At 42.0% G+C, this 72,089-nt stretch overlaps 4 protein-coding genes and 1 long non-coding RNA gene across 6 annotated transcripts; 1 reads left to right on the top strand and 4 right to left on the bottom strand.

Moving 5' to 3' along the window:
* Window positions 1-10,976: 10,976 nt before the first annotated feature.
* Window positions 10,977-21,006, bottom strand: cUnh5orf15 (chromosome Un C5orf15 homolog). Its single transcript, XM_080779587.1, has 3 exons — window positions 20,868-21,006; window positions 13,635-14,620; window positions 10,977-13,256 (listed from the first exon to the last, which is right to left on the bottom strand). Exons 1-3 carry the CDS (start codon window positions 20,983-20,985, stop codon window positions 13,122-13,124), a joined length of 1,239 nt encoding a protein of 412 aa, XP_080635713.1. The 5' UTR covers window positions 20,986-21,006; the 3' UTR covers window positions 10,977-13,121.
* An 8,117-nt stretch (window positions 21,007-29,123) lies between these two features.
* On the bottom strand, window positions 29,124-34,506 carry LOC308327740 (tripartite motif-containing protein 16-like). 2 transcript variants are annotated; one of them, XM_080781273.1, is made up of 2 exons: window positions 34,444-34,506; window positions 29,124-31,202 (listed from the first exon to the last, which is right to left on the bottom strand). In XM_080781273.1, the coding sequence occupies exon 2, from the start codon at window positions 31,198-31,200 to the stop codon at window positions 29,275-29,277; it is 1,926 nt and encodes a 641-aa protein (XP_080637399.1). In that variant the 5' UTR covers window positions 31,201-31,202; window positions 34,444-34,506; the 3' UTR covers window positions 29,124-29,274. The 2 variants fall into 2 exon arrangements, with proteins under 2 accessions (XP_080637399.1, XP_080637398.1); XM_080781272.1 differs by lacking the exon at window positions 34,444-34,506 and adding an exon at window positions 31,479-31,628.
* A 2,491-nt stretch (window positions 34,507-36,997) lies between these two features.
* Window positions 36,998-39,871, top strand: LOC308327739. The gene is made up of 3 exons (XR_013965209.1): window positions 36,998-38,563; window positions 38,767-38,818; window positions 39,363-39,871. It is a non-coding gene; the product is annotated as an uncharacterized lncRNA (long non-coding RNA).
* A 773-nt stretch (window positions 39,872-40,644) lies between these two features.
* Window positions 40,645-55,965, bottom strand: vdac1 (voltage-dependent anion channel 1). Its single transcript, XM_080780306.1, has 9 exons — window positions 55,878-55,965; window positions 51,171-51,240; window positions 49,682-49,731; window positions 49,096-49,248; window positions 46,660-46,712; window positions 45,302-45,529; window positions 43,863-44,013; window positions 43,074-43,131; window positions 40,645-41,797 (listed from the first exon to the last, which is right to left on the bottom strand). Exons 2-9 carry the CDS (start codon window positions 51,235-51,237, stop codon window positions 41,706-41,708), a joined length of 852 nt encoding a protein of 283 aa, XP_080636432.1. The 5' UTR covers window positions 51,238-51,240; window positions 55,878-55,965; the 3' UTR covers window positions 40,645-41,705.
* Window positions 55,966-58,594: 2,629 nt separating this feature from the next.
* Window positions 58,595-60,820, bottom strand: LOC308326792 (translocation protein SEC63 homolog; the record flags this gene model as incomplete). Its single annotated transcript, XM_080779821.1, has 1 exon — window positions 58,595-60,820. One exon carries the CDS (start codon window positions 60,818-60,820, stop codon window positions 58,595-58,597), a length of 2,226 nt encoding a protein of 741 aa, XP_080635947.1.
* Between the last annotated feature and the right edge of the window lie 11,269 nt (window positions 60,821-72,089).

Genomic DNA, 72,089 nt, shown 5'->3' with positions numbered 1-72,089 from the left:
GTGACGCAGACGTTGTCGCTCTGGATCAACGACAGGTCTGCTCACGCCTCACGGCGTGTGCACGAAATGAGCACTCGCGATACAATTTCACGGGACCACGGCTGCGTACATATGCTTGTGCTGTCACCTGTCACCCCTCAACTTCTCTGCACGTCCAAAATAAAAGCACGCCTCTCATTGAAAATTAATTAATTAGTTTGTTTGTTTGTTGGACTGATCAGCATCGGATTTCTTGGGCACATGGCCAACTAAGCTAACTTAGTACCTCCACCACTAAATCATGAAAGTCATCAACGGAAGGAAAGAAAGAAAGAAAGAATTGATAAATATATTGTTATAACCCTTGCTATTCCTTGCTTCACAGTATCTGTTTAGATGTGTATCCACTACTAAGTTTGTGATTATTTATTCAATTTGTTGTGTAGGCGTACATACAGTACAAGTTCATGCTGCCGAAGAACCCTTCCACTCCATCGCTCCAGTTAGCGAACCTTCCATCGGCCCCCATCGTCTCAGTAAAGACGCTAATCTATCCTAATTAATGTACAGACAACTTTGAACTTTGGACCTGTAAGGATAATCAGAGATGAACATATTTTAGATGCCATGTCGGGCTGTTGCATTATTTCAGATTGATTGCATGCCAACCTAAACAACAAAATAATAAGTTTAAGCTAATAGTTGCATGCATTCAAGTGTGAAATTGCACTACGACGTACACACCAGCAACTGAAATTGTCCAGTCATTCATGAACACAAAAGGCGATGCAGGGCTGAATGTTGCTGGAAAGGTTCAAATGTAAAGAAAGTACGCTTGACTTTGGACAAATACCATTTGCACAGCTGTGCATAGGGCGCCCCTCAGACAAGGCCAATCTACAAGTCTAGCAGTTGGCCGTGCCATGGTTTTTTTTCCCCGATGGAGGCAGCTAAACCACTGCTTTAGGTGATTATGGATTTATCTGTCCCCGCTTCCTCTTGCCTTTTCACACATCACAGGCTCTCACTAAATGTTTCCCTCTTGGCCACGTACGGCCCTGAGAGCTTGACAATGTTCTGGTACAGGTGGTTTCTGTGAATATGTCAACGTCCAACTGGTGGGCGGGAAAGGTACTGCAAGTGGAGCCCCAAATAAGAATAATGTAAGAATAATTATAACATTAACCGGTTTAATTTACCGTAGCTTAATTGATTGTTTTAATGTGAAATGAACAATGGATTCAGTTTACTCTAGACGGGTACTTATTTTGAAGAGATCGTCTAACGGAAGTCATATATCTGCCAGCTAATATCTGCTAATATCTACATTCACCACAGCGTGTCGGTACATTTGTATTTGTAGGATGAGCGGGCGAGGCAGTGCTTGCTCATACGGCTCTACATCAATGTAATAAATATAAGCGTTGTGAGCTCATGTGAGCCATGATGTCACAAGTTTTGTGGATTCACCGTTTTGCCCGTTTACATGGAGACGGGAGGAAACTGCGTTCACATGAACAAGACTTGACCCAAGCAGGCTGACTACAGTGCATGGGGAACAGCATTATGGTACGGTCAAATCACTAATTCCCATTGTCTGAAGTACATTAGTTTGCCACAACCGGATGTGGGCCACGGTCTAGTGACATCATGACGAGGGTTAAATGACAATTGACTCCCACCTGCCGGGGGACTGTTTGAGGTGAGACAGTGACAAAGCAAGGATTTATGGATTTTTTTCCCTTTGTTCCCTGGAGTATTATGTTTGTGAGTTATTGTCTGTGTCTTCAGTGTAATACCCGAGCTGCTACACCAACCAAGCGTTGATGCCGAGGCACGTTGAACCTTAAGGCCTCAACCACATCATGAACCTTAGCATCCCAATTCTGTTGCATGTCATGATAGACGAACACTATGGTGAATATAGCCGATCTACAAGCTTACAATGCGTCGCAGTGCAAAACCTTGTGAACTTATCGATCTGTCATTTTTGGCAAAGGAGTTAGATGTAGAGGGGGGGAACAAGTACAGGGCCCTGTGGGACACTGGTCAATAGGGTTTAAGTACAGTATACAGCCAAGTAAACTAGAGGCTCAGGCGAGTGCTGATTGATCAGAGGAATTAACCCATTCTGACCTGAGATCAGTTTCATACGAGGTTTCCGCTGGACACACACTGGTCTGATGAACCCATTCTGACCTGAGATCAGATTCTAAAAATGTCAGTCGTTCTTCGATTTTTCAAAAATAGCAGACCTACAAGCTCGTAGCGCGCCACTCGGTGGCGCGCTACGAGCTTGTAGATCTGCTATTTTTCAATAGCTAAAGCATAACATAGTGCTAACACCAAAATGGGTTCCCGTTCAGAATGGGTTAAGCACCTGCCGGCTTCAAGGACGACTTCACCACTTTTCAACTTATCTTAATTGGTCCTCATTGTCTCATAGGAGGGCTGTGGGCAGTTCAGAAACTTTCAGCTACATCGTTAGGCAGATTTATTAATTCAACTAAACGTAGTTTTGTTTTTTATATTTCTTTTAAAAGAACAAAAACTCTCTCTCTCACTTGCCAGTGATCACCCTCTCCTCTGCCAATGTTCGCAACCTTTCCCTAAGGTAAGGTTACCCTAAGGTTTATTTCTGAACTGCCCACAGCCCTGCTATGAGTCAGAGACACAGACCGAGTATAGATTTATTGTTTTTGCTATTCTTTCCATGAACAATAGTGAGGACCAGATATATGAAGATAGGTTGAAAAATGGTGAAGTCGTCCTTTAAGCCAGGCAAGGCAAGGTAAGCCCTTTCCTGCATTACCCCGGCCCTGCCTCTCATAACGTAACATGTTTTATTGTGAAAATGACTCATGTTAGGCCAGCACCTCTCATCTCCTCTCTCTGATAGCCCTCCTATTGCTTGCCAAGACATCTCACTCTTAACTTGTGGCCCGATGTGGGGGCGATGTCAGATGATGAAAGTCTTTCTTTGACCGGTGCAAGGCACGGCAGTTGTTTTTAGAGCTTGGCTTTTAGCAGAGCGATATAAAGCACTGCTGGCTAACCCCAGCTGACAGGGAACTATATCTAATAGGCCTGTCCTTCTTGTGCCAAACCAGCTGCCGCTTTTCAATTAAGGACCTCTTAAGAACTGAAAAAGCACAATATCCAACACTGAGCAGTGAACGGTTATTACGGGAAAAAATGTGCATGCTTGTCCGTGAACGCGCGCACGCACACACACACACACACACACACACACACACACGCTGTAGTTTCTACCACAGAAAAGTTATACAACTATAGGAGCAGTTTTTCTGCCAGTTTTGGTCTGTTAGATTTCAAGAATAGGCACAGTCAACATCAATAGCTATTTGGGTCTCTCTCTCTCTCTCTTATTACCTTCCTACAGAAAAGCCATTTCCTCTGTCCCTTGCACTCCATTGTGTAACATCAATGGCCTTGTGAGAGCAATACAGAGGGCTTCATGCACAGAGCACAGACAACATTGGTGCATTGCACCTGTAAACCAGCGATGTCCAACCTGTGGGTCAGGGCCCACCAGGATGTCCAACCTGTGGCTCAGGGCCCACCAGGATGTCCAACCTGTGGCTCAGGGCCCACCAGCGATGTTCAACCTGTGGGTCAGGGCCCACCAGGATGTCCAACCTGTGGCTCAGGGCCCACCAGGATGTCCAACCTGTGGCTCAGGGACCACCAGGATGTCCAACCTGTGGCTCAGGGCCCACCAGGATGTCCAACCTGTGGCTCAGGGCCCACCAGGAATCCCTGGGTAGGTATTCAAAGAAGGAAGAGATAAGAAAAGATGAGATCTTTATTGATCCCGCAGAGGAAAGGGCAAGGGAAAAAAGTATACCTACAGTAGATTACAGGGCAAGGGGGGAAAAAAGTACCTACAGTAGATTACAGGGCAAGGGGGGAAAAAAGTACCTACAGTAGATTACAGGGCAAGGGGGAAAAAGTACCTACACCTTGACTGTGATGGAGAGAGATATCATAGTCAAGGCATTGTGTGGTGTGTGTGTGTGTGTGTGTGTGTGTGTGTGTGTGTGTGTGTGTGTCAGGCGGAAGCCTCATATTGTGTCTATCCTCCATTGATAATGGTGTGACAATGTATATCATTTACATATGTTTTATGAAGTAATGTCACCTCATAATTGGAAAAACTGGATAAAACACAAAAATCACAGCACTCCATCTTTAAACAAACCAGGTATCCTATCCACGCACTTAGTTTGGGAACCAGTTTCAAAGAGACATCTTGCCATCTCAAAGACATACGCTATTATTATATACTGTAGCTCAGGGAATTCAGAAGCTGTGAAATAGTTTCCACACTACTTCCCCTCCTTTGGGCTTTCACCAAAGTGTGCCAACTGCTGCTGTGGAAACATTAAACGCATGGCATGTCTTCAATAGGAAACATTAAACGCATGGCATGTCTTCAATAGGAAACATTAAACGCATGGCATGTCTTCAACAGGCCTGCAACTAATTATTACTTGCGCGAGCAGAGCGTGCGCAAGTGTTTTCGGCTGCGTATGTCGGTGACACCTTCGGGCCGATCAGGGCGCTGCGTGCATACGCTTGTGGCTGGTGTGTTTGTGTAAAAAAACATGTTTAAAAGACGTATCTAGATGACTTAACCAATTAAGTTTATAGTATATATATATACATACATACATACATACAAGTAGGCCATTCATGGCCAACTTGTGTGCAAAGCGCAAGTTGGCAGCTCGACAGAATGCATTTCTAGTTTTCATATAGCGATTATTGTGTCGATTAATCAAATAATTGTGAAGTGTGAATGTACCGTTGCTGTCGGGCAGATCAGCAATTTTCACTATTATTTAGGCCCTATGGAAAAACAAATTATTATTATTAGACTTTTGAAACTTTTCACCCAAAATAGGGATTGATTACTTTATAAAATGATCGATTATCAGTATCGGATCGGTTAAATCTATTTGTTCGATTAACTGTTAACCCTATCTTCAGTCAACAAACACACTCAAACTAGAGGCTTTTTTTTTGTTTGTGTGAGTATATTGTATAGTGTAGATGTCTTGTGCGATGGTGCATGTGCAAATTGACTCGCGTGAATGGTTGACTGGGCTTCCCCAGTTTTCTCCAAATCAACAATCACCCGCAGAGACGTGCCCACAATACTGCAGATTAATTCATGAATATGTGCACCGCCACTGACACCATTTCTCTCTCTGTTACGACTTTCAACGTGTGCCTTTCATCAGAATGTGACTGAAACTGTATTTCAGTGTGTATGTGAAGGTTATAATAGGAGGAACCCTACATGACACACTGTGTGTAGTGTACATCATAACACAAGGTGATATTAGCTTTCAAACACGTCTCTCTCCTCCTCCCCGAGAAGGAATAGTCTTTGCAACACTACGTGTGCAACAAAAAAAAAGGAAAAAAAAAGAAATGTAACACATTTTGAGCAAGGTCTGCATATATAATATGTTAGGATTTGCGAAGCTGTCAGAGACCATATAACGTATTAACCCATTTAGGCCTGACGTCGAAATAAAAAAAACGTTCGCTCTGAAAGAATATATACCTATATTCAAAGACTTGGGCCGCATTTTTACGATTTTTCAAAAATAGCAGACATACAAGTTCATAGCGCGCCACTCGGTGGTGCGCTATGAGCTTGTAGATCTGCTATTTTCCAATAGCTAAAGTATAACAGAATGCTTGAAACACCAAAAGGGGTTCCTGCCCAAAATGAGTTAATAGGTGTCATAACTTGAACCCGTAGTGTTTGACCGGACATCAGTGAAATTTCTGCTTGCTCAGATATGGCTATTTGCCGTCACATTGTGAGCAGATGGAAAGGTCAGCCTAGCCTATGGTTACGGGCGGCCTGCCAGCAGAAATACGGCACAGTGCTTCGGTGGGGAGGACAAGACACAATGGATGGATGGCGTGTGGATGGAGAACGTGTGTGTGTGGATGTGTGTAGACGGTAGGGACAGAGCTACGGAATTCTCAGTGTCAATTTAAAAGGTGGTTAAAGAGTGATATTTCATGGTTAGAATACAGTGTTTTCCTGTCTCTCCAGCTCTTCGGCGAGCAAGAAAATGCATTTTCAGGTCAGGATACCAATTTGTATACAATCAGGAGAGTACAGCTCACAGGGGATAAACAAGTGGCAGAATCTTATACAACCAGAGGGTGGCGGTTCCCTCCAAAGCTGCAAAACACTGCAGAGAATAAGCCAAATACAAGAGGGCCATTTAAGGCAAAGGAGACGTAGCCTAAATATATATGGAAGGTTCCGCTCGTCAAAGAGAGGGAGATCAAAATAGCAACCCAAAACGACAGAGAGACGGAGATTGGGTCCAAGCAAGAAGACGGACACACAAGGAGAAGGAGATGGAGGGAAAGGGAAGGAGGTAGGGGAGAAAGAAAAATGAATAGGCACTGGCAGAGGGAGCAAGAGAGCCTATTTCAGCCACGTAATAACCCGGCCAATACTGGCTACCAAAACCTGAACACGCTGATCGACATGTCAGCACAATAACCCTAGCAACGCTGGGCAGCCGTTTTCTCATGCCATTAAAGCCCTTTGAATTGAGAGAGAGAGAGAGAGAGAGAGAGAGAGAGAGAGAGAGACACATACGTACTTCCCACAGATTACAATCTCCCATGGAGATTTTGAAAACATGACTAATGACAAAAAAGAATCCCATATCTGCTGGGCGATGTACAACAATGTGCACTGCAAACACAGCAGCAAGATCTGTGAGCTGCTGTGATACGAGAAGGATATGAAATGGAACACAACCACCCCTCGATACATAGAAATGGATTCATTGGAGATTCTGACTTTTGTTCCACTTTTTGCTTTGGCAATGTAAACATATTCGTTTTCTCATGCCATTAAAGCCCTTTGAATTGAAGTAAATTGAAAGAGAGAGAGAGAGAGAGAGAGAGAATATCAAATAGACAAGCAGTCTATTAGCAGTAGCAGAAGATGAGCGAGTAAAGCTTCGCCTTTTAGAGATAAAACAGCAAACACGATCGACTCATCTGACATGGCAACAAATATGTAAAACAAAGAACTAAAAGGGGGGGGAGAGAGAGAGAGAGAGAGAGAGAGAGAGACGGAAAGAGAGGACTTGAAAAACAGAAGGAGACACAGAAAGAGTGACATTTCTGAGAGAGCTGCAGGTAGTTGTGATGTGACAGGTTCTTAGAGGCTCTCAAGTGAGGTCGCGCCGGCTTCTTAAAATAGGCGACACTGCCAGTCCCGTGGAAGCCTAATTGGACCACACACACACAGCGACGGCTGTGACGCCAGTAAGGAATAATATTCCTTGGCTTAGATCATATTATGATCGGAAACAGAGAGAGCGATGAGCTGTGTCGATAAAGCTGCGCAAGGCGAATGCTATACGTCAGATCTACACACGGCCTGGGAAGCTATACTGACTCACACATACGAGCATGGGGAAATTCACTATCCACATGTAGAGGGACATGATTACACAATGCCTTGCTCAAGGGCAGCCAGCTTGTCAGTTGGTAGTGAGGAAGGAATCACTCGTTCAGTCTTCCTCCAGACCCCCTGAATGTTATTTCTCTAAATCAATGTGTCAATATATTTTTTATTTCTGTTCTGATTTGCACTACAATTGTAGCTCGCAATGGCATGCATTTGGAACTTGAGGATAGGCTATTTGGTGTAAGTAAGGGAAGAAAAGAGGAGTCTAAATATTCTTTGGAGTACCGGGTGTAATGTGCAAGGACACTTCGGTAGAGGTTTGGGTTGTACAGTTACCTTGCCAAACTCCAAAGTTGAGCCAGATATAAAAAATAGTCACTCTATAGTCATCAACTATTTTGGCAAGGTATACAACCCAAACCTCTCTTTGCACTTGCAAGCTGAACTAACTACTGTACTTTGGCCACCGAATAAAAATGTGACCTCGCCTCATGAGATTAAATTGAAAATAACGATATATATATTTTTGTCGTAGGAAGACCAAAAGCTGCAAGACCAAAAGTTGCAGAAAATATACCTGAAAAATACAATTGACCCCGTCCCGCCCACCTTCGTTCCTGCTACCTGACGCCTTGAAGAAGTCTACATGTTCCAGGAAATTAAGTGAAAAGTGAACAACTTTAGCCTTCGGCAGCAGACTTGTTCTCAAGTGGGAACGTGATATGGATGCATGTCAATGCGGGAGACGTCTCTTTGACCTCTCCCATTCAGGAGGCAACTAATAAGCCAGGCCGCATGGATCTGCAGGCTGTGGAGACTCTGGAGAGACTGTGAGGTGAGCTTTGATAAGCCCTGGCCATAACCCAGCTGTTTTATCTGCCAAGGATCACCACCCAGGTCGCTGCACGTTCAATATATATCGACATGCCTGTGGTGAGTATAGCCACCCGCTGGTACGGCCTGGCCAACCTAATCCACCCGGCTGCTGAAAATACAGAAATTATGACAAAAGGCAAAACTGTTGAAGTGTCATCTGGGCTGTCCTTCATGCCTTCTTCAGATCAATTATTTGTTAGGGTGGCGGTGGCTCAGGGGTAGAGTGGCTGGATGGTAACCGCAAGGTTCCCAGTTCGAACCCGGGCTCCCCCAGAGTTAGTGTCAAAGTGTCCTTGAGCAAGACACTGTACCCCTTGCTCCTGGTGTGCTGGTTGGTGCCTTGCATGGTTTCCGCCGCCAACGGTGTATGAATGTGTGTGAGAATGGGTGAATGTAATGCACAATCTATGTAAAGCGCCTTGGATAAAAGCGCTATATAAATGCACCATTTACCATTTTGTCTGTGTGAAGTGAAATGATAAAGGGGGGAGGGGTCGTTGGAATGATTTGCCCTTTCTGGGTGAAATGTGTTTGATTTGTTGTGTGATCAAAGAAACAAAAGGGGTAAATTAGCTTCACTAAAATTGCCCTCCATAATGTTTTCAAATCATGAATAGTGTCCGATTGGTGTGAAAGGCGGAGGAAGAAATGCCACCCTTTTCACATTGGCAACGCCATCAGGAGGCCCATTTTTGAAAACACTTTTTAATATATAATTCCTACAGTTTTTGCCCAAACATCATGCAAATCGGATTGGTACATACTGCAGTCATGTGAGCCAGACGGATCTGTCAAGAGTGTCGACTTGTGCAATAACTTTATCAACCCCAGCCTCAACAATTCTATCAATTCCACTCACCTCTATCATCTATGACTGAATTCCCAACATTGGTGGCCCACAATAACCTACCTGACCTGGCGGAGACCTGTGCTCTATAGGAGCACGTTTTCTATTTATTTTTGTTGTTTTGTTTTCGTCATTTTCACACACAGTCTTTTCCAAAGTAAACAAACAGGCTTTTGACGTTTTCCAAACAAACAGGCTTTTCCAAACTTCCAAAGCCCAACTACTTTCAGAAATCAGTTACTGTGTGCACTGTTTACGTGTGTAGAAACATATCACAGCAAAGGTTTTTTGAAACGTTACCTTTGCGGCTGCGGAGGACGGTTCGTCAAGCACTGCCAAATGATCATTGGCCTTGTATAGCTGACGCTGTACAGGTTCAAGTATGTCCACGCATCATACAGATGTCTGATATTATTTTCCATGCGACTTTCAACTCCTCCAGTCACCAATAAGACACCGTGAAAACTACAATAAGGAAACAAAGACATTTTGTTCAGGTTTTTGAGTCCATACACAAGGAAGCAGAGTCCTTAGTTAGTGAGAGTCCACACATGTGAGTCCAACTTGTCAATAAAGTCTGCAGTTCCACATTTACAGCAATATACAACACACCACAATAAAAAAGAACACATAATAAAGAATATAATAGGCCTACCTTGTGCGCCTTTGAACCATGTGCAGATGAACTATAATTGTCTGTTGTCTCTCTCTCTCTCTCTGACGTTCCCAAAACATCCAACTTCTCTCCAGGAACTCAGTTCAACCTCTGACCATTACTGACAGGTGACGTCATGTGAATGACGTGACACCCTTCCAAAGTGTGCATTTTTAGTTGTGATATAACCTTTTAACATATTTATTGCCATTTGTAATTCTATTTATTCATGAAATGAACCCAAAATATGCATGAACATACATAAGCTAAACCATACAATAGTAATATATTTATAGCTGAAAACCCTGTCTCTCGTTCTGGGACAATGTGTTAACTTGTAGCCTAGAGTCAATAATGTTAATCAAAACTTTAAAAGTCAGGTTCCATCCACAGTCAAAGCAACAGTATTAAGACAAACTCTAGTCTAGTAGTAGCCCACAGGGAGCAGAGTTAACGCTAAGCATGTTAACTTAATGGCTGGTTTGAAATGCAATATATTCGTGCGTGTTTGCTGCCATCTAGTGAATAAATAACTTACTACATCTGTTCCTCAATGAAAGATGACGCACAATCAAATGGCATAAATTGTCACAACTACAATCGCATATACGACCTCCAAATAATGGCATACAAAATATGTGTCATTTGGTGGTGTGATTGCCATTATTTTGGGGAGAGATCATTATTTTCTTAATGCTGTAGAGGTGGTAGCCTAGCCTAGGGAAGGTGAGTGGGAAGGTCCAAGAAGAGCACTTTGTTACACTGTTTAGAAAATTGCTTTAAAAATGTAGTTTCTTATATTATTAAGGGTCTAATTTCTTCCTCCACTTTGCTGTTTCTAAACACCCTCCAGATGGCTTTGATCGTTCAAAGCATCACAGAGTAAGACCAGAGACAGACAGATGCTTTTGCCTGTGTGTGTGTGTGTGTGTGTGCGCGCACTAGGTTCTAACATTTCTGAATGGAAAACCACCTGTGCACGTACCGGTATGTTGTATTATATGCAACATACTCTAAAGATTGATTTAAATAACATTCTATTCATTAACTTAAGTTCTGGATTGCAGCCTTATTAAGCAAGACAATTGGCAATATTTGTTCAACATCAGACATGAAATGAGACGGAACATGTGAGAGATCCATACACAATTGTGCTTTATTTGACCAAAACAAAAATGAAAAAACGAGATTGTATTTCTACATTTGATTGCAAAAGCAGTGTACAAACACCATCATCCCTTCTCCCTCACAGCTACAGTATACTGTATGGCACCATGCCACTCCTGACATGAAGTTAAAATATTCAACACACTGCTTTTCCTTGTGCCTCAAAAACATTACTGTAAATTACTGTAAATAATTGGCAGCGTCTGAATGAGTTTGGAAAATGAAAATGGATCCATGTCACGGATTTGACATTTTGATCCTTTTTCAAATGCAGGCTTGTGACAAGACAAACTGGTCTGGTGACACGGAGTACAATTAAGAGGGACAAAATGACAATGACGTCCATTTCAGTGCCAACAATGCCAACATGCACATTAAGGCGGTGGTTCTCAACACCCAGGAGTCCTTGGAGGGTTCGCAGAGAGATGAGGAACCAGTTAAACACTTGTCCCTGGCACAAAACCCTTTTCTACTGGGGATCTGCAGCCAAATACATATCAATTTGAGGGTCCTTCAGATGAAAATGTTTGAGAACCACTGATATTGTATAAGGAGTGCAACATCTCAAATGAACTAAGAGTTTGTTTGAGTCATAGTACACAGTCAAATCCAAAAGGGTTAATAATAACTCTGAAAATATACAAATGTACCCGTAATTTTACTGTGTTGGAGGTACCTGAATGACAACCCAAAAATAAAAACTTCTCCGTGAGAGTGAGGGAACTCATTTATCAGCATGAAGACTGCAATAAAAGGACAGAGACTTCATCGAAGTCATAAACAAAGAGGGCCAGCCTTGGGATTTGTGCATAGCAACAATCTGGACAGTTAAATTAGTAGTAGTAGTAGTAGAGGTACCACTTTATTAAATAAAAAGGTGATATACTGTATGTCATTAGTCCTAATCGTGTCAAAAATAGGTATCCACTTAAATAGCTTGAGCATACAACTCATCCCTTCAGATACGCAAATTTCAATCAATGATACTTGATTTCATGCACACTTTTACACAAAGTGAAAAATAAATCATTGGACTTTATGTTTAGGTTAATATGGAATGGGAAGTGAGGGCAAGTCATCTGATAAAAGTATCCACATTGCTATTTATATGAATTTGTTACTAGTTACTTCCACTTTTACTAAGAAGTTGTCAATGCCATTTCAGAGACCACCAATGACAAACATCACACCTGAAGCAATTGGGCCCAAAGACAACTGAAAGTAAGTTGGCTTTCTTTTAAAGTACAAGATATGCATGTTATATAGCACAACTAAAAGTCAAGGGGGTTGTATACCTTTTGGAATGACTATATGCATTCTGTTTGCTATTTCTGTATTGCTGCTTTGAAGAATTTTCTGTGCCAAAGTGTGCATCACACCGTTACGTCACATGGACTGAGTTGATTTATGGATTAACAGTTACACACAGAACTTTCTTGTGGTAAATAAAAACAAAACATGTATTAAACATTATTATTATTAATATTATATTATCTAAAGATTATATTTACACATATTCATAGCTACTATATTTGAACATAGGATAAAATAAAATGTGCAAAGAAACAGGCATGTATTGTAGAAGAACCGTAAGGCTGAAACACTCTTCCCATTAAGACAAATTAAAATCCCCTCAAAAGCAAATCATATCAAAATCAAAATAAAGTCATTCATTTAGAATGATCCTTTTGTCCTATGGGTATCACTATCAAATAATGTTAGAACTCTTTAACAAATACCAATGACAGAAGGGTTTGAAAATAAAATGGTGCCATACTACACCGAGAAAAACAACTTGATCAACTTTACCCCGTTCTCAGGGTTTGCCTCGAAATTAGAACAAAGTGCCAATTTGAGCTTTATAGGGCTAAAGCAAAGAACAATGTGTCAGTCCAGCCAGGCCGGAAAGGCTAAAGCCCACTTCATACTCGGATCGTACGACAGCGGTGAGCGACGAAAACAGCTGAACTACGAGCTCACAACGCATCATGGATACGCTGCGTTGTGAGCTTGTAGGGCTGCCGTTTACGGTGTGCGGTGCCGTCGTGCAACATAGCATAGTAGTATAGGCCAACTAGCTTTGTTCAGTCTTAAGTTTCCTTCGCCGCGAATCAAAAAATGTAGTCCCGCGTCATCTTGAGGGAGGGCATGGCCTCGGCGACGTTCTGGTCCAGACGGTGGTACTCCACATTGTTACGAGAGCACAGACTGTCCCTCCAGCGACGACTCTGGGCCAGGAGGAAGATCTGGAGCGCAGAGAAAGAGGAGAGTAGGGGTGAAAGATACGAAGAGAGATGAAAGTCAAAGGAGTTAGATGTTGCTGATTCTAGAAGAAGAGGTAATGGCTGACTTGAAGACACAACACTCATTAAGATGACATTGGTATGGGCAGTTACGCAACCGGTTTTAACCACTTTCTACCTGGCATATTAATATGAATGCATTTTATTTATTTTGTGGTAGCGGCTATTTCCACTACGAATACAGGGATGGCTTGTTGAGATTTTAACTCCCCATTAGTGTGCCTTGCCCTTGGGCATGCAAAGTTTGCAAACCACTGTCCCCGGATTACAAGATCATTTACGCTGTGTAAGTAAGTGCTGGGTTTTCACACGCTCTCTAACCTTCCTCTTGTTGTGGTAGGTGATGTAGACGATGGCCACGAGGAAGGCCAGAATGACCAGGTGAAAGAAGAAGTGCGAGTCCTCGTCCTCGGTGTTGTAGACGGTGGTGGCCTTGTAGCGCGTCACCTCCATCCTCCCAGAGTCCTGCTGGCTGAAGGCCACCAGGTCTTTGCTCTGGTCAATGCCGTCCACATTCGGGTCAAACTCGTCGTCGCCGCCGTCGTCGTTTGCGCCGCCATCGTCGTCCCGGTTGATCGGGCTCAAATTGTCGGGGTAGGCTTCTTCGTCGTCCTCGTCGTCATCATAGTCGTTGGAGCGGGGCTCCTCGATTGTGGCCTGCGGGACGTCCGGAACAACATCCTGCTCTGTGGACGGGTCTTGGACGTCGGTTACCACTTTGGAGTCGAACACGTCCACCTGGGTCGGCTCAACCGGTTCGGGAGCTTGGACAGTGGTGGGCACTTTGGGAGGAGTTGTTGTAGACACTTTGGGAGGCTCGGCGTCAGGAGACACAGGTAGACCCTGTGGCTGAACAGCTTTATCTTCTGCCCCCTCCGGTGTGTGGTCATTCGCCTCGACTGGACCGTCTTGGGCCGGTGCGTTTTGGCTGACAGACGGCTCTGGTTGTTTGTCGTCAGATTCGGCGATAATGACGGGTGCTTCTTCCTCCACCGGGTCTCCTGGAGCTCCTTGGGGTTCTGGAGTTCCTTCGGGTACTTGAGCCGGGGGCTGAACATCAGGCGACTCCGCCATGACTGTTGGCTTGTCTTCATCAAGAGCCGTCGTCTGACCCTTGATGTCGGTTGTAGTTGCAGGTTTGGGCTCCGGTGCCAATTCTGGCTTCGGCTCATCCACAGTGACTTCTAACGGAGTGTTTCCGCCAACAGCAGCACCTGGCTCCTCGGGCGTCCTTCCATCAGCTGGGTCTTTGTCTGGAATCGTCATGGCAACAGCTGGGGTGCTGTCGCCCCCATCCTGGACGCCCGCTGTTAAAAAAACAAAAAGTGAAATCAAAAGGTTAAGTCTTCACGTTTCTGTACACACAAAACACAACTCGCATGAAATATTAAAATGTTTGTGCAGAGGACCAAAATCATGTGTTCATTTAACTTCAAATATTGACCCAAACATTTAAACAATACAGTTGTTCATTTTCAATCAGAGACAGAATGGCATCCTTACTGACTTAACACTTTTAACACCTTCTTTTCCAACATTCTAAGTGAGTGAAGCTATTGAGAAATGCATGAATCCTCACTGCTCAATCAATACATCAGCCTAAGTTTTCTTCTTTTCCAAGCCATGATTAGATGGCGAGCCAGAACACAATCGATGGCCTCACGAGGGGAAAATGACTATATTGCTATGAACGTTAATAAATAGGTGTGTGGTGGTGTACTAACTACTACCAGTAAGACGCGCAAACGCGGGAAGCGAACGCAGCTCGTACATATTTGGGGTTTTTTTAAGATTTATTTTTAAGTTCTTTTTTTTTAAGTTAAGTTATTTTTAAGTTAAGTTTTTAACTTAGCCATAACCATATAAGGAGTCCCCAAAGCAGCTATACGTCCAAATATGGAGTGTGTTGCATCAATCACAAACAAATCACTCAGCTCCATATATGGGCACAAAGGGTGGACACACACACAGACATGATCTGCTAGGTCTCATAGTAAGTGCTCACTGCGTTCGCAAATATAACTGTGTGGAAGCAAATGTTAGTTGTAGATAGAAACCCTAATAATTTTGTACAGGCTGCATCCTTGGAATGTTGCACTTAACAGTACATTTAGTTCATCATAACAAAACATTTGTTATGTTACAAACGTACATTTTATTTGTACTCCTTTTCAATTCATTCATGATTCAAGGTCTCCTCTTAAAAACGGAAATAAGCTGTATTTTGTTTCAAACATGTGAACCACACTTTTTCATCCAAAAGTCAAGAGTAGGCCTAAAGTTGACAGTGAAAACAGAACATTCAACAAAGAATGGAAAGAGAACTGCATGTTCATCCTACTCCGTTTCATCATAAACTACATGACTACTTGTGACTGCACTTGTTCCCGTTCATGGATGACTCGGCACTGCTGATCTCGGACAGAAACAAACTGCAGGTTCAGGCCCTCAACTCTGAACTGGGTAGAATCTGCACCTGGCTCGCTGAACAAACCATCCCTACACCTGGGAAAAACGGAATCCATTCTCTTTGGATCAAATAGTAATCTCAGCAAGGCCGACAGCTTCTCGGTTAACCCATTCAAATCAGGACGGAAACCCCTTTTGGCGTTCTTGTTGCTACACAGTATATAGCAACATAACAGTCCTAAATGGGTTAAAGTGGGTGACAATATTATCACAGGAAAGATGAAATTACCTACCTAGGTTCCTTCCTGGAGGCAAATCTTTCCTGTGATAAAATGGCCACCAATGTAAGCAAACAACTCAACCAAAGAACAAGATTCCTTTAGGCTACAGGATCTCCTCACTGGTCAACAAAATAACCTTGAAGACCCTAACAGGAGCCCTCATACAAGGTTTCTTCGACTATGCATGCACCTCATGGTACCACAGCACCTCAAACACCCTTAAAACAAGGCTCCAGACTTCCCAAAACAAACTGGTCATACTAATACTTGGCCTTACTCCGAGAACCCACCTCACCCCTGCTCATTTTGATAGGCTGGAGATTTTGGAATGGCTTAGGGTTGAATGGGCCTGATCTACAAGATCCGCAACACCACTAAGATACCCATGTACCTGTCAAAATACTTCCTAAAGGTCAACAATCACTACACCAGAGGGAGTTCAACAAACCACGTGCAACCCAGATTCGGCTCAAAAAAGGGTTTAAATAATTTCCGCTAAAATGTGGAACGCCCTACCAATATTAGCCATTGAGAAATGTGAATCCCTAGACTCTTTCAAAACCGCTCTCAAAGAGCACCTATGGGCAGCTGCAACTTGAAACAGGCCCCTGTAAAATAAAGACATCATACAGTCAAATCTGGGCCTGCAACAAATATTGAAAATACGGTATACGTCTTCCTAATAATCAATTAGTAAGTATTAAGTATAGAGCTATACGTATGCTCTATTCTTTTTTTTATTCAAGCAAGTGTTAAATAACTATATTAAGATAAGTATTGCTATATAGAGCATTTTCTAAGGGGTCTCTCCAGCTCTTTAGTGAACAGAAAGTACATTTTCAGGGGAGAGAACCCCTCAGTGATAAATATATTTTATAAATTAATATACATTACTTAAATATATGTTCCAACAAAAAAGCTGAAAAGCTGGACAGATGAGCAAACCCTCACCCACTTTTTTAATTTACAAAACACATCACTTAAACTTCCTTGATCTACAATCACAATGAGATTGTTGTAGATCAGCTATTTTCTATAACATTTTTGAAAATATACAATATACTTTCTAGTTTCTTCCCCTCCTTCAAAAGCACCCGGGATGCCAGAGTTAATGTGGTTACCGGTAACTGCAGTGATTGTTTTAGGGAAGCGGTTCAGTGGCTTTTTTCTTTTTTTTTGCAAGACCATTTGTTGTACTTTTCAGCTCCCGGTCGTTTCCTTGCAACTTAAAACGATTCCCCACAGGCCAGCGTTGTAAAATGGAACAACTTAACGATGAAAAGACCCAATGCAACAGATGGCCGCATCCCACCCAGTGCTGAAACACACTCCATTATTGCAGTTTCTTTGTATTCGACTTCATCTTGTGCTTTTTTACCAATGCCGTTTAGCCAGGCATCCAGAACAAATGACACCATTTAATTAACAAACAAGAGTCAACATTATTTTGCGGCTAGAAGGCGTTGCTTGGTCTAAGATGGGAGGAGAAACTCATGGGATTTGAGGTCCTGAGCTAGAAGCGCCTCGAGAGAAGAAAGACACTATTCATTCATACCGATGGGCCACAGCCAGCATAAATACTCAGGATAAACAGGAGACCTTTGTGAAGGCAATGGTCACAAAATGTGAGCTGTGCGTCAATGGCATTAAATTCTGCTTGTAAAGAACCAGGTCATAGGCATTTGCTATGGCCAATACATTGTGTGTGTGTGTGTGTGTGTGTGTGTGTGTGTGTGTGAGAATCTATATCATATACTGTATATCATATCATATAAAGTATAGTGTACAGTATAACCAAATATCACATAAGACCGAGGTCATACGCATTAGATATGGCCAATACATTATATGTGCGTATAGAGCACAGCAGTGAGCGTATGTGAAATGTATGATATCGATATGTATTATGTATACAGTAGTCTATACTGGATATACATATCGATATCATACAAGTATATCATCAATGATGACATTGGGGAACGCCATATATGAGCAGGACAGATTGGTGGTTTGGTGGATTTTTCTGTGCATTTGTAAAATGTTCTGGGATTTATTTCCTTGGCCTACTAGCTGCGCTGCGTGCACAAAAATGTGATCAGTGCTGTGGTTTGTGAGATTAGTCACGGACACACAGATGGACAAAAACATAATCTCCCCTTTCATAATAGCTAGCCTAGATCGTTAATATTAATATAAGGCTACTTATATTAATAAAGTTGGCTCTAACTAACGGTACAACAGAAGAAGTACTTAGCTAGGCAACATTATCAGTAATGTTTGCTCTAATAGTGCATATGCATCACGCAGATGGTCTGGCATTTATGAGGTAATACGATCAACTCGTAGAGACTTGAAACATCATCCGACATACTTGTTGTCAAAGTTGCGTAGTTAGTTACTGTGGGCTGTATTTTGCGTGTACCAGGTCTCATTACTTAACTTAAGACCTGGAGGCGTGATCAATGCCATTTGGCTATTCTGAGTGGCCAAAGAGCATTGATATGATATGAACAAAAAGTGAAAATCTAAAGTAAAGCCTTGTTTATGAATTACATAAGACCTCAGCTATGAATAGACAAGTATAAGTCTAACACTTAAGCCCTAATCATATCACAAATAGCTAAAATAGCAGATCTACAAGCGAACAGCGATTAACAAAGTGACGTTTTGTGAGCTTGTAGATCTGCTGTTGTGTCTGCCTATGCCGAAATGACGGTCCCAAAATAGGGGTTACCGGTAGGTAGAATGCAGAAAGTGGTTAAACCCATCAGACTAGTCTGACTCAGGTGTAGTTTAGCCTATTATGGTGGCTCATGTGACAACTAAGCAACTATACCAGACCCGCCCTGTGTAACTAAAAACAACAGAAAAGAGTCTACAGTGGCTTACACACAATGAATGTATAGGGGAACATGTTCAGTCCGTTAGGGTGTCATTTCCTTCCCTAAACCTGATAGTGAGCTCGCCTTTACAGTTTAATTTTATCTTCTCCCAGTTATCTCAACTGCTGTCATTTGAGAACAATAATTGTAAGAAAAGGAAGTTACTCAAAAAGGTTCTATTGGATATTGGGGGAGATTCCAGGCAACAACAAAAAAGGTCTTTACAATAAGAGAACTTCATCATGAACTAAAAACAGATAGCGAGCGACTTATATGTCAGAAGACAGCAATACCACTTGATTTTCTGCTATTTTTCCACACATAAATAGGATGGTATGTCTCTCTGATGGGAAAAGGATAAGTAACCCAACATACGTGATCAAATGATGACTGATTGAATACTTAATTAGTCTGAAATGTAAACAGCACGTGGTAACCATGAAAGGCTAAAACGATAACACAAAAAGTCTGAGCATCCACACTGTTGACCGATAGCTGTATGTTGAACCTGACGCCCTGTAAATTCAGATTTCTTTATCAAAACTCCCTGAAAGTGATCCTAATAATATCGTCCACAGCTGTCCTTATGGTTGTGTGGTGTGTGGACTATTTTAAAACATATAATGTCACAAGACATAAAATATATACTTATTAGTTATCATTTTGTGATAGCCCTTAGTCCATCTATATATTGAGATCAGATTGGTATTGGTCCAGATATTATAAACCTACTATGCCAGCCAGTCGCCACCTACAATGAGGTCAGTGTGATGCTGTAACCATCATGGTTATGAACAGGAAAGAGGCCAACATGTCCCCACTCCCCACTGCTGCAGACATGCTCTAACGTCAATATGACTTGATTTTCTGCCATTTTTCCACACATAAAATGGATGGTACGCGTATCATTCTGGATATAACTCAAGTCAACATGTCTGATCAAATAATGCCAAATGAAGGCCTACGTCTACATACATTGTTCAGCATAAAAGATGAATTGTATTGGTATTCAGTAGTTATTACATAATGTATTCCTAGTATTTACACAACAAGCGTATGCTACGCTAGACACCTACAGTGGTTAGTGTGATGCTGTAAGTATCTATATCACTGTTAAGAAGAGGATAAAGTCCGACTCCAACTTTCAGTCAATACCAGCTGAGGCAGACATGCATGTTGCAACTTGATAAGTTACCCCAGAGGTAGGGTCTTTAGTAACAGTCGTACTGTGTAACAAAACGCAGCATCTATCTACTGTCAACAACAACAATCCAAAACTCACTACCATTTCATTTCAAGTGGGTCAATTTGGTTCCATTTGTACACCGTCAAGAGTTACACGATATACATTTCAAACCCCTGTGGGCTCCGTGGACCCCACTTTATGAGAGCCACTGCTCTACGATTTCCTCCGACACAGCAGATCCAGTCCTGAGGCCAGTGTTTATAGGTTTCAGTGGGCTGACTCACTAAAGGAGACCCTCCTCACCCTAGAGGTCTGACATAATTCCCGTTTCCTGAGGGCCACGACTCCACAGGTCAGCTTCAAAGGGTCTCTTAATGAGGGCCCAGCCCACTTCTCTAGACAGGGTAATTATTATTAGCTCAGATATATGACATGGACATCTGGGACAAGTTCTCTCTGTCTCTGTCTCTCTCTCTCTCTCTCACACACACACACACACACACACACACGCGCGCGCGCGCTTAAGACGCCCCTAGGCATCAAGTCTTGACCAAATGTATGTGGTAGAGAGAGAGAGCGTCGTCATTCAACTTCACTGTCTACCTCTACCACGAAGCATTCACTATAACAATAAATCACATCTAGCTACAGTAGTCTATTGCCTTCTATGTGTAAACTATAGTTGTTGTGTTGTCTGTCATTGTGAGGTACTGCTAGCTATAGCAATCGACTTATTCGGCCAAAAACAAATAGTTTTTTCTCAGTTGGATGTTATTTCAATCTAAATGTGACATACCTGTCCCGTTGCCCGTCGGAGCTGACACACAGCCGCTGAGGAGCAGATGGAGCACAATAAAAACAGAAAGAGCAAGGATGTTGCTCCTGCTACGTCCCATCGTTGTGCACGCCGCCATCTTGGTGTGAGAGTGACTGTAGAGGCGTGGTTACTACTGAGGAACACGCACACTGGTTCTATTATATATGAGGGGGAGAGAGAGAGAGGGACGGGGGCTAAAGGGAGAGGGAGCTAGAGAGAAACAGAGAAAGAGAGAGCGCGCGTGTGTGCGCGCGCGTGCGTGTGTGTGTGAGAGAGAGATAGAGATAGAGAGGGGAGGGGCTACTAATAAATAACAATAATAATAATAAAGTCCCATATCTGCTGGCTGCAACAGCAGAAAGATGTTTGAGCTGTTGTATTGAGGTGTGATACTATACAATGCCTTTATTAAATCATCATAACATAAAGACAAAATTGTATCTGTAAGGATAGCCTACATAAACAGAGCAGTTGCCTGGCTATCTGGATACATTGGCAAATAGTGCTGACATTTTTCTAATAATATGGCTCAAATTAGTTGGTTTTTAAGTAAGGGATAAATGTATGGCTGCGTGGTAATTGTAGATAAATCACAGACAGTGTGATTTATATGTCAACAATGACCACGCAGCTATACATTATCCCGCTTATTACATGGCTACTTAATACACAAATTAATTGACCCAAAAGTGACAACAAAATGTATTTCCTTGCATACATTGTTGTCTATTTCTCGCTTCAAATGTTTACAAAAACATTATTGAATGCATGTTGTTTAGTTAAATGACATTGTGTGTTAGTTTACATGGCTGTCACATGGGGTACAGTCTATGGGTACAGCCTGCAGGTGCTCCGAGCGTTTGATTAGACAGTGAGTGGTCTGTTATAGAGCGGATCGGTCATTATCCAGAAATAACACACCACTGAATTTGGCGATTGACCAATCGGAATCAAGCATTCAACCAAGCTGTGTAATCATTTTAAATAACAAATGTCATGATTTCTGTTTATGACCTTCATCTAGCTGACCCAGCACATGTGGTGAATCACAAATCTATGTAACGTAAGTGTATTTGAAACCCATGATACGATGACCATCAACCACTTAATCAGTATAGTCTCTCAAGACAGACTGTTGCCTCGCGTCAAATTTCGAGGAACAACAGGGGCTGCTGTTTTCCCGAATATTTGACGATGGGATTCTCAGATTGCTTAATCAGAAACTGGCGTCTGTGCACAATGAGAGATGCATGTTCTGTTCCTATCCATTCTGTTCTTGTCCCTGTTCTTGTCTCATATCTTCTGCAGGTCACATAAGGTTCCCACTGTCCAATACTGTATATTTTAGTGTGTTTTCAGAACTTGTCGTGTTGTGTGTGATGATAGCCAAAGCCTATACTGACTTTTGTCATCATGTTCTCTTGCTGTGCACGCCACTCAACTGAAACATCACCCACCAGACCACACGGTTGGTCAACCAAAATCACAGCTGGGCCTACTTGGAAGCCAGTCTGGAACTCCATGTTTTGGCAAATATTTGAGGGACATATACTGGATATTTGGGCATACCGTACGTACGGTAGCGTGGCATTAAGGGCAGTCCCCCTGTAGAGCCTATAGAGGCCCATGCTCTTCCAGATGGCTGAAACACGGGCAGAACCATGAGGGGGCTAGGCTACTGACACTAATGAAGTGAAACCAATTATTGGATAACAAGGAGTGAAGACAATGTGATTGTGGTAGTATTAGCCACAAGAAGGGCTAATGAGGAACAGGTGGCACTGTGGCAGTAATAATACAATGGAGATGTTGATCTCTGGAATGGGGGCGTGGGCTTGGGTGTGGCAGACACAAAAGGTATTATAGTAGGGTAAGCACAATTAATAACCAGTTTAATTCCATTCAGGTCAAAGAGAGTCATGGTGCTGCTATTGTGCATAATATTGGCTCATTCATGTTCGCTCTTCTCAATGGTAACATGATCTGTGTTTAACCAACAATTTCGTGGCCATATCATGCATCAATCAACGTTATTGTCACAACACAGTTACAGCCTACAGGTAAAAGTGAGGCGAAACTCTTGTTTGTGCAGGCTTTCATGTTTGCAGTTCAAAGAGTAACTAAAAATATAATTAGAAGTAAAAGAAAAATGGAAGTATAAGAGTAAAGAATGGGATATATATGGCTACAGTGATACACATACACAACATGGTTTACAGACTGGCCTCTCTCTTGAACAAATCATTATCTCTATCCTCCATACACCTGGCTAGGTAGCCTACGACTTTCCGCCCTGAATCTTTCTTTAGTATATAGGTCTACATACCTAGGTATAGGTGTGGGATGCCCTCATAATTGTTGACCATCATGCAGGCACATAACACACGTTTTCTGGTCGGGAGCTCCCAGTGTCTATGGCGGCAACTGGCCAGCCTCATTCTCCTGGCTGTAATGATGTTGCTCACCCTTGGTTTAGTCCCCCAGATGCTTGCTGGCAATGTGCTAGTTTTCACTGAGGTTTAGAACAGCTTGCAGCATTATGGTGTACTGTGTGTAGGGCAGTCTCCAGCGTCCAGCATTATGGTGCACTGTTTGTAGGGCAGGCTCCAGCGTCCAGCATTCACAGCTGTAGAGGAGAAGCGAGTCTACAGTCACTGAGGAATAGCAGAGCTCCACACACTGGCCATGGCATTCAGAGTCCTCCATGCAACGCTTTCCTCACTTTAAGTATACTTGCTGCTCTGTCGAGTCAGGAATCCAGACACCAGTGTAATCTGGAGAAATCATATCGCAGCACACAATGGAATAGCATTATTTAGGGCATATAACAAATCATTGCATCTGACATCTCGAGGCTATAAATTATCGTAGGGCATATTGCATCAGGAACAGGAACTCACAATATAAATGCAATCCTCCATTTAAAATGTGGCCAAAAATCTTCAGTAATGTAATTCAGCCAATTTGTAACATGTAAGTGAGATTTGGGGCACATTATTTAATTTTGATCAGACGTTATCGCTCACTTAGATCAGCTAACACAGGAAGGCTGTTCAAGCCTTCCCTAAAACACCCTGGCCAACATGTCCTAGACTCTTTTCCCTCCTGGCTCCCAAACTGTGGAATAAACTCCCTCCCAATTGTCTGCCTCAGTCTGAAGAACTCACCCTCTAGCTCAGTGGTTCCCAAACCTGAGACCCAAAAGAGAAATTACAAACTAGTGAAAATAGCGCATCTGCTTTTTTGAGTGCTTTTGTTTATTCATGGCAATTATCTTATTTCCAAATGGTATTCATCAAATACTATTGAAAAGTAGTGATGTTTTTGTTTACACATGACTTCTTCTCACCTTTTCGAATTTGATGCTGTATTTAACCATGCAGAATTATATAATTGTTTACTTGTTCACGTTTTGTTAGTTTTCTTTTCTCATCTCTTGTCCACAAATGTTAAGAATGTTATTTAGATAACATGTTGTTTACAGACAGATGCTAGGGCACAACTGTACATTGTTCTCTTTGCACTGTACTTATTATGCAACTGTTTAGTCTCTACGTTGTTGTTTTTGTTGTTTGTTGACTAGGGTAGGGTTCATCCTACTCTGATCTCGCACTTATACGTCACTCCGTATAAGAGTCTATGCTATGCCTAAATTGTAATCAGAGACGCGCACATCATGGGACACAAACCCCACAGAGAAATTCAGCCTGGAGTTTTGCAAAGATATGCTGACGGTTGTAGATCTGCCATAATATTTCCGGCAAGCAACACCATCGTACGACGAAGTATAAATCACTATCAGACTTCAGTGTCCAGATTGAGACACATCCTTTAGAAATCTGATTTTAGTCACAATTCAAACCACCTAAGCATGCGATTCAAATCTGATTGGCAAAAATTAAATCAGTTTCCATGTCTTAATTTAATTTATTTTTGTGTTCCTATTTCTACTAATAGCGAAATAAATATGGTTGGTATGAGTCTCTGATTTCTGCTATACACATATGTATATTTATATATACATAGATATTTATTTTGAGTTCATCTATCTAAGTGTTATATGGTCTTGCGCAGCCAGGTGGCATTACTATCATTTTGCTACACTACACAGGTCCATACTAACCCTCGAAGGTATGAAACCCTGATTTTCCTTCAGAGGTTTCTGTTTTCCTCTGTTACTTTTATCTCTTCTGTCGAATACTGCTGATTGATTTTGTAATCTTTTTCCTGTATACAATCGGGGTAGGCAAAAATAAGCTTCTATAGCTTCAGCCTACACCCTTTTGGTCCGTTATTTTCTTCTGAATGATGTATTGTGCTGAATAGGACCAAATAAACTATCATCATATTTCAATCAGAAAGATTCCAATCTGTATAGGCAAAAAGTCATATTTGGGCTGCCAGTCTGAATATAGCCTTACCAGCAGAGAGCATTCACCAGAAACTGTCTCTGCTGGGGACTTAACCATGTGAAAGAAACACACCACAACCAAACAAACAAATAGAGCATTAGCAAAATAACATGGCGCATAAATCAATTGGAAAGAATGCGACTGATCAATAGAGAACATACCTTAACACAGCACTTTGTTAACATAAAAAAACAGAGACAAGTCTGTAACGCATAGTCTCATTGCTTGCGCGAGCAGAGCGTGCAAGTACTGCGATCGGCTGGGTATGTATGTATGTATGTCGGGATGTGTATGTCGGTGTCCTCTCTTGTTTAAGACCGTAGCCCAATCAGGGACCAGCATCTCTGGCAACGTCATTATTAACAGGCAATGAGGGACCAGTATTCCTGGTGATGCCAGTGCTGAATGTCATTGGCATCGCCAGTAATGATTTGGTCACCATCAACAGCCAATAAGGGACCACCTTTCGTTTCAAGGTTGGTATACTACATCTTAGATTAACAGTGTTTGATTTACCACAATATATCATAATATATCAGGGTTTTTTTGGAAGCGGTGATGCCAGTGGTGAGCGCACCTCATGGCGTGCTCATCCTGTGCACAAGTAGGCCATACATGGCCTACTTGTGTGCAAGTTGGCACCTTGACAGAGTGCATTTCTAGTTTAATATCAACTTACATTAAACTACAGTATATTGTAGAGGAGGATTTGTTCTCAAAATATAGACATAAACATGTGTTTATAGCTGCACACTAAACAGCAAGCAACATACAACTAAAGACAATACATAGATGCAATAACAATACATCCTAGCACACAACATTGTCAGTTTGTTCAATGTTGCGATCCTGCTAAATCAAGCTGTCCTCCATTTTATGTCCCTCAATCTCCATCCAGATGGCAGTAATGTGGAGTGATTGATGGGGTGATCACTAGTGACATTGGCTGAGCGTGTCATCATCATGTCTGAGAGTTTGGGTGTGGGAGGACCAATGATTTTAGAAGCACATTGAGTCAGAGCACCACAGGAATGACTAACCCAGAGAGGAGAGAATTATGTCAACAGTGTAAATCAGGACAAATTGAACAGCACTTTCCTGCTCCGGATACAACGCGTGATGAGTTGATTCAGTTTAGGAGAGGTGCCAGGACTTTTAACACTAGTGACACAGTATGCAACAAGAGACATATAACACTAACATTATTATTATTGTTGTGTACTATACAGCAAGCCATCCATGCAGCCAGCCATGTACCTGTAGGCCTAAGTCTGTCAAGATATCCTGAGTTGGATCATGGAAGTAGCCAGTGGTGAGCTGGCGGTAGGGCTGTCCAGGGCGCCGCCCCGGTAGTTCAGACACCGCACGCACCGTCGCACGCCCCCCACATGCAATTCAAATGAGCTTTGTGCACACGCGCAACGTCATTAAAATACAACAGCCCTACTAGTTAAAAAGATCCACAGCACACCACTGGAGGTATAGCAGCTCCAGCAGAGATTCCCAGACTTCCCTTTCCTTGGACACATTTGCTGCACAATAATTTGGGGTAGTACGGACAGCTGCAATAACGCTGGGTGACCTAAAGTGGCATTGTTGCGTGCCGCCAAAAAGGGCTGCACTCTGCACTGAGCTGGCTCAGTGTGAATGCCCTAGTGCTGAGTGACTAAGCACTATAACCATAGACAAATCCACAGAGAGGTGCCCTGCGTGTTACATACTAATTCCTATAGGGTTGTGCTTATATAACCATGCCCCCGGGCAAGTTAAGTTTACTGTGGTTAAGGTTAGGGTTAGGGTTAGGTATAGTTTTACTGAGGTTAGGTTTAGGCTGTCAATCACAGCGACTGACCAATCACAGCTCATCAACTGCAGCATTTACACTACTTACTTAATGCACAACGGAATTCGGGCGGGCGCTCATATTTGACATTCGGTTTCTCTCCAAAGTTGAAATTTGTCACAACTGTTGGAGCAGCCATAAACTACACAGGGAAGTCCCGATGTTCTGGGCATCTTTATAAAGTTAGTGTTAGTAAAGAAGCAAGTAAAAGAGTAACTTGAACAGACCAACAGCTGTCACTTTCCCATTCACTCTAGCTGTAGCTGCTGTGTTTCTCACCGCAGCTACAGGAAATAACACGGCTTTGTGGATTTGTCTATAGAGCTTCGCAGTCCCACCCCCTCGAGAGACCCGGACCGTGGACAAAACCAACTTGAGTTGTGACAAATCAAGAAGAAAACACTTTTTGTTTAGTTTTTCTTCTTACAAATTATTTGATCGGCCTAAAACATTGTGTTTGTCGTCATGATTTGTCACAACTCGAGTTGGAGTCTTTAAATAAATACTTTTTGAAAAGTGTATGAGGAAAATCAACGGGGAATTATTCTCCGTCGTCATGAAAGGGCTCTATAACTGCAGCAGTCAGCCAACAGTGTTGTTGAGCAGCTTGCACCACTCAGTTCACACGGGTGTGATTTTTCTAGCTATATTGTATTCTTTCTCTCTTTTTGAGGCATTAAAAAGTCCTTAATTTTGTCACTTCACCGTTACGTATTTGGGGACCCCCTCAAAATCATATAACTATCATGGCCTCAAGCAGAAGGCCAGCTTCACATAACTTGTTTTCGTCCATGTTAGTAAAGGGTAGTCTAATAAGTAATATTGTATGGTTGAAACTTTTGGGGGGTAAAAAGCAAAAGCACTATAGTCTGATAGTAATCATTGCTGTAGAGTGATTGTTCAGTAACAGAGGTCCTTCAGATGGGTTATCAATTTCATTCAATCAGGAGAATCAGCTTAAATGTTATTGTGTTCCATTTCCAATTTTGTCTGCTAATTACATGTCATCACTTCCTGATTATCCTAGAGCCGGTGTGAGTTATCTATTCTGATTGGATAAAATGTCTAAATGTGTAGCCTACAGTATAGCATAGAGATATTTAAAACTTATTTTAACAAAACAATATCACGTACTGGATTGGTACAACCCCCCCGTGTTTCCACTGCTGTTGTACCCATACTGTCTCACCTAAATGTCTCAATAGAAGAACAGGGAGACAATACAACCACCCCAATTGTATAAGTTAACATACTGAGTCTATCATACAGATTGGACAAAATTACATTTTATTCATATAAAAAAAAGTTACATAGTGCCACTTTAGGTAAAAGTAGCAATAGGACAATACAAAATTACTATACTATAATAAGCAAAAGATCTGTATTCAAAATTTTACTTTTAACGTATTGTTAAAGGCTTGAGTTGAAATGACACAAAGAATAGCTCTTCCATACACACACACACACACACACACACACACACACACGTGTTGTCTTTGTTCAAAACATTTTCATGTAAAACTGAGGACTAGATCTAGAGAGATGATCAGAGGAGCAGAGTTTTTATCACTCTCATTAGGATTTAGGAGTCGGACATGGACTGAAGTATGGATAGATTGTCTCCACATCATAAAATGAGTACAGAGTACAGACCCACCTCTTAATCAGCAAAAGCCTTTCCATTCCTCAACAGTATAAGGTCAGGGCTCAGTGCCAGTTCCCCTTCCCTGTTAATGGGCTCTTAGTAAATCCTCCCTGAGGATTGAGTGATTGAATACTTTAAATTATTAGTGATGAATGTAAATTATTAGTTATGAATGTAAACAGTACAGAGTACAGTCACACTTAGTGAAAAAGTATACCACATAAGAAAAAAAACATCATTGTTTCCATTCAGGTCCTGAGTATTCAATTAAAAATCATCATGACATGAAAAATAACAAAATTCAAATCACAAAACATACGTGTAGGTTGGGGAAAAAGGAGGGAGAACCAGAGGTGGGGGGTAGTCACTTGACTATGGGAGGAGCGATCATTTCCTTTCCCTTTGGCCTCTGAAAGGTGGATTTTTAAAGGACGCCGCCAGAGATTTGGTCAGTGTGTCAGGGCCTTTTTAGACCAGGAGTTTGGCTTACTTGGGATGGGAGGCTTGTCTGGGCCACGTGCCATCCTCATTCTTCCGTTCAATCACAATCACCTGTCCTTGGAACAGACCAGCATCCTGGACAGTGCTGTCTGGTTTGTTCAGCTGCTCGTATGTGTTGCTCATGTATTTGTTCCACAGCCGCGTCTCCTTCTCTGATGGAATTTCAAAAAGCGACCTCATCTCCTTCTCTACGGTATCTATAGTGTCTGTTCTACTGAATTGACGTGTTACCACGTTGTCCATCTCACACAAGTTCAGTTCCAACAAATAGACCTCCACTTTACAGTGCTTGACAAACATGCCATGTTCAAACACCTTCCTGACAATGGCTTTTTGGCCCTCAAGACAACCATACCAGCTGACCAGCTTGTTCCATCCTTCAGTGGGAACTAGGACATAGTCCAGCTCATCTATGAGGTACTTTTTCAGGACTTGGGTCTCATGGTCTGAGAACAGTCCAGAGTTATCAATAGGTCCGGGATAGAGGCTAGGCTCTCCGACATTGTACATGTCCCAACTGTTAAATCCCACATATTTCATCCACTGTTTGCACCACTGACTATCTATCAAGTACCATTCATCGCCTTTTCGCAGAGTTGTTTTAAGAAGTGACCCTACAGTCTGTTTCTGTTTTTCAGTTGGAGGTCTCGGTATCTGAGTGGCCACCGGCTCCAAATGTGAGTTGGCCGCACTACCCGACTCAGAGAATCTCTCTTTGTTTCCTGGAAGAGTCTTCTGTATGCCTCCATCATTCACTTGTTTTCCACCATCAGACAGGATGAGGAAGGAATTTGCTGCATCAGGGTCCAGAGTTACATCCACTGCATATTGCTGGATCCTCCTCAGCTCACGCAGCTTCTTCTTCATCTCTTGACTGAGTGTCTTCTCCAGCTGAGCCACAGCTGTCTTCACAGTCCCCACATAAGAAGACTGATGGACATTGATGTTTGTCCAGTCCTTGGTGGGTGGAGGGATGTTGGTGGATGTGATATTCTGGAGGAGGTGGAGGGGGTCTTCAGTGTGTGAGAGCTGCTTCAGCTCACAGCTTCTCTTCTTTAACTCAGTGATTTCCTGTTCCAGCTCTTTGATGAAGCCATCAGCCTGTTTCTCTGTTGTTTTCTGCCTCTCTTCAATATCATCAATGACTTTAGTCTGGCTTCGCTCAACACAGCTGATCAGAGCCGTGAAGATCTGCACACTGTCTGCTATCACTTTGTCTGCATCTTTCTTGCTGAGCTGTACTGAGTGTTTGACCTCCTGAATCTTCAGTTGTCTCACCTGGATCATCTGCTGAACTTCAGCCTCTGTCTTTCCCAGCTCAGCCTTCTTCCCTTCATATGCCTCTTTCAGAGATATGATTTGATGTAACTTGTGGTCTGACTCTGTGCAGAACTGACAAACACACATGTGGTCAGTCTTACAGAAAAGCTCCAGAGGTCTGTCATGTTTCTTACACAGAATGTCTTCCAGGTTCTTTACAGGGTCAATTAGTTTGTGTCGTTTGAACCGTGTGACTCTGTGGTGAGGCTCTAGGTGAGTGTCACAGTAGGATGCCAGACACACCATGCAGGACTTCAGGGCTTTGAACTTGGTCTCAGTACAGACGTCACAGGAGACTTCATCTGATTCAGCAGGTTCTTGGTTTGCGTTGGAATTGTTTGTCAGCTTCTGTGCCTTCCTGAACTGATCAGCCATCTCAGAGAGGACTTTATTAACAGAGAACTTTGGTCTTTTGTCGAAGGTTTCGTTGCATAGTGGACACTGACACACATCACTGGTGTCCCAGTAATGTGTGATACAGGTGTTGCAGTAGTTGTGTCCACATGGAGTGGTGATTGGATCAGTGAACACCTCCAGGCAGATGGAACACAGGAACTGCTCTTCAGACAGGAGACTGCTGGCACACGCCATTTCTATACACAGAAAATAAACATGGGGTAAAATATGTAATTGAATGCTACTACTCACTCAGTACTCACAGCTTAATAGTTCTCTGATCATCATATTAGAAAAGAGCTCAATAATGTTGCCACATACTGTATGGGAAGCCATTTTACCAACTGAATGATTATACTACAAGATTTCCAGGAAACCGGAACTAAGGGAAGATCGTGTCTCGATACAGTTTAGAGTTTAATATGCTTTTGTTCTCTGTTACAGAATAATACATCCTGATCTCATGTACTCACCTGTCTTTACGTTCTCAATATTTCAGCAAAAGTCCTGTTGAACTGAAGGTTTTTTTTTTTTAAGAAAGAGCGTGTCTGCTTGACTTTCTCTTTACTGTAGATTGCGTCACTGCATGCCTGAGAGGGTGCTCTGTTGCTGCTGCTAAGTTAACCCTTCACAGCCTCCACTCGTCTCTGTACTCCATCTGTTATGGCCAAACACAAACACTTTAATGATATAACATGACTATGAAAAATATCATGGTATGTGCGCGCACACACACACACACACACACAGTACTGAGTGAGGGTAGAATGTGCCATAGGCACTTTAATTAGTCCTCAAAAAGTCAAAGAAATCCCCACGGTACTCAAAAATACTACAAGAAATTCTCAAAAATACTCAAAAAAGATACTCAAAAATACTCAAAAAAGTTACTCAAACATTTTCCACTTAGTTGGAATACTCAAAGTATTGTCAATGTCAAGGCAGCGTCATTTGATGCAAACAATTGCTTTTATTCACCTTAATTGGCCAGGTTGGCTACAGGTCCTCTCAGCTCCAGGTACAGCCCTACAATGACTCCTGGGCAGTGGCAGGTTTCCTGCTTATAAAGGCCAGGCCCCTCCCACTAGACCCAACCATCCCTGCTTGAAACGTACAAGTTACAATCCAGTTTAGCCCATGTCCAAAGACAATATATATAATTCCCATAATGTTATAAACACCTTGCAGTCTATTGACCATATTACTCAAACGAGTGTTCATATAATAACTCTTCTCTTTAAACAAAACCCACAGATGGTATGGTCCACTCATGGACCAATCATGATCTCCCACTCCATATAAGGCCGCCTGAGCCACTCCTCTGGTGCTTTGCCTCTGCCCAGAAGTCAGGGAATATACTGTGGTAAAACAAGAAACAAAAGTCATAACCTTGATACATACAATGGTAAATAAAGAAAAAATAACAATACATTTGGAAAACAGCACAGGAACAATGTTAATACCAATCTTAGTGTGTGCACTCACCAAACTAATTAACAAGGCCCCTGGCCCTGGCTATTGTGTCATGGTGTATTGTAGTGGAGTGTTATGAGTGTGATGTGCTGTTAGTGGCAGGGTGAACCCCCCCACCACACACACACACACACACACACACACACACACACACACACACACACACACACACACACACACATCATTGCTGTAGTGTAGAGTGATGGTGAGAGGTCTCTCCGTGAATTTGAAATGCATTTTCAGATGCGTTTTCATCAATTTCATCCAATCAGGAGAGAGTACCAATTTTATCAGCTAAAATGTTATAGTGTTCCATTTCCAATTTTGTCTTCTAATGTGTTTGTGTCATCACTTCCTGATTATCCTAGATCCATTGAGTTCTCTATTGACTGATTGGATAAAATGTGTATGCCGACCTGAAAAGGCATTTTATGTTGATTGCTAGAGCTGGAGAGACAGAGAGACTCCTGTTACTAAACAAACACTTGATTACTATCAATATATAGAGCTATTTAATCAAGCTAATTCAACAACAATATATCACATACTGGACTTAACCCTAACTGGACTTTAACCCTCGCCTCACATTTGTATAAGTATACCCCAATTGTATACGTTATAACACAGGTCTGTCATGACAGGTCTGTCATGTTTCTTACATAGAATGTCTTCCAGGTTCTTTACAGGGTCAATTAGTTTGTGTCGTTTGAACCGTGTGACTCTGTGGTGAGGCTCTAGGTGAGTGTCACAGTAGGATGCCAGACACACCAGGCAGGACTTCAGGGCTTTGAGCTTTGTCTCAGTACAGATGTCACAGGAGACTTCATCTGGTTCAGCAGGTTCTTGGTTTGCGTTGGAATTGTTTGTCAGCTTCTGTGTCTTCCTGAACTGCTCAGCCATCTCAGAGAGGACTTTATTAACAGAGAACTTTGGTCTTTTGTCGAAGGTTTCGTTGCATAGTGGACACTGACACACATCACTGGTGTCCCAGTAATGTGTGATACAGGTGTTGCAGTAGTTGTGTCCATATGGAGTGGTGATTGGATCAGTGAACACCTCCACTCCAGGCAGATGGAACACAGGAACTGCTCTTCAGACAGGAGACTGCTGGCACACGCCATTTCTATACACAGAAAATAAACATGGGGGAAATATGTAATTATTGAATGCTACTACTGATGAATCTGATCCTGATCATCATATTGTGTCACTGAGAGGGGGTGTTGTACCTATAGTAAAAGGGGAGATCTCAGTAAGAACGATGAGTGTTTCCTCTGTGTCAGCAGTATGAGAATGTTTACTGTCAATTTAGTTTCGAAATATTTACATAATCACAACGTTTCATTTCAATATTAACTTTTCTCTTTGCAGGTTTTCAACATTTCTTTTCACAGGTAAATACTCTGGTATACACAGATAATCCAGGTAAGTATGTCATACAAGTTATACATTCAATCAGGTTAGTATTCATTATCAGGTATGTAATCCCATTTATATTTTATTTTCCAAGGTCAAACCCAACAGGTAAATATGGATTTAAGTATAGGCCTACACATTAATGACCTTGAACTTAAATCAAGTTAAAGTGCAACAAAAACACTGTAAACACAAAATTGTTTTATCTTAACTCTCTTAATATACAAAACCACTAGTGTAAAGTTGTAAACACAAAATCGTTTTATCTTTACTCTGTTAATACCGTTTGGTTTTAGTTCTCTTGGAGAATAAACATAAATGCACGTGAGTTACCCACACACACAATAGCAACGTATAGCCCCTTTCGGGACCCTTGGTTACCATTTCTGTATTTTGGATGTCCAAAAAGGTAACCGAGGGTCCAGAGCACTGAATCAAAGCATAATCCAAGCTATCAAAATAATACTTCAATATTCGGTCACAAAGTATAAGCAAAAAAACATGATTACGCATTCAATCATTCATGATCAGAAATACCCATTTAAATACCTGTAAAAGGGGAGATCTCAGAACGCTGGACACAGCGTTTACTCTCTGTCAGCAGTATGAGAATGAAACACTACAAGCCTGCGTCTATCTGGATCACTGTTATCGTACAGTATATGCCTTTATCACAGGTCGGGTGCTGTTGCTGCTGTTAACCCATCATAGCCTCCACTCTTGTCTGTACGTCGTCTGCTTCTTAATCTGTTGTGGTTTAGTGTAGTGAAACACAAATACTTTAATGATAATATAACATGGATATGAACAATGTTTGTTAAAACAATGTCATGGTATTTGCATGCATGCATGCATGCACGCACGCACGCACGCATGCACGCACACACACAGGCATGCACACACACACACACACACACACACACACTCCTGCACACACACACACACACACACACACACACACACACACACACACACACACACACTCCTGCACAGCCACACCATATAAATATGTTTATAGCCAAGAAATATGGCAATAAACATAATAAAATTATAATTTATAATAAAATAAAAAACATGATAATCTGTGACGTACGAGCTGAGTCATAACACATTAGAACAGGGAGGAGAGAGAAAGAGAGGGAGATGGTGGGAGGGAGAGAGAGAGATTGAGTGTGTGCAACGTGCGTGCATATATGTTTATTGCCAAGAAATATGGCAATAACATAATACATTTATAATTTATAATAAAATAAAAAACATGATAATCTGAGACGTACGAGCTGAGTCATAACACATTAGAACAGGGAGGAGAGAGAAAGAGAGGGAGATGGTGGGAGGGAGAGAGAGAGAGAGAGAGAGAGAGAGAGAGATTGAGTGCCGTGCATGCGTGCGTTTGGTCCAAAGTTCACATTTTCGTGCATTTTTATCAAAGATCATGGGAGGTGGGGAGGAGATATTTTTTCATATAATAAAAAATAAAAATAAAAAAATGGTGGGAGATGTAAAGGTCAGAGCCAGAGGTCAGAGAGTCGGCACAGGAAAGTTGTTCGTCATGAGGAGACGCATAATTATGCATAATTATTGTGTGCGCACTTCACTTCACTTCACTCAGTGCATTTTGGTGGAGAGATTATCTCAGCAGCGTTATAATTGTTATCGTGTGATCCGGTACCAACCATAACTAAGTCTAAATACATATTTTCTGCCAGAACTTTTAGTTAAAACAGCTGACCCAAAGTCAATTCATTATGCAAGAGTAGCCTATCCGACACAGGGAGCAGTGAAAATCCTCCATGAAAATGCATTGTGTTTTCTGTGGCTGTATACAGTAGGCCGATCTACGTATGTAATAAATGGAACCAAGCTGCCACTCTACTACTACTACTGGCGGACGGTAAGACAGAAATGTAGCATGTTTATTCTGCTGCTTTTGGGATTAAACCAGAGCAAATTTCATTTAGGCTACTTTCATTAGGCTATCAGACGCTGACAAGATCATCAGTCAGATGAGGGGATGTGCGCAGTTTTAGGATCCCATCTCAGGAGACCGGAGTTTAGAATAGTTTAGAATATGTAATATGAAAACAAACTAAAGCAATTTGCCCTTTGCTAAACTCCACCCCAAAAGCGATAGTCCAATGCCAATCCAAATAGTTATAGCAACCGTTGCTAAGCTGGGCAAGCTTTCGTCACCTCAGACTGTCAATGTTAATTTGCATGGCTGTGTTGTTGCACACATACACAGCTTAACGTCGGGAAAGTTACACGACTGACAACTCAGGTGATGTTAATAATACTACTAATCACTGTAGTATTACCGTGCATTACATTACATTAAAACTCCTATCGGACGGTCGTTAAAGTTGATTGAGTTGGATATACTGTTTCTCCCTCATTTCCTCGTATTTATTGAAATAATTTTCCCAATGCATAGCCTACTGCAGGCCTTGTTGACTAGATTTAGAAGACATTTTGAAGCTCGCGCTACTGAATTATTTGGAGAAATCCCTGTCATTTAACATACATCTCAATGGGTAATGAGGAAAGCTAAACAGTATGTTTTAACAGCGGGCAACAGCCAGACGAAATTTCAGAAAAAAAATATTGATCTTTTTGGGCGATAACGGGTGATTGGGCGATGGGTTGCCCTCTGTCTGCACCTTTAATCCATGTTATGTTTTTGAGGTGATGTAGGCTGATCAGACAAAATCAGACACTCATTTTCCCGCCTTATCCGGCCATTCCACGCTATGTGGATCTGGTTGTACATTGTTTCCCTTGTACCAGAATATGCTAGCCTATATATTTTGAAGGCGGCCTAGGCTTTTATGCTTAATATCGCGTTTGGTTTTGATGCTGCTGCATGAATTCACAAGAATACTGGAGCTTCCAGGAGTTGTGTGTATGACAGTGGGAAGAGAATGCAGGAACAGCAGTCCTAGTGAGTGGGCAAAGTGGGGATGAAGTAAAGGGGCTGTTGTTCTTGAACCAATCAGAATCCAAAAAGAGAATGTGTGTGGGGGGAGAGAGAGAGAGAGAGAGTTTGTAGCTCAAAAGAACAGATTAACAGGCAGTCAGTCAGTCATAGTTAGTTTTCAAATGAGTTATTTTGGTAATTTTTACATTTTAGAGGTCATGCTTAAATATTAGAGGACAGGATCAGAAGCGAGGGTCAGAGCTCAACACATGTGGTTTGTTTCTGCTGGTGGATTATCAACTGACCTCAGCCAATCAGAGCTGAAGACACGACGGATGGATTTGACTACCAACAGCTTCTTAAAGGAGTTACTACTAATATGACAGTACTGCGATGCGAAGTGAGCGTGCGGATTAGTCAACAGTAACACCAACTTGGGTGACTTGCTGCCCTCCACACCCTCCGAGACCAGTGGCATACGATAATTATTCCCTGCATGACGTGCGCGCATGTAGGCTATTCGCTGCCGCGTGGTCAATGGATGAAATGCTTAGCGGACGGTGTATTACGCTTCCTTTCAACAACGTCTGCACGGCATACTACATATAATATAGAGCATGGCGGTAGAACACGCCACTGCCTGACAACGGCTTTAATCGAGAAAACCAAAAGATTCCTGTGCACTAATTCAATAGTAACTTAATAACATTTTCTGGGCAACCCACTACTGTGGGCAGAAACCTGTGTCCTGTGATCATCTTATTGGTCAGTCAGTCATATTGGACGCTGGATATGATTGGTCGGTTATGTTGGACAGTGGATCTGATTGGTCGTCATATTGGACAGTGGATCTGATCGGTCGGTTATATTTGACAGTGGATCTTATTGGTCGTTCTCTGCGGTTGACAACATGAAGAAGATTGTTGCCGTTTTTGAGAAAAGAAGAAAATCCAGACCTCTGTCTTCACCCCCTCTCTCCGTTCCTCCCCTATCGTCACCTCCTCTCTCAGTTCCTAGCCCCTCTTCCCTTCCCCTGTCTCCTCCACCTCCTAACGCCCGGCCCCCACATACACCTCCCCTCCCTCTCCGCCACTTGCATCTCGCCACCGTGATGGCAAGGGGAGGGAGGGAGAGACAGCAGGAGCTACGGGGTCATGGAAAGGTCAGAGGTCAGGCCGCTGGGGTCAGGATGTCATGGCCCAGTGCCACGGACAGGAAGTCCACCACAGCCTTGCTAACGCCCCTCAAACAACTTCAGCCAATCAGTGACGCCCATCCTCAACCCAACATTAATAACAAGACACCTCGGCCTAAAATTAATAACATGACACCCCAACATAGCATTAATAACATTATACCTCAACCCAACCTTAAATCTCAACCTAACATTAACATTACACCTCAACCTAACATTAAACCTCAACTGAACATTAATAACATCATGAAACCTCAACCCAACATGAATAACATGAAACCTCAAACCAACTTGAATAACATGATGGCTCAACCTAACATGACAGTAATGACACCCCAACAAAAATGTACTGAAGAATTTAAAACCCAGGCCCCGCCACCCGCTTTAACTACTGGCCTCAAACTCCACCCTCCTCCATCAGCCCTGCCTTTGTTATCTCAGTCTCTGATTGGTGGATTACCCATCAAGCCTCACCCTCATATGCCGCATGTCAAAGTCCCTCCCACTGGGCGGGGCTCTGAGACAACCCTCCTATCACTGCTGATCGTCTGTCAGAGGTAATGAGGACAAGGGCTGAGCATATTCAAACTTCATTACATTGAGTAACACTCTGTTATCCTGACTCTGTGTATGTGTGTGTGTGTGTGTGTGTGTGTATGTGTGTGTGTGTGTGTGTGTGTGTGTGTGTGTGTGTGTGTGTGTGTGTGTGTGTGTGTGTCCGTGCGCGCGCACACGTGCTCGTGTGTGTGTGTTTTTACAGTAGTCCCGGCAACAGCATGGTTGCCATTGACAAAAGGATTGAACATGCAATGGTAAGACTTTGTGCTGTTACTGTACATCATACTATGATTTTGTTTAATGTGTCTCTCACACACACACACACACACACACACACACACACACACGGTTATAAATGCAGGTCTGCATGGGATAGCAAAAGTGTTATTATCCAACATTGGGCAGAGGCTTAAACCCACAATCCGGCCGATATGCCCAGATATCCGTTTGACCAGTGATGCACCAAGAGGCATCTAGACTAGAGAACCACAAAGCCCTGATGTCATCAATATGACGTCATGGTACTGACATCATTGAGCTGGCCTGGACTCTATATTTGGTCATGTGCATAATAATTACTTTTACTTTAGTATATTTTGATACCAATACTGTCTACTTTTACTCAATTCAAAATGTTGTATTTCTCCAATGCATTATTGATAGAAAAATGGTGAGTACTTTTCCCACCACTAGGATAATAGGAACATATTGATCGACATAGTGACGAAAGTATAAGTAACATATTGACAGAGTACTGATAGATATACTCACATACTCATATTAAATGTATTCTGACAGGACCTGGTGAAGACACACCTCATGGTGGCAGTGAGAGAAGAGGTGGATCTGCTCAGAGACCAGGTTAGAGCACTTCAGGACAGAAACGCTCAACTGGAGAGAGAGAATTACATCCTGCAAGCTCTGAAGACACTTACACACCGATAAGACCACGCAGGACCCATAGCTGACTGTGTGTTTTGGCAGTATTAGTCTTGATTGAACAATTGCATAAGGCTCACCAAAGCGCTTTTAAAAATGTTCTCACCTGAAAAGCAGTGAAAACACAGGGCCCCCGTCCCGTCCCAGGTCTGACCCCTAAAGCGTTGTCTCCTCTTGCTGGGCCTGCCCCATCCAAATGCCCAGAGGTTTCACCTCTGCCTGCATCCATATAAAAACAGAAGGTCACATATCAACCATGCAAGTGTCAGGGCCACTTGCGACACAGATGGCCTGGAGAACCCGTACCCTTCTGATCGATTACTAGAACCACAAACACACACACACAGTGACACGCATGCCCACACACACCCCCCCCACACAATGTTTAATTGCACCAGTTTTAATTGATGTGTCTGGTGTTGATAAATGACGTGATTTAATGGCTTTCAAACCATTTGTTTATTTCAATCATTTTAAATGTATTTCATGTTGTTTAATTGTGTTTTCTCCAAACTTGGTAATTTCGGTACCAATAAAGGTTCCAATAAAGGTTAATTGATTGACAATGATATAATCATGCATTGACCTAGTGGTCAACAGGTCAGCCACTTAAACCCCAGCATCCGTATTGTGGGGAAGGTTTTCACAGGAAACCGATCGACAAGCTCACAATGCTGTGGGGCGTTGTGAGCTTGTTGATCAGTTATTTTCTGCAAACGCTTTCCACACAATAACAGACAATACACTAGTAGAGAGCCCAGAGGCACTCCGGTCAACCATATAGGGTTTATGTAGTTAACTGGTCAGTTAACAGGGAAACCCTGAAGTGTTTTAAATGTTCATTATTTCTGCTGGGGTCTGGGGACCCCTGCATGTCTCCGGACCACACTTTGAGAATGAGTGTGCGGAGAAGTCGGTCATGTTGACCTATCAAACCTCTTCTATTCAATTATGCAATGCCACTAGTAGGTACTGTACATCAGCGGTTTAAAAATGGACAAAGCTACCAATGTGAAGACTATATTTCTTGTCTTTTATTGACCCTATAAACATTTTTGCATTTGATTACCCCAGTACAGGTGGCACTGGTCTAATGTACTATCGTAGTTATCCACAAAGAACAGCACAGCCACAAATAAAATGTTTTCAGATGTTCTTTATTTTAACTCAGGGAGTGACAATATTGCCAAGTACACCAAGTTTCAATCCAATGACCAAAACCGGAAGACTTCCATTTTCTGTCAAATGTATCACGTTTTCTCCTTCATAGCATAATTTATTCAGTAACTTTGAACTTTTCTAGACCAAGAACAATTGACACGGTCAAGAGATTCAAGAGGGTTATCTCTCACTCATACATACTCATGATAGGTCTTCTCAGGTGGGTCAAACTATACCAGACCTACCATCAGTAAAATAATATTTGTTTCAGCTATATGTAACAAAATAAGTGATTTAACACCAAATGCACAGACAAAAAGACAAATGTGACCAAAAACACAGAATGTACACAGTAGTGGAGTTTAGTGTGCCTCTCGTCTTAGCAGTACAAACATCTGCTTACATCAAGGACACCTAAACCATTCCCATTCACATAATATCTTAAGACAAACACATCCCTAACACAGAAAAGCTAGAACAGAATGAAGTAACTCTGGAGTGAAGAAGACAGCGGGGCTGGCCACAGGATGCTGGAATGGAGGTGGAATGACGGGAGCCACACACTGGCGCCACACGGTGGTGAACTACTTAACTGCATGCTTACTGCATCAAGCCGATTGTGGCTTCCCAATCTGACCCATCTCTTTAAGATTTCCCTCCCTTTATTTATTTATATCGGAAAGCAGAGAGGGACATACATTATTAAAGCTTTTCTTTTTTTAAAGGTTGTAGCGAAATGAAAATGAGTGAGACCAACGTGAACTAAACGCTACTTTTCCACCTTTTTTCACTTCTGTTACATTTGTTCTTCTCGAGTAGGCCCCAGCATTTCATCTTAAATTTGTTCTCAAGTGGGCCTCAGTATTTTATGTTCCCTTACAGTGGCTGAATTATTTGACCGACGTTGCCTCGTGTCAACCACAGTACATGTAAAAGGGACACGGAGAGTTGTGAGGGTTAGCTATTTAATAAAGTATTTGGAGCTTCTTTCGATGGGGGTGTGATTGTGTGTGCGGGGCGCCGGAGGAATGCCTCATCTTTCTATAACTGGAACTCAAGGCCGAGGCCAAGCTTGTGACCTCCAGCATTGATGTTCTTCCCGTCCAGGAGAGCAGAGAGGGTCATCTTGACGCCTACAGACACATCGAAGACAAGTCAGCAGAGCTGCACTTTTAACTGAACGCAATTATTTTAACTAATACATTTTTTTATTTCTTTATTCATTATTGTTATCATCCATAAAAATTGCTGGATGAAATTAACAGAAATGACATTATTTCCAGCATTATTTCTATGTCATTGTCCACTAACTACTTTCAACCTATGGTTAAACTTCTTTTGAGAGAAAAAACTAAAACAAAACAAATACAGTAGCCAATCTAAAAGCTCACAAACGTCACATCGTGACACCTCGTAAGCATTTTGATTGGCCATTTTCACGATTTTTAGTATAAAATTATTAACCATATGGCTTGTTTAGGCCATAGTACATTAGGTTTTAAAATTTGTATTGGTACCTCAAGATAATTTCTTCGCACAGTTCAGTAATAGTAGTTTGAATGTAGTTTGTATATTGAAGTTATTTAGTGCAATTGCTTACAAAGCCAAAAAGCAAACAAATGGAATTTTGATCCCGATATGCAATGGCAAAGACACAACAAAAAGCCCTCTCAGAGGGAAAGGAGAAGGGCCTTTCAGACGATGCTGTTCAGAATCCCTCACAGTTTAGCCGAGCTGGCCTACAGTTCACAAGCTGCTTATTGGAGTTCAAATCTTCCATTACTCCAAAGAATCATCCGTCTTATGAAGGGCCAGGATATGACATAACAGTGGATACACAAACTATGAAAGAAGATATCCAGATATAGTATTGTGTTTTTAGACATTAACCCATTCTGTACGGGAACCCATTTTGGTGTTCAGCATCATGTTATGCTTTAGCTATTGAAAAATAGCAGATCTACAAGCTCATAGCGCGCCACCGAGTGGCGCGCTACGAGCTTGTAGGTCTGCTATTTTTGAAAAATCGAAAGAACGACTGACATTTTTAGAATCTGATCTCAGGTCAGAATGGGTTCATCAGACCAGTGTGTGTCCAGTGGAAACCTCGTATGAATCTGATCTCAGGTCAGAATGGGTTAAACAACCACCTCCAGACCCCACCTTCCTTCAGAAAGCATGCTCCCTGTCGCTGTTCACAGTTTCTCACAGTTTAACAGTGCTGGCCTAGCAGTGAACAAGTTGCTCATTGGATGATGCTTTGATGTTCACAATGGAGTAATGAAAGATTTCAACTCCGTCTAATGAAGGGCCAGGATGACATAACCCTTGGAAAGACGGTTTATAGCTGGCTATATATATACATACATATATACATATACATACTGGCTATACTGTATATACACTCACCAGGCTTCAGAGTCTGAGAGTATCCCAGGCCAACAAGGCTGGAGTTGTTCACCTTGGCCTGCGTAGGAAATATAAAACAACGTATCAGTGTTGGAACATTCTCTCCCTATAAGCATTCCGTTTTTGATTGAATAATTTATCAGTCAGAAACAGCACTTGGTATAGTCAGACATTAACTTTCTTTGACTTCTATTAATCCAGACTAGCCTCTCTGATTTCTACCGAGTAGTAGCTTCCACGCCGCTAGGCAACACTTGCTTCGGCGGTGCGACGTGTGAATGAAATGTTTCTCCTCCGTCCACTTCCATCATAAGCACGGTCTTTAGCGGTGTATTTCACGGAATTGAGGCTCAGATTGAGGTAAAGGACGATGTTAGGAGCTCAATTAAACCTCACGGTTACTATATCAGCGCTTCTGACGAAAGCGAAGGGGAGCAGCCGAGGCACGAAAGTGGCTGATTACCACTCCTCAATTACGGGGCATTCAGAAATAAAAGGCCCTGACCTGTGCATTCTTTTGGCAAGCGGCGCTACAGCGCCGGAGTCAATGGTGGCATCAAAAGAGGCTAAAAGGATAACACAATAAAAGTCCTGGGGATTTGTTTTCAATGTGGTCCTATGTATTCAATTCATCAACAGGATTGGTATTGGACAATCGCTTTTGGGGTCGGGTTTAGCGAAGAGTCAAACCATCAAATAAAATGTCATGATGGTGACACAGCCCTACCCTGCCCTACAAGACTTTAAACACGCTTGGTAAAACTCATACAAAGATGGAGGACTACTCACAGAGAAGGCTGCGTCAGCATCGATCTGGTACTTTGCAGCGATACCAAAGCGGGTGTTGCTGTTTCCAGCGGTCCAAGCGAGGTTGACCGCCGTCTCCAGCTTGTCATTCACCTTCTGATAGATAGAGCCACCGAACTCAGTGCCGTCGTTTCTGGAACAGAGACAAGGTGTTCAAAGTTATTACTGCGATCTGGTGAGGGATTTTTTTCTATGGAAAGTATACCAGAGGTGGGCAACAATGTCTTTGTGAGGTTTCAGTCTCTCACAAGGGACCTCCGCTGAACTATTTGAAAAACAGACAATATCTAACAGGCGTTGACACGAAGGGTGTCCCACTTTCCCCTGGCAGGTAAATAAACTTTCGGGCAGGTGGAGTTTGCTTTCAGGTTGCCTGACTGGGCTTGTTTGAGAGGAGACGCAACAGTCTATAAACACAACACGAGATATCTGTCTAAATACTTTTACGTGGGCAGAGCACTCTGTATTCTGGTCTGTGAAATGTAAAATAAAAGCACTGTGGTGTTTTCACTATTGCTACGCTTTTCCAAGTGCTCAAAGCGCTTTACAATGGTTCATTCATTCATACATTGGGAGGTGAAGTGGCGAACAGTCGACGCCAGCGTCCTCACTTCCCACACCAATGGTGGAAAGCTAGCACCGACCGACTCATTGGAGGCAATGTAGGGCTCAGTGTCTTGCCCAAGGACACTTCGACATGTAGACAGGAGGAGCCGGGATTCGAACCGCCGACCCAGGGGTCATTGGACGACCTGCTCTACAGCTTGATGTACAAGTGCACCCCCTGGACATGACGCTAGCATGTCGCAGGGACTTACCCCTAGTCTTTGGTATGACCCGGCCGGGGATTGAACCTCGACCTCCAAGTCTCAGGGCGGACACTCAAACCACAAGGCCTCCAAGATGACTCAAGACTGAGTCATCCAATCACACTCTGGTTTGATGGTTTAAACTTGAAATCCCAACAAACCCCTGTCCTGTATGGCTCTTTGGTCCGCCTGCTTGAAATCATTCATATAAGTTGCTATTTGGCGAACCTCGCATAACATCACAAGCAGGCCATAAGTGTGCCACAATCAGACTACTTTGTACAGTTGTTGCAGCATGTGGTTTGTGGATAGAAACCTGGAGCAGTGTGGGTGAACGGTACCGCAGGGAGAATTGAGGGATTATTGACTGTCAACTCTCGCCAGTTAAACCGGTTTCATTTTGTTTTGCAGGGCCTTTTTAAAGCTTTCTGACGGCAATAAGTTGCTGAGCTGTCGCAATAAAATAACTTACTGCTCGTAGGCGTGCTCTGTGATTTGTCTGCAACTCACTGTGAGTATGCACTATGCAGACATGTAAAATTAGGCTACGGTACTCTCAAAGCCCAACAAAGTAGTTATGAAAAACACATTAAACGTAAAAAATGGTCTTACACATTCGTGTGGAGTTGGAATTCGTCGGTCATGAAGCCAACGGTAAAGTTGCTCTGGGTGACCCTGTTCCTGCCGGCCTCGAAGGTGGTCTGGTAGCCGGCCAGCCAGCCCTCGTAGCCCACTACCGCGTGGCCATGGAGGGTTGTACCGTTGATGTCGTAGTCTACGTCGCAGCCCAGGTTGATGAGCTCCCGCTTGTACGCCGTCTTGATCTTGCCACTTTTCTTGCTGCAGGAAAACGAGAGGAGGATTAGTTTCACAACTAACCCGGGTGAAGGTCTGTCGCAGGTTTGTCTAACCATCATTGGGTCTGGAATGATCGGAGTGGAGCCAGCAGTACCGACTACTGACCATGTTTAAATGGATAGACAGAAGATTCAAAAGGGACTTTTGACACATCACGTACCACAACAACCTAGGAACACTGTAGGAGTGAAATGGTGTGTTCCTACTTGGGCTGTTTTCAGTACGCCAAGACACGTTAAACTGTTTCCTTATAATGGGTTTCTATTGAGGAAAATGGAAATATATACTGTAGTGCTTCGGCAGTTTATTTTATTACTTTTTGGCAGTAGATAAATATTTATGACCACAAAGTTTGGTTCGTGTCAGTGTGATGTTTTGTTGGTGCAAAGACTTTCATTTTCCTTTCAGCAACTAAATATTTAACTTACTAGTGTTGAGAGAAATTGATTTCTATGATTTAATGCTGTATGTATTCTGGAGGGGGCACGATGTGAATATAACTTGTGTAGTACAAATGGCTGATTTAAGCAGTCACACCTGGCCTGAGTCAAACTATAGACACTGAGGCGAGTGTGACAACACACACGGTTTGCATCGCCACATGCAGCCCCCACCGTCACTTAATGGCTTGATACAGTTTCTACATTAGTAAAGAAAATCCGCCAAAAGTTGCATTTCATTCATGTTACGATTTCTGTGTATAGTACCTTGACTCTAACAAAAGCAAGCAGCAAACAAGGGGTCACCCTGGATATGGTATTTATAAATCTGAGAAGGCCTATATTTGCATACATACAGTACAAGGATTTTCTTTTACTTGGTGAGGCCTGGTTTCATAGTGAATGGCAACGAATACCAACTATAGAAACAATATAGGGCCTATGGTTCTAAGGTTCTTTCTAGGTTGGTTCTAAATTTGGTTTGGTTTAAATCGATTTTTCGGTTATTTGCCCAGCCTTAATTAACGGATCTAAAAATGTGATTTAAATGCAAAATCATTTAAATCAATACAGAAAATAATCAAGAAGTTGAAGAACTCTGTAGTTCCTTGGTATAATGTTCCCTGGACTCGTTAAAACGTTAAAACAACAGCGTACAGTGATGAAACTCACCCAGTGTTTGGCGAGAACGACGAATCAAAGGTCAACTTCAGGCCCTTGGCAATCTGTAGAGAAAGCAAGGATAATGTTGTCATTGGTGACATGTAACAGTCTACAGAACACAGACATTTAGTGAAAGAATAAATAAATCCAATTAATTCATTGGATTTTTATTAATGAATTCAATTCATTAAGGAGTTAAAGGTGTGAATTTGGAAGATTCCATGATTCAGTGAGTGAAAAGACAAATGACATGACAAATCATGTGCCACTGCATAGTGGTGTCAAAAATAATCCATTCAATTTTTTGCAGAGGCCTAAATCAGATGGCGGAATGGCATTACCTAACTTCAAACTCTATTACTGGGCGTGTAATTTACGTGCACTCTCATTTTGGCTCCAAGATCAATTGCCTACATGGGCATTTATTGAAGGTCAATGTTGTCCCCCAACATCGTTGTCAGCTTTAATCTTTTCCCCAGTGGCCTCAAGATATACTAAGTTGCCAAAGAACTCCATAGTCTCGCATTCTCTCAAAATTTGGCTCTCAATACGAAGGCATTTCGGTTGGCACCCGGGCTCTGTGCGCGCACCACTGGTCGCTAACCATGCTTTTTTACCGTCCCTCTCTGACTCGTTATTTAAAGTATGGCATAGAAATGGTATTCACTCCTTCAAAGATCTTTATATTGATGGGTTATTTCCGACCTTTGAACAAATACGACGCAAATTCAATTTACCCCAATCACATTTCTTTAGATTTCTACAGATACGACATTTTTTAACACAACACACTGATTCATTTCCAAACATACCTCCCAACTCATCAATGGAATCTATATTTCTACCTGACCCACTGCTCAAAGGAGGTGTTTCTATTATTTATAACTCTCTCTCATGTTTGGATAATAATGCCTCCTTGGAGCATTTAAAAACTGCTTGGGAAAACGACTTAGGAATATCTATCACTGACGAGCAATGGTCTACATCTCAAAAGTTTGTGCACTCTTCTTCAGTATGCGCCAGGCACGGTCTTATACAGTTTAAAATATTACACAGATTACATTTGTCAAAGGAAAAACTCAACAGAATGTATCCAAATGTGAATCCAGCCTGCGACAGATGTGGCCAATCGCCGGCCACTCTAGCTCATATGTTCTGGCATTGCACAAAACTAAGATCTTATTGGCAAAGTATATTTAAATCACTGTCAGACATTGTTGAAAGACCTTTTGACCCGGATCCACTGACAGCAATTATGGGAGTCACAGGGCCCGGGGTCAAATTGTCTACTTTCCAATATAACATGGTAAAATATGTGACTCTACTGGCTCGCAGACTGATACTGTTGAATTGGAAACAAGCACACGTTCCAACTCACACTTCACTGATGAAAGATGTTATGCATTACTTACAATTGGAAAAGATTAAGTTTGAATTGAGAGGGAGTGAAGATAGGTTCTACCAGACATGGCAACCCTTCATCGAATATTTTAATAGGTGCACGCTAACCCCTCCTACACAATAGATAGCACAATAGAAAATTGGAAAGAAAGAAAAGGAACTGAAGGAAAAGGAACTGAGTGTTTTTTCTTTATTTTATTTTTTATTATTTAAAAAAAAGAATGTCTAATTTACTTAATTCAATGTTGGAAGTTTGAGAGCAAGAGTGTCTGTCCTGTTGTCTGTTTTGTTTGTCTGTTCACACTTGTCATTGTTTAACTGTTTTTTGTTTTTTCATGATTATCACACTTATGTCTTTTTATTATACTGTATGTGGAACATTTACATTGCCTGTTATTTTTTTCATTTTTATTTTAACTGAATTACTTAAAACTGTCTAATCTGAAATTGTCGAACAAAAATGCCTAATAAAAACAGTATTAAAAAAAAAAAATAATCCATTCAGCAATGCATCACGATTCGGCCGTGCAGGAATTCAATGCCCCAATGTGACATAATCGATAATCGAAGACTAAATATAATTATAATACTGTATATAATATAATATTAATATAATTCTAAATAAAATGTGTTGTTCAGTGACCGCTTGTATTGACTGATAATTAATTAGCTGAAAGATTTGCCATGTTGTGCAGAAATATAGAAAAGTGTGATGCATTGCAAATTGCAATGCATCGTAGAATCAAATCAAATCTGGCGAATCGTAGTCGAATTGAATTGTGAGGGCAGTGCCAATGCACACCTCTACCATTATACTCGTATTAGTCTGCTATTAGTCTTATGTTGACGAATCCTCTTATGGGGGTGCCTGGCACAAAATCTTTTCAATTTGGGTTCATGACCAAATCCATTAATTAAAATGTGATTATTTTGAGGGGCCCCCAGTTAAAAATACGATTATTTTGGGGGGCCCCCAGTTAAATATGTGATTATCTTGGGGGGGTCAGAGGCTAAAACGGTTTGAGAACCACCGTACTACAGTACCTGGTCTTCTACGGTGATCTCGGTGCTCAGTGTGTTGTCCGTGTTCCACTTCTCTGTGAAGGTCAGGCCGTGTTCGGCCCACTTGTATTTGGTCTCCAGAGATCCGGCCACCTTGCTGGTCTCTGTGTTGGCGGAGCCACCACTGCTGAACTCCTGTGAAGGTGATGGACGGACGCGCACGACACGTTAACGGGAGCAGAAAGAAGTGTGCAAGAATCATGTATTGAAACATCTTTAGGTCTCTGGTTAAAAATATCACTCAATGACACGTTCGATAAATGTTCCTGAATTTTTTTTCACATACATATTTGCAATAACTATGCTGGTCATCAAACAGGGGTCTAGTATGAACCTAATGGAGGGGGTCTGTTAACTCCTGGAGTGTACACACAGAGCTGACCATGGTGTCAAATGGTGGTCCATGGCCTAATTAATAATGCACATCAAACTGGGGGTTGTTGAAATTAATAAAGTAGAATATTACTGATCTAGTGGAGGACAGACTCTCCATGTGGCTACCAGGCTTGATTAAATAGCCCTCCAATTATTTTCTTAATATAATTCTCTGATAATAATGACTACTCACCAGTCCATTCTCAGACTTTGTTTTCAAGTCCAGCTTGATGAGGCCAAAGCCTGGAAAACAAATAAAAAAGGAGTTGTGTTACAAAAACTAGATCTAATCCATGCTATTTGGAAAAGTGATTTCGTATAGAATTATTCCTGCCAGGAAAACAAAGCCCATGCTTTGCAAATACTCACACACGTCGTAAACACATTAAATCAAACCATTGTTTTGTGTCAGAGAAATATTGATTTGTCAGGCTCATTATTGAGATGTGCGTATTGATTTGACGTGGTGGTCCTGTGAGGCATGACCAACAGCTCGGAGGTTCGTAGGACCATTTTGGCATCAAGCCTGCGTTCCATCCATCATAATTACAACTTCCATTCCACCACCAATCAATATATCCATCTCAGCTTCCATTTTTACATACATGCATCCATCCATCCATCCAGCAAGCAGCTTTAACATTGATCCATTCGTCAATTTGGACAGGTCTCCCACCATTTACCCATAAACCCATCCATTACCCTTACCACACACCAACCCCATTCAATTAAGCCCTACATACTTTGTCATGCAATGAATAGTGAGAATAGCTGATCTACATCGGCAATTGCATTGCTGCATGCATATGTACTAGGATTTTTTGGGGGACTCAAAATAAGGCAGTGATTAATAATACCTGAACAAATCTTGTGACGCGTTGTGAGCTTGTAGATCTGCTTTTGCCTAATGTTTTTTGGCTGAATGCTCGTCTATTATCTAAGCCATGTCCAGAATAGGGATGCTAGGAATCAAGCGGCTAAGTCACTGAGTGTGCATTAAAGTGACGTGTGGTTCTCATCATTCTCTGATTCCCAAAGCGGAAGGAACAGCTCAACCTTGGCCTGAGGGACAGCAGAGATGATGTTAGAATAACCATGACTCAGCCTTGTGTTCCTGATACTGTGACAGAGTAGCAGAATATGGGATATTATTTCGCTAGTGCTAAATAAAACCAGCTTATTTTCTGGATTTTTGACACTTTTGTTTGCTTCAGAAAAACCAATGGCTATTTATCACTGCTGTTCGCTTTCACTATCGGAAATAGTGGGTCAACCATATAATCACAATGTACTGTTCGATTCTGGGCGGAGATCTGTCCCTCTCCCTCCCATCTAAAAACTAGTTTAAAAAAAAAGGATGACATATGTCTTGAAACGCTCATGGCCCATTGCACAATCAGGGAAACCCCAAGAGAATCACTAGGTCCCAGGCATAGAATACAGGCACATACTATGCATTTACTAACCCAGCCACGCCTAAGGACTTCCACTCAAAATCAGGTTTTTCTTTTACAAACATGCGACACATGAGGAGTAACCAGTGCTGTTAAAATGGAAGAGTTGATCTGAATCAGAAGTTAAGGGGATTTTAAAATAGTTTGTGTTTATCCCCTACTTCTCTTTATTTACTCTGTTTAGTTCATATTAACATCTTATTTTGAGACTATCATATCAGTTCTCACCATATCCCTTGGCGAAAACATCCTTGGCAGGCTTTCCAAGGTCAACATAGGTCGGAGGTACAGCCATTATCTGCAAATAGAAGAAAGGAGGAAAAGAGAGTTAGGGGTGACTAGTAAGACCATGAGCAGTAAGCAATTTTATCTAAATCATCGACAATCAATCATTTAATCTACTTTGGGCATGTGATTATAGGCAAAAAGCTTAAAAAGAATTGTACAATTTTTTCTAAAATAGTTCAAAATAGACGATCTGTGAGGCTTTGTGAGGTAAGCTTGTAGAGTTGCCATTTGATTTTTTTTGCCTGATATCATTGTGAGGAAGTATATAAAATAGCTCAAGGCTCTATTGCTGATTACTTAGGTTAGAACCCGTCGCAGTGGTGTCCGCTGTCCGGTTAGAAGTTAAACCAGGATGTCTCGAATTCAGCCTTCTCCCTGAAGCCGACCCTCGTTATATATTCTCCGACTATGCTATGTCACGATGACTAAGCCTGTTAGATCTATCCATATATGATTCTACCACATCTATCTGATATCAGCACTAGGTCGGCTCGGGCCAAATATAGGGATTGTCATACTAGACATGTCATAATGTCATATAGCCCAACGTCCTAGTCGGATATCCCCATATATGGGGACTAAATATCCAATGAGCAACTACTCCGATCAAACAACATGACTGGAAGTGAGAGTCTTCGTTACAGCCACCCCAGATTTCACATTGAAATCTATACCGTATCCAGAAGACTCGAACAATTCTCCTTTCTTTCGGATACGTTTTAACAGGCCAGGCCTGATAGTTATCCAGCAACGGAAACCCTTGAAAATCATGGTAATATCTCTCCATTAGTCTGATACGCTGAAGTGCCACTTGATGAGGCTTCCCAAGCCTGTCCTCCAGTGCCGCCATGATATCCGAGAAGGGATGAGCTGAGTTGGTGTATCCTTCAGCTATCAAACAACTGGAGGTGGTCATACAGTCAGTATCCTACATTTGAAGCCTTTTGGTGTGTTTGAAGGGAATGTACCTTCCAATGCTCTCTAGGATGCAGTAACTGTTCACATGGTGGCTACTTTTAGGGAGGTGATCATGTCCTCTCTCGCCAAGGGTACATGCTATTGGTGAACGAAGCCTCTGCTGTCCTCCATCATCTATGGAAGGGTTGATATAGCTCCGATACCCTTGCATCATCATGCTGTCCAGACGATGCTCTCATGATATCTACCAGAGCCTTCTGGCCCTAACGACATATGAAGCTCTAGGTGAAAGCCTTTAATAACACTTTACTTAAGTCAGATAGTTAATCAATATATCTAAAACATAAAAATCACACCCGTGTGAAGTGAGGGGCGCTCTTATCATCGTACATCATCATGCCATAACATGTCGATTTGCTCAGACACACTTGACGTAAATTATCCTTTAAATGTCATCAATGGCATTTAATGTTTGCGTTAGCACAAAAAGCTGATGTGCTCAGACACATATGACATAAATTCATTGTCAATGGCAAATGTGACACGAGGTACCTGCCACACACACACACAGTGCAGTGACTCAACTCAACTCAGCTAAGCTAAATTGAAATAGAACTGAATGTAAAATAATCTTTTCCCCACCATCATATCTTAGATCATGCTTTCCTTCCTACTTTTTAAGCTTAATCTATACTATTTCCATGGCCTCTAGGGAGTGTGCATACATAAGTTGTATACAGATCGATGCAGTTATAGCTAAAAACAGGAATTGGCCTGTTATAGCGCCACCGTGAGGCTGATTTGGGGGGGAAATTTGTGGCATGTCGTCCTCGGCCTAGTGGAAATGTGTGTGTATAATTTCACTGCGTTTGTGATTTGTGGCATTTTTTCTAAACTGACCAATCGTGTGAGCTTTGGAAGCCAATCTTAGCCAATCAGGATGGAAAATGGGAAATGGTGCCGCTCCGTGTTGATCACATGACTATGGAGATAGTGTATATCAAATTGTGCGATGTATGAATAAAATGTGTACGAGTAATCTACAGAAATGTGTTTTGCCTAAATCGGCCTCATGGTGGCGCTATAACAGGCCGTTGAGGAATATTTGGGGCAGAGGTTCGTCGTTGGCCTCCAGGGAGTGTGTGTGTAAAGTTTGGCATGGATCGGGCCAACGGTGCCGGAGATTAGCTGATAACGGATGGAAGGACGGACGGACACACACACGGACGGATTGCAAAACATACTCTCCCCCATGCCTTCGGCCTGGTGGAGACAAAAACTAGAAGTTACTACTGCGTTATGTGCCCTTGCATTTACATGGTTTCCTGCGTACATTGTGCAAGGACATGCCTATTTCATCACAAGGGACCCATTCTAATCGGATATCAAATCATTTTCAATAGTACAGAAAGTCAGAAACATATCAGGGATTGTGTCGTAAAGTCAGCCTATTGTCCACGGACATGCACCCACTGATAACAGATAGGGCTGGAATTGTAACTACTTTACCAGCTAAACTAATCTTTGGTTGTATTATTGTATATCAGGCTTACTCAAACCACACAGATTGATTCAGGGTCACTGGGCTGCCATGATCACCCATATGCTCTACTTACTACATGGATCTTCAACAAGGGGTCTGGTGTGACCGCAGGGGGGGGCGCAAAAACTTTGAGTGATAGGAAATAACTAAAATAATAATCATAGTTACATTAACCACTCTTGAACCGTAGCATCCCTATTCTGGGAGGGACCATTTGCCGAAAATAGCAGATCTACAAGCTCAATGCATGGTCTGCCAAAGTGCTGGAGTTTGGAAACGGAAACGCTCGTCGTAAGTCACTGAACGGCCCTGCATGCCATCTGTTTCGAATGTGCACATAATGCAGGAGGCAGCAGCGCGACCCCTTAATAAAAACGAGCGTTTCCAAACTCCCAACACTTGCACAGAATTTCTTGACAGGAAGTAGCTCATAACATGTCTACAGGGGATTTTTATGAAAAACAAGCTCGGCAGATTGAAAGAGGATAATTCAAGGTTGGACTACAGCTGCAATGTTGGTGAGTTTAACGTTTAACAAGCAGATCGCAAACGCCCCCGCCAACTTAAACATGTTCGCCCAACAAGCTGAGCCAGTGCTGGTAGAGAGTCTGGAGACCGTAATGATTTCAACACACTCAGAAGTTGCTTTTGTTGCGTGGTTCTGACTGAACATAATGGCTGTCTGACCCTGACAAAATGGAATGTATAGGCAGGGGTCCTCCTGTCCCTCCAGAGACCAATGGGCTTCAAGTTCTCCCAAGGATCTTACTTGAGACAGGAAATGACGAGTGCACACACACACACACACACACACACACACACACACGCTAAGCCATTCACCCCATGTGTCATTCTCCCAGCCTTACACAAACACATGGTATGCTTGTGCATACACGTACACACACACACACACACACACACACACACACACACACACACACACACACACACACACACACACACACACACTAATGATCAGCCAGGACCTCCCTCTGACAATGACTTTGGTTTCTGTACATTTGCCACAGGCAGGAGGACGGTTTAGCAGCACAAGTCTGGAGTTTATCATTTATAAAGGCCTCTGCTACCCTTCAAAACACCAGCATCCAATACAACACTGTCATTGTGGAGGGTAATTTATTGGACAAAACAAGAGTCTAGTGTGGTTGAAACTTGAAAGTCAGACAACAGAACATTATGCTTGTCCTCTTACTAAAGAGATGGATCAGTACACACGCACGCACAGGGCTGCAAATCATTAACCTATTATTGTATTTAGATGGAGATGCACAAGCTATGTAACCTCGCCTCACCAGGCTTTCCACCACCTCGGAGGAAAACAAGCTATGACTTTCCCTTTGCATACAAACCTGTGATCTCTCCAATAACCTTCACTGATAGTATGCACCAGTCTATGCAGTATATAGGCTACAAAAGGCCAATAACTAACTGCCTGGTAGCTTTCAAGTTTTGGGAGGGGGATGTCGTGATAAAATAAGGCTGTTTTTATCCCAATGTCATCAAGCCTCTGGCAGACAGTGCTGCCCAAGGGGGGTTGCCCTTCCAGGGTGTTTTAACTGGTAGCAAAAGAAGGTGTGACGTTAAAAAATAAATAAGAGGGGCAGTTTAGTTTGCTACAAACTGCCCTTTAGCTTAGCCAACAGATTAACCTTAGCCTCCTCCTGTCACACGCCGACAGGCTGTCCGCGTGTGACACACATCGGGATAGAGGTTGAACATTATGGACATACCTCTGTTTTAAGCTCACAGAATAACTGCTGAGCACACCACCGCAGAGGAGAGGTGGTGTGAGTGTGCTCAGCAATAAATTACTCTGTTGGCTTTAAACGGTTACATTATCGTTAATACAGCAGCCCAAGTCCAAGTGACCGTTTTAAAACTGACAGTTAAAAAAATGATAGTTAAAAAAAAGACAGCAGCTCCAAATGACAGTTAAAACAGCCCAGGCAAGTGAGTTGACCGTTACTAGCTAGCTAGCTAACTTAGCTACAGGCCTTGGCTGGAGCATCCCTCCCCTCCTTCCACTGTCCCCTGACTGCTGAAGTCTCAATCAGCGGATCATCCACACTGGCTGAGAAGGTCACGGTGTACCGGAGGCAGCTGCTGCTGCAACGCCATGGTGAAAAGACAGGTTTTAAAATGTCCGTTTTTATTAAAACATTTACCTTTCTGTCAGTGTGGCTTCCAGTCCTGCCCGTAGATGGATTCCTGTCTCTGTCAGACAGCAGCGGCTGCACAAAAGGGAGGAGTGGAGAGAGAGAAAGGAGGAGGTGCGCCGCCGGTGCAGCAGCGGGCCGTCACTGCAGCGTCACACGCTAGAAGTCACGACGCAAAAAAGCGTGATATCCCAAGTTCATGGTGCGTTCACTCTTTCACACAGACACCACACGGGGAGATGAAACGATGCAAAGACGCGTTGTTGTGAATTGATTTGGAGCACCTACGTGCATCATTCCGTCTTTGCAACGTTATGTCGCTGGCTTCCATTGACAATGAATGGTAGACTGTATCGTATCGTCTCATCTACCCGTGTGAACGCAACAAAGTGGAGGGCAGACCAGTGTGGGCAGCAACCAGATCTATGAAAATAAGTGACTATAGCAGCCACAAGAGCAACGGCATTCGGCCATTTAAAATTAATAATAATATTAATAATAATAATAATAATAATAGCTGCAAGCAGCTATACAATTTAGCAGACACTCTTGACTTGAGCATGGCATACATCACATATATAAAAAGCAGTTATCATGAATCATGTATAAACTAAGAATGTAACAGTGGAGTATCTATGTCAACTATACACTATATTATACAATATACATGTGTAGGCCTACTATAAAGTGCTATGACTACATAAAATGCAATTCTAGTGCTGTCTACGTAACGAGTTGTAAGTCTGTCTAAAAAATCTAAGTCTACATAAAGTGCTATCTAAGGGGCTAGGCTAGGGCAAGTGCTACGGGCCATGGTGGAGTCTGAAGAGGTGAGTCTATAAGACAGGGCCAAGCCCAAAAAGAAAAAAATTAGCTATACAATTACAAACATTGATGACTGAAATTATTTGACAATTGTGTGACTGCGAAGTGAGGGGCACTCTTATCATCATACATCATCACATTCTGTGTTCATCAATCAAATCATCACAAATGGGCTTCCCCATGTGGGTTTTAATTAGATCTACCCAGGCCATAGGACAGCCCGAACCTGCTCATTTCTGTGTGGTTGACATGGCATACGGTAGGTAGACTGGAGATGACATCAGTTTGTTTGGTTACGCCGATTGGCTGAATGGGCTACTTCGTCAACGCTGGTCCCGTGACCAGAGTCAGACTCCATTCGCATGTATGGACATGCAATTTCTGTGACGTGGCCAGAAGTTTGTGGAAAACGACAGCACAGAACTGCCAAAACTGCTAAAAATCTGTACGGAATCCGTATACGGAAACAATAAAGGGTCTACGCCCTTCAGGCTTGATCCCTAATAATAATAAACTTTATTGCGTAAAGAAAGATACAGTTGAGTAAATCTTGCAGTATATAATGGTACAGAACAAATGTATTGTATTTGTTGCATCTCTTGTCGCATCAGGGCTGCACAGATTAGTTGTGGCAGTAAGCACTGGCAGCCATGGACTGTGTCTGCTTACACAACTAATCTTCTCCTCTATGGCCCATAGTTGACCTCTAGTTGACAGGCCTGATGTACTAAACCACACATCTGACAAGTCATTGTTTCAGTAAGGTTGCCACAGTACCACAGTAGTTATAAATTAGGGCTATAGTATAGGATCTTATATCCACAAAAGTTTGATTCGTTATTCCACCACAATACATTGCATAGCGACACATTGTGAACTTGTACATCAGCTATTTTCAAATGGCCGAAATATATAGGACTGAAGTGGTTAATGTATGTTTTGTTATAATAATCACAATCTACAAACTTAGTAACTAAAGTTTTCAAATAATTGTAGTGTAGTAAAAGTGGAGGGGAAGTAAAAGTACTGGGATTTGGAAATACTCAAGTAAAATACTTGTGAAAAAGTACTCCCCTTTCCACCCCTACATTAGCATAAAGTTAACTAGAGTATAAAGTACAATATTCTGTGGACATTCATTGTGAGTAGAGGAGTGAGCAGCCAGAAGGCCATACTGGGGCTACATACTAGACAATAAATGATGCTGAATTATGTTGACATATTGACATATTGTATTGTAAAAGGCCATTTATATCTTGCCAGTTGCATGATAGGTAACTGATGAAACACATTGATTGATGCCATGTGGCCGACTGTTTCACAAATCACAATTATAAACGTTACATTTAAAGACAACAACTACTAAATATCAAGTAGTACAGTACAGTAATATACTTTGAGTATACAGTTGTTGTTGTTGTTGCATTTTCCGACATGACAGGCTAGATTTAAATGATTGTCCACAGGATACAGTATGTTGCTTAGAGGTTTTGTTTGTTTGTTTGTTTGGAGATTTGGAGAAGCATGATGTATTATGGGTTTTCAAATCTGTTACTATAAATAGAATATCTTAGTTTTATATTGTCTGAAATGAAGGTAAAAAAAAGTTTACAATTAAATTACAATTACAATTAAAGAACATGTCTAATTGGTTTAAAAAACATGGCAAGCATAGATTTGTCGTTTCTACCAAAGAGGAGCACAAGAAAAACATATTAAATATTAGAATTGTATTTGGAGGCTTTCATTTGTTTCTTTTTCACAAGTGAACAGAAATGTGGTTACACCTAGTCTCATACATGTGGAGTCACAGTCCATGTCATTATAAGGGGGAGAGTACAGTGTAGTATGGAGCTTTGGTTAACTTAAACTGAGGGTGGTGTGTGTGTGCGTGCATGCGTTCAGTCGTTGTCCTCGTACTCGTCTTTGTTGCTCTCCCCGTCGCTGTCCTCCAGGTCTTCACCCTCTTCGTCCGTCTCTGGAATGTCCCACTGGGGTTCGTTGTCTGGCATGGCCTTGGCCTCGTGGACCTCCATCTTCAGTGGTTTGATTTGGTCCAGTCCCATGTAGGAGTCGGAGCGCAGGATGACAGAATACTGGTAGTTGCCTTTTTTGGATGGGGCTTGGAACTGCAGCTCCACCTCCTCTGTGTCCTTGAGTGAGCAGACATGGTGGGGTATGGAGACCAGGGTTTTCTCCTGGCGGTCGGCTATGTACAGCCACCACCACTCCTGCTTCTGCTCTGGGAAGTACAGGCTGTAGACTGGGTGGGTGACCTTGGACTTGGTGTCCAGCAGAGCGCGATTCCGCCTCTGGATGCTCTGCTGCAAAGCCTCCCACTCCTCTCCTTCGTCGCCTGCCATCTTGTCCACTTCGGTGTCTCTCTGTTTGGTGCTCTCCTCGTCCCTCTCACTGATAGAGTCTTTGTTGGCCTCTACCTCGTCTGATTCACTGTCCTTGTCTGAAGCCTCCTCATTGTCCTCCTTCATCACCACCTGATTTCCTGCCACGTTGCCATTGGCGTGCTTGGCCTTAGAGGCCGGTGTGGGAGTGCTCTTCTTCATGGGCTGTTTCTTCCTTTTGGACTTGGTCTTTCTGTCCTTCTGCCACAGTTTAGTTTTGTTCTTGTTCAAGTCTGCCTGCCCATCGTCTATGTCGACGACCTCTTCTCCTGGGCAAAGCTTTGCTTCCTGGTCTTTCTCAAACATATCTGCCATATTTTTCCGGGTCAAGGTGACAGTGACTGTGGCAATAGAGCCAGCTGTGATGTTATTGCTGTCTTCATCGTCAAGGACCTGCAGCTTGGTTTCCATGGTGAGATGCGGGAAGCTCCCAAGGACGGCCATGACCTCGTCGTATTCCTCGTCTTGCAGGAAGCGCAGCATGCTGCGTCTGTTGGCATGTCTCAGACCCCCCAGGTCCTGCAGCGTCTGCACCTTATGCTTCCTGGAGACGAAGAAGCGGAGGTGCTCCTCCTCAATGTGGGGCAGCTGGAGCAGAGGTGACTTGGTCTCTTGCAGGCCCTGGACTATCATCTGAGACAGCTTCATGGTATTCTCTATGGACACCAGCCAGTGTGCTTTGACACCAAGGCGACAGGCCATGGCAGTGAGTCGAGAGCCTGCAGTGACCATCTCCTGGAGGAGCGCTGGGCTCTTCCTCAACACAAAGCTTTGGTCTTCGTCTAGGTTCTCAGACACCTTCATATGTGCCAGGTGGGCCAGTACCAGGGCCCTGGCCTTTAGACTGTACGGGCAATGGAATGGAGGCTCCTTCTTCTTAATATCAATGTTCCCCAGCTTACGGATCAACTCTGGCACTTCAGTGTTGTCTGTTGGCCTTATGGTGGCTTCTGAATGGTTGGGGTCAAACTCACAGGCTGCCGTCAGCACCATGGCTAGCCGCTTCATGTTCATGCTGGGTGTCTTGTTCATGAAGTGCAAGAAGAGCTGGGTGGTGTTGATCAGGATTTCTCCATTGTAGCCAGTTGAGCGGTACCACCATTGTCCCACAATAACAGGAATGATGACCATGAATGCTAGTCCATATACCAGCAGCACCAGCATACTGTTGTTCTTGTCCACGATCCAAGCGGGCAGGGCAATGCCAAAACGGATCTCTCCTGGACCGTCTGGATTGCCAAAGCGCTCCCAGTTCTGTCTCGACTCTGCGTTAGTCAGTGCGGCGTAGGCCGTGGCAATCACTATGAAGGTGGCCTCATCACCACCTTTATCAGGGTGGTGCGACAGGGAGAGCACGTGGTACGCCCTCTTAATCTCTGACAGCGATGAACCCTGTTTCAGGTTGAGGATTTCATACGGATTATATGGCTGGTGGTGCTCTCTGTCTAGTGTGGACACCTTGTAGCATAGCAGCAAAAACACAAACCAGCCAAATAGCAAGGCTGCTTTCTTTAGTGTGGGAACGATGCTCTGCTGCGACTTCAGCCTGAGTCGGTACCACAGACACCTGCCGTGGACCCCAGCCAGGCTCTTCAGGTGTTCGGCGGTCTGATCTCGGGGCCAGAGGTAATACGTGGCTGGGACCACGATCAGGCCAACAAGGGAGGCTAGGAAATAGTAATATGTATTGCCACTGTCATCGTACTGGAACTGTTGTCCTGTCATTCCGTAACAGCGATCAGGGTCCCCTTCTCCGCCACTGTGCTATGCCTACAGAAACCCAATGTGTTTATATGACTGGACAGACAGTCTGTGTAGACTGGTGATGATATCATTATCGCTTGTGATGTCAAGGATGACATCACAAGTGATGCTGACATGAAACCACACTATGTGAAATGGCTGCCATTAAACAGGCCCTGTATGTCTCCACCAGGCTAAAGGCAGAGGGCAGATTCTGGTTTGGTCCTTGTCTTTATTACTAAAACCCATTACACCAATCAAGATTTCTTGCTGACAGCAGGCCAATGAACTAAATCCCTCAATATGTATCTCAGACCTACCATCCACAACGTGCTATGAACTTGTATATCTGCTACTTTGGAATAGCAGATATATCAGACCCCACTTTGAGAACCAATTACATGGTTCTTGTAATTGAAAATAAGTGCCACATCTCACAGACATCTCATAGACTGGCCACCCTTTCTGGCAAAGATATGCACCCCACTGAGTTTAGTTTCTTGACAAGAAGCCATCCTGTTATAGATTCCCCTGCAGCTTTAAGATTGACTTCAGTTCATGAGGTGATATTATGTCCATGGTTATGTAAATGTTTGTGCATGCAGGGTCTTCACAGAAATACAGGGATGTTGTGCATGGAATATGGCCAAACCCTCAACCTCCTACTGTATGGTTTCACTGACAACAACCTGCTCAAAATGAGGCACTTACTTCTGTCACATATATACATACCCTAGGCTATTTCAGGCAAATAAAAATAATCTTCATTTATAATAATAATAATTATTAGCATAATTAATTTATAAATGTATTTATCCGAGGCAGGTCCTGACCTATATGTCTGTTAGCTAATCACATGTTATTTGCACAGTGTTTGTTCATTTGTTTACAATATAGATAAGCCTACATACATTTGTTGCGAACATTTTCAAGTTGCCTTGTCCCCTCCCTCATTTGCCCTGTCAAAACCAGTTTTTTTTAATTGCGGCTCAGTGCGTAATTTGTGTATTGAATAGATTTGCAGCTACAGACTATTTGCACAATTGTCTCAAGAAACGATGAATGCTTTAGCCATGTTGACTGGCTGATGATAACGTTTTGTGACACAGGCATCAATCTAAGAGATGTTTAGAGCTGTTTCAGACACTAGGTGTCAGTGTTGTTAGGGATGGGGGATCTGGAAGTCACAATCGGTCTCCCAGTCGCAGTTATATTATGGAATATGGAGCACACTATTATCCCTCTAAGTTGATACAACTTTAATTTTGAGCTATGGAGCATTTTAAAATATGTTAAATATATTTTATTTATTATTACAACTAGTGATGAATAGTCGACTATATAGCCTATACATTAAAGCCTAATTGATGTATTTATTTTATGTGGTTCCTCAGTTTCTCATTGACAAAATGCATTCCTTGAGTTCCCGCTTCGCAGCTTTACACATTTAATGGTCTAATTTAGGCCTAAGCTATTGTAAAATGTACAGAAATTCCACATTATTTTTTAAATATATTGTTCAACATTTCTATTGTAGATTTCCTGCTGAAAACTTACAAAATAAACACATTTGTTTTCACATTATAATGAAGGTATAGGCTACTGAATAAACTAAACTATACCCTAACTAAGCTAAATTATATTTTGCACATTATAAATAGTAAGCACTCTAGCATATCCTACTACACATTTTATGAAAAGCAACCTCATAAAGTTGTGTTTCTAAAAGGAGATAACAGAAAACAACCCTATATTGCAATTGAACCTGTGCCTGTGCACATACTGTATGACTGCTATAATAGTTTGTGTCTTCATATGACAAATAAATCTGACTCTATATAAGCTGAACTGTTTGCACTTTTAACAGCTTTCTGCCTGCCTGCCTGCGCAAATGGACAGGTTAAATGCCCTTAGCCTGTTCTTTCCATCTATGTCTTCTATTTTGTCCCCCTCAAACATATTTTTTGTCATTATAGGATAAAATATAGGCTAATAGGCCCATATTAGGCCCCTATTATGGGGATAGCCTCTAATTCTTTGATGGATTTAATGTTTATCAAGGACAACTGAAACCAACCACACTGGAGAGAGTAATGAACTATTTTAATAGGTGCAATTAAATTGATTTAAACATAGATTACAATTATAAAACAGATCACTGCATGGGCTGTACTGAGAAGAACAGATATGGCTACGCCGTTCTTCACCAATATCCGCAGCTTGATGTCATTAAAACATATTCAATTTCCTGATGAGCGGTGGGAAGTTTCCATCTCCATCTTTTATGGGGCTTGCATCATCGTATATCTCCAATAACATTTCATCAACAACATGGTAACATCTTTGTCGCCTGGCGGTCGCCTCCCGACGCAGCCAAATTTCATTTTTTAGGTTATCCTCAAGTCATATCTTGGATGGTGTCCTTTCATCCCGGCGCTTCAAAGCCAACCCTATATACGCTCACATCAAACAGCCGTCACCCAAACTGCCAATCACGACCCCCTTCCCGAAGACGACAAACATAACAGAAAATGTTAATCAACCCGGAGCCCGCATCTACAGAGTAAATAAAATAAATTGTAAACAGATGCCATAATTTACAACATGTGGGTAAATAAAGCACTATGTCATCTTTCTTTCTTTTCTTTGCTTTTTTATATTTATTTTGCGGTTCAATCAGGGTCCAACGCCATGCATCCATCCATCCATCCATCCATCCATGCATCCATTCCATCCATCCATCCATCCATCCATCCATGCATCCATTCCATCCATCCATCCATCCATCCATGCATCCATCCATCCATCCATCCCAAAATCTTCTGAGGAGTCAATGACTTCACTCCATGCTGCCACTTTTTCCAGCATGGACTGGAGTGGAAGTTGGGTTAATATGGGGATATAAATCATATTGCTCATGTTCCCTTATTCAAACAGCCCGAGACCAAAGACATTTTTACCTTCAAGCTCTGTAGAACCATGCAGCTAAAAGCTGAGTATGGTAAAAAAATAAAAAATAAAAAAGGAGCGTTTTAAAAGATGTAGCCTATAGGCCTATAGGTTCGGAAGTTTCCACTCCCTCAAATTTGGCAGGATTTATGTGATTACATGGTGTGGCAATGGGAATGACAGATCGGAAAGGTTGAATGAAATCACTCTGGAGTCATCCATCCAAGAGTATCAAACTGAAAACCATTAGTGAAGGGCAATTCAGTTCATGTGCGGTGTGCGGTGAACTTTGTTCAAACGATATGCATACAGGTTAGAAGCCTGTGTTGAGCACAGTTTGCAGTATGAATACTTACTGCATGCCTTGTCTTTATGGCTGGTTGAGCAATATGGACAAAAGTCTAAATCAAACAATTATGTTGTTCATAGTAAAAATATTTATTCATCAGTAACGTCTAACAAAGTGGTATAAAGGAAAGTATTATAGAACACCTATAGAACAGTCAGGTAAGTTCAGAAAATGACATCTCTTTACTGTAATGCAGCCTTTAAAAACCAGGAAAAGACAACACTTGTGTCATATGATGATAGTACAATATCCAAAATCACAGATAATAGTCTTTTATCGATATATCATCAGACTATTATCATCTTTGTTCTTCATCATTGCTCAGCCTTACCTCTATGAAAATAGACCAAATATGGAAATATAACCCAAGGTGTGACACAATGTTGAAACACAATTCTGAGGATTCAATTTAAACATTTCTGTTATCATTCTGCAATATAGGCCCCAGCCTCAAAATTATATCAATATCATGATATGAAGCTATAGATATCATCTGGGACTTTGGACATTGTAATATTGTGATATGGAATAATGTCTCCTTTACAGTAAGAGTAAGGTGATGTAATTTTCTGAACATATACCTGACTGTTTTAGCTGTTCTTCTGTCATGGCAGATGATGATGATGGTTTTATCATCACCACCAGCTTGTATTTTGTAAAAGCACGACTCGTCTTCCCCACTATAGCATCCCAATATCAATATAATGATATGATATTTGTTTTTCTCCAACCCCCTTCAGGGAAATAAAAACGTCTGTGTTTCCGAGGCTAGGCCAAAAGAGAACCATGGGTGTTGTAGTTTTAAATGGAATGGGCTCTTCCCTTTCATTTATGTGCAGAATAATTGTCAAGACGCAAGCTCCTAGGAAACAAGTAAATAAATAAAAATGAATCAGGCTTTTGTTTTTTGTTTTCACATTTCAAATGGCCATGCAGAAGAATGAATGACCATGTCAAATGTTTGTTTGCGCTTGGCCTTTTGTGTCTCGGGGCATCAAAGCACGAGACGAGATTGTAGGAAAAGCAAAGCCCATGGGCCCTTTTTGTCTGAACTTTGATAAATTAGATGGAGGCATGAGAAAATGTCAAGTTTTGACTGTGGTCATAAGAACTGCTGTCTTCTCACATATACACACTGTCGACAGGCAGTGACTCAATCAGCGTGTCTGCCAGTGTGTGTTTGTGTGTGTTTGTGTGTGTTTGTGCGTGTTTGTGTGCGTGCGTGCGTGCTATTCTGTACATAGAGAATGGGTTTGTATTTGTGCACATGGGTGATGGGTGGTAGTAGCAAGAGACAAAGCCAGAGCACGAGTAATTGTCATGTAGCACGCTGTACAAGCATGAATCTGAGATCGTTATCTCACATAGATATACTGTATATGTACAATGGCGTCCAAGGAAATGCAGCATAAACCCAGTCAACAGTCATTTCTCAGTATCTGCCACGGGGGAGATGTTTGGCTGATAACCCTCTGCCACCTGCTTACTTCCAGCAGTGGGGGAAGAGCTATTGCTACTTTTACATAAGTAAAATAGTATCAATAGCACAATGTTAAAATTTCCGTACAAAAGTATGGATTTAAAGTGACATTATGTCACTTTTTTATGAATAAAATATTATTCTGTCCAATCTGTATGTTAGAGTATGTTAATACAATATAACTTATACAATATAACTTATACAACTTATACATTTTGTCTCCCTGCTCTTCTATTGAGACAGTGTCAAAGATCTTGTCTCCCCAGATGGTCAATTTATCAAGCAGCAAGCAAGCAGGCTCTATTAACTCAACGGTAAAGGAAAGTTACATTGAATTGCGACGGCTTGTGAGCTTGTAGATCTGCTAGTAGCAATAAGCAGAATAGCTGAAGTATAGAATAGGGGTTTGTATTCATAATAGAAGTCTAACAAGTAACTGAAGTTTTAAAATAACTGTACTGAAGTAAAAAGTACAATATTTGCCTCTGCCTAAAGTATTGAAAAAGTGTAATACTCAAGGAAAGTAAAAGTACCTCAAAGGCAGCTGTACTTAAGTACAGTAATTGAGCTAATGTACTTCCAGCACCTGCTGCCAGTGGTTCAACTCACAGCTCGTTCTTTATGATGTGTGGTAACCTGACCGTATTGCCCAATAGCCAAGCTCGCAGAGAAGCTTAAACTGATCTGCTGTTAATTCAAATCAGGATTTTAATGCACTTTATGCATTCTGTATACTGTAGGTCTCTTCTGGCTTATGCACAATGTTGGTTGGTTGTTAACTTGTATTATGCTATATATGTTGAATGGACATTTGAGATGGCTCCTGTTACCCATATTTATTTTGATTGCTGATTGCTTATCCAGAGTATTATGGTGCGTGGCTTGTTGATGGTAAATAGTGTGGATAGTAATTACTGGTGTGGTTGGAGAATAAAATCCCCCAACCTTTCCTCCTCAAAACTTCATTTGAACGGGACAATAGCTGTAGATTAAAGACATATGGCGTGATCATTTCAAAGGCTTTGATATATAAGCAACTTTTCTGTTGCTTTATTTAGATTTAGGTAGTGAAGAGACTGGGGGAAATTGGGGGGAAAGGACAACATTTTGACACATGAAAGTCCAACACGGCCAATGTTAATGTGCATAATCCACCTGTAAATAGATATCTTCAACCATACAAATGTGAACAATTTGTATAAAATAATATGTGTAAAAAAAAAAAAGACGCCGCTCATCTGCCAATAGATTTAGGTGAGGTGCTGGAGTCACAAAGGTATATAAAATCAGTTATAAGCTGTCTTCTTCAGGCATATAACACATAACATTTTTAAAAATAAGTAAAGAAAGGAAAAGAAAAAGGAATCGTCGTGGCAATCATGGCTGCATGGCTGATTTGAATTCGTACTAATATCAGCGCTCTCTCTGATAACATGGATACAGTGAGGGCGGTTACAAGTCTGGTCACATATAATGATATGGCTTACTTTCTGTATGGGAACAGACTTGAATGTAAATGTTGGGTGTATGACTGTGTATAGCTATGTGTAGAACATGGCATTAACACGTTTCCACTGGGGCCACCCATACTAAAACGTACACTCATGCTGTAGCGCTGTGAGGCAGTCTGGATGAAACCATCTGCCAAATGCTACTTATTATGTCTATATATTTAGCAAAGTTAATTAGGAGAAGGAAAAAAAGGTTTTGATTCACATCTGCCATTGATAATCACTATGAGAAACCTTATGGCTTGGCGACAAGGGCAGAGGTTTGGCACTGTCATCGCTTCCACTGGCAACAGTCACACTCGACGACCAGCCGAAGCCAGACACACATACACCTCACTGCATCCAGTGGCAACATGTGTACTGAATATGTGATCCTGTAATCAACAAATTCTTCATATACTCGCCCTCGAGCGCTTTCCAGACATCAAAGGAGGTAAAGGGGATGGAATGGTATCTCTGTGTGGCCGTGATTTCTTCTGCTGTACACAAAACAGCCTAGCTCTCAGCCCTCGAGACGCGGGCAGGGAGGCAGCCGAGGAAATTTAATTTCATGACTGTATACCTATATGGGTTCAGACTTAAGTGTTTGACTCACACCTGGGTGGGAGAGGGGTGGAACAAAGGCAAGCTGGAGAGTGAAGTCTTAAAGCAGTACACAGGATCTGATGGAAGACTTGCTTTGTGATATAGTTCTGTGTTTCTTCTTCCCATGGCCCCACTTGGATCCATAGTTTGAGAACATAACCATATGGGACACAAATATAGGGTTTAAGATGTAAAACTTAAAAATGTCCAGCTGTCCAATGTCCATAATTATGCAATTGACACTACAGTATATCGAGCTGCTAATTATGTCTCCTTCTGCATCTTATATATGCTTCACAATGTAATAGCAAGCATGATTTAACGTAATCAATTAAGCATCAATAAAGGTCTTTCTATCTACCAGGTATCTTATCAGTAACTTTGTATTCCTTGGAATTTGGAAACGCTGTCATCAACAAACTACCGGCACTAGAATTGTGTGCTATAACAGCCAAAAAGAGAAAATGACAAGGTTTGAATATGAAAAATGCATTGATGTTGAGTATCTGCACTATACTATACAGCCTTTTGTATTCGATCTTTTTTTCCTGTGTAGAATTATATTGAGAGAGTAAATGCACAAAACGGCAAAATTCTTTGTAAAACTATTATTTTTTTCTTGCTCAATCACGGCACGCTATTACCCAAGAAAGGCAGTTGTACAGACTTGAGATATGAGGTGGTGAAAAAGACATTTTCCGGGCGGCTTTGTGATCAGCACTGCCATCTTTTAGCTGTTGTGTAAGATGAACACAAACTGATCTGGAAAAGTTCTTTCAACGGAAAAGATGTGAGGAAATCAGACAACAGAAAACTGTTACCTCTTCTGAGCATAAACAATTGCTGTGTTTGTTGAGGCGTTGACAGGAAATTGTAAATGCCAAGAAGACTGCTGCATCTCTAACGTGTACACATCCTCACACACGTGCATGCACACAAGCATGCACGCACACACACACACACACACACACGTGCACGCACACACGCACGCATGCAGTACATACATTTATATATATTTATGGATTCGTTTGCGAAATACCAATTTTTTTGATGGTCAAAACATGTTGCTTGTTTGCACTCAAAAAGATTTATTTATTGCACTTAAAAATGTGAGTGCACAGTTGCTTTATCGCTTTCTTTATCTATTATTACTATTATTATTAACAACATGGCTGTTGCCAACAGTGAAACATTAAATTGTAAGTTAAGTATAATGAATAATTCTACATTGGGTTGGGTCATGCTCATGATGACAATCAATATAAGTTTGTGCACTGCTGCTCTCCTAGAACAATAGCTGCATTTTCTTCTGCTCATATTATTGGACCAACATGCCTTTGACCACATGAACTCTAGCGTCTCTATTCTGGGGCAACGGAATCGAAGAATCAGTGGTGGAAAAAGTATGTTCGCTCTGAAAGAATTTATATTCAAATATTTGTGCTGCATTTTTACGATTTTTCAAAAATAGCAGACCTACAAGCTCGTAGCGCTCCACTCGGTGGCGCGCTATGAGCTTGTAGATCTGCTATTTTTCAATAGCTAAAGTATAACATAATGCTTAGTTAAAACACCAAAAGGGGTTCCCGTCCAGAATGGGTTAAAGTATCAATAGTACTGCATTGTATAGAAATACTGTAAGTAAAACGCCGGTAATCAAAATGTACTGCATGAGTAAAATCACAAAAGGCATCAAAATATAATTTTCCGACCGCAGTCGAGATCATGGATTTCACAATGCCATGCCAGACTTCCCGGTCCTTCATTGCCATCCCCAGTTCCTGCTTACTGAAGCATGTGTCGCTATAGCGACGACATCTAGGGAACGACAGTTTTCTACCTCTGGTCTGCTTTGAGGCAGGACTCCACAGAAGAGGGAGGAAAGTGAGTAGAATCGGCTCGACAGTCAAAATATACTTAACCCATTCTGACCTGAGAACAGATTCATACGAGGTTTCCACTGGACACACACTGGGTCTGATCAACCCATTCTGACCTGAGATCAGATTCTAAAAAAATGCCAGTCGTTCTTCGATTTTTCAAAAAATAGCAGACCTACAAGCTCGTAGCGCGCCACTCGGTGGCGCGCTATGAGCTTGTAGATCTGCTATTTTTCAATAGCTAAAGCATAGCATGATGCTAACACCAAAATGGGTTCCCGTTCAGAATGGGTTAAAATACCAAAAGTAAAAGTACTCATTATGAAAAATGTCCCGTTTCACAAGGGATCATAATTATGAATAAAATCATCTTTTGAAAATCGCAGATCTCCAAGCTTGTACCTAGATCTTTCCGCTTGTAGCTCCCGATCCGATTCCGATCATTTGAAAATGACGTGATCGGCCCCGATTTCCTATCACGTGATCGGATCGGGACAACCCTAGTTTTGTAATAATAATTAAAATCTACAAAGTAATTAGTAACTGAAGTTTTCAAATAATTGTAGTGTGGTAAATTCAGTAAAAGGTATACATGCTACAATGTTTGCGTCTGAAGTAAAAGTTTAGAAAATTTGAAATACTCCAGTAGTAAAAGTATTAAAAAGTACAAATTCATATTTGAGTAAATGTACTTTAGTTACTTTCCACCACTGCTAAGAATATATGGTTTAAGTAGTTCAGTTGGTCCTAACATCATTCACATCACATCAATAAGTCATTGCAGACAGAAATTCTGCATTCAACTTTGTTCCTATAATGGCAACAATTATTTTGGATTCTAAACAAGAGATAAGACATGATTTTAAAGTGTGAATTTGTTTCTGGATATGGTCATACTCATAGGGGCGTAGTTCCATGCATCTCTTAAATGATTAAATTAATGATTAAATTAAACTAATTTATTTGTCTTTCACTTACTGTAATGTGTCGCATATCACAGTGAAATGTTGGTTTTAATTAGATGTAATGGTCAATCTTCATTTAGTTCGTTTAATCAGTTTATCAAATCCCCATTGAGTTAAAACTTGTTTAGCTGTGCTGTAGCAGTATATCTTCCAGCTCACTTAATGTGAAAAGACAAATAGTTTTTTTCCCCCCAATCTCTGTGACATAATTTCTGATGAGGCAACCTCAAACCCTAATTGCTCTTATAACAAACAAATAAATGTTGTCAATCACAAAACCAGGCCGTTTGTGCGCGGAAAAACCCCCCAAATAACAGTCCAAACCAAACAATTGGAGGAAGCCCGCCAGAACCCGGTTATACATTGTGCCACACCACTGAAGTCCCATATACCATATCAGCCCTATCACCACCACACATCAACAAACGTTTCTGTTTGTATTTCAGCTTATTTGTGAAAATAAAGAGGCGATGCTTAACTCGAGGTCTGTGGCATGCAGTGACACTTTTCTAGGCCTATAATCTTCCCAATCAGGGAAGACCAAGACAAATTAGGCTGCGCGGTGCTTCCATGGTGCCATCGCTGTAAATCCTCGTCAGGATCCGGCGCGAGGGCACACTAGAACAAGGCCTGGGAGAATAATGTTTGTTCCCAAGATTGCTACACAAGTGTGGATGATATACTGTGAGAAGCTCCCCATTCACAGCCAGTTCTCACACACTTATATAGTATAGCAGAGTGGAATTCTTTCACAATCATAGGTTACAAGGGCTGTACGGGTTTCGGTTTGGCCTCTTGTCCTTTTCTATTACAGGGTTTGTTAACTATATGAACCACCCTCGACAAGACAGCGTGATTGTTTACTCCCGATGTGAGAATATAACAACCTAACAAACAATTAAGACAACGGTGCCCAAGCAAGCATGAAGCATATTGATGCTTCACAATGTGATAATATCTCAAACACAAGGAAAATCTGAATATGCCTCATTTTTATCATCATCACAACATCATCACTGATCATCACCGATCATAATCATCAACATCATCATCATCATCACCATCACCATCATCATCATGTTGTTTCCACTGTATTCATTTGCTCATTCTCAAAGTCTCCCTAGTCATGTCACCAGTATGTGCGTGAGTGGTTTGCTTCCAGTTGGGTCTCCAGAACAGAACATCCGAGATGATCTATTCGTTTTCTCTGTAGCAATATCCAGCCAAGTGGAATCTTCTTTTTGCCACGACAACTGAGATGGGAGGGATGACACCTAACCTCAGTGTCAGCATCCATGTGATGGTTGCATACATTTGCATATAGACTCCATATTTGGGCATAAAAGAGACACAGACATAATAACTGGGTGGGTCATGTATTTTCAACTTGCATCGTTCCAAGTAGGCCAGTGCCCAACGGGCACCGCTCTAGAGGCTCTGGACAGGGCACCCTGCACAGCCTCTGGACAGGGCCCAGATTAGCCAATTAATCACACCTGATTAGCCCTAGATCTCCATATACTGCATGGAGC

The sequence above is a fragment of the Protomyctophum bolini genome (assembly GCF_963924005.1).
Source record: "Protomyctophum bolini genome assembly, chromosome: 13".
NCBI classification, from domain to species: domain Eukaryota; kingdom Metazoa; phylum Chordata; class Actinopteri; order Myctophiformes; family Myctophidae; genus Protomyctophum; species Protomyctophum bolini.
This window is presented reverse-complemented; position numbering and strand designations above follow the sequence as displayed.

Coding starts and splice junctions, on each gene's coding strand:
- cUnh5orf15 (XM_080779587.1), bottom strand. CDS start 20,985: ATGGCGGCGTGCACAACGATGGGACGTAGCAGGAGCAACATCCTTGCT. Junction 14,621..20,867: donor TCCGACGGGCAACGGGACAG/GTATGTCACATT, acceptor TTTTTTTAACAG/CGGGCGTCCAGGATGGGGGC. Junction 13,257..13,634: donor CCTACCACAACAAGAGGAAG/GTTAGAGAGCGT, acceptor TCTGCGCTCCAG/ATCTTCCTCCTGGCCCAGAG.
- vdac1 (XM_080780306.1), bottom strand. CDS start 51,237: ATGGCTGTACCTCCGACCTATGTTGACCTTGGAAAGCCTGCCAAGGAT. Junction 49,249..49,681: donor CAAAGTCTGAGAATGGACTG/GTGAGTAGTCAT, acceptor TCACCTTCACAG/GAGTTCAGCAGTGGTGGCTC. Junction 46,713..49,095: donor AGATCACCGTAGAAGACCAG/GTACTGTAGTAC, acceptor CTTTCTCTACAG/ATTGCCAAGGGCCTGAAGTT.
- LOC308327740 (XM_080781273.1), bottom strand. CDS start 31,200: ATGGCGTGTGCCAGCAGTCTCCTGTCTGAAGAGCAGTTCCTGTGTTCC.